At 36.5% G+C, this 71,199-nt stretch overlaps 2 protein-coding genes and 1 pseudogene across 2 annotated transcripts; 2 read left to right on the top strand and 1 right to left on the bottom strand.

Moving 5' to 3' along the window:
• Nucleotides 1-10,730: 10,730 nt before the first annotated feature.
• On the top strand, nt 10,731-11,675 carry LOC123781435 (olfactory receptor 4K13). Its single transcript, XM_045780915.1, has one exon. The coding sequence runs from the start codon at nt 10,737-10,739 to the stop codon at nt 11,673-11,675; it is 939 nt and encodes a 312-aa protein (XP_045636871.1). The 5' UTR covers nt 10,731-10,736.
• A 24,815-nt stretch (nt 11,676-36,490) lies between these two features.
• Nucleotides 36,491-37,444, top strand: LOC123781436 (olfactory receptor 4K14-like; annotated as a pseudogene).
• Nucleotides 37,445-57,204: 19,760 nt separating this feature from the next.
• Nucleotides 57,205-58,146, bottom strand: LOC123781464 (olfactory receptor 4Q2). The gene has a single exon (XM_045780944.2). It carries the CDS (start codon nt 58,144-58,146, stop codon nt 57,205-57,207), a length of 942 nt encoding a protein of 313 aa, XP_045636900.1.
• Nucleotides 58,147-71,199: the final 13,053 nt, after the last annotated feature.

Raw genomic sequence — 71,199 nt, 5'->3', positions numbered from 1 at the left:
AATTTTTAAAGATACATTGGAATCCTCATTGTGGCTTAATTATTATTTCCCTGATTATTCATGATGTAACATATCTTTTCATATGGTTATTAACTTTTTGAATATTTCCTGTTGTGAAGTATCTACCTACCTCTTTGTGTCCAAAGCTTATGAGTACTTGCCAAGAGAGAGAGACAAATCAAGAAACTCTGAACCATAGAGAACAAACTGATAGTCACCAGAGGAGAGGTGGGTGGGGGGATGGGTGAAATAGATGATGGGGATTAAGGAGGGCACTTGTTGTGATGAGCAATAAGTGTTGTATGGAAGTGTTGAATCACTATATTGAATACCTGAAACTAATATTACACTATATATTAACTAATTGGAATTTAAATAAAAACTTAAAAAAAGAAAATTAAAAGATGACTTAACTCAGAGAAGACATTTCAAATACATATTTCCAACAATGTTGTTATTTTGAAAATATACAAAAAATGCAATAATGTAATATTCATAATATATGGTAGGGTTTCTCAATCTTGGCATTATTGACATTTTAGCCTCAATGATTCTCTTTTGTGGGAGACTGCCTCAAGCGTTGATATTTAGGTGCATTCCTGGCCTCTATCCATTACATGCCAGTAGTAGTAGTCCTCACATGGGACACCTCAAAATATCCCCAGATATTACCAAATCCCCTTCGTTGAGAACCACTGATATATTCAATTTGAGTAATAATAAATACAAACATACATATGTAAATATTAAATATAAAAATTTAAATGTAAAATTTCAAATATAAAATATTAATAAAAATTGCAAGAACAGTTCAGATAACCAAGAGAAAAAAATAACCAGGAAAACCATATTAAAAAAATACTTAGATGATGAAATTTTAAAGATTCTAAAAACAGATCTTATTAAATAATCAGGAAATTATAGGAAAACATAAATATGAAAGAAAAGTTATTAAAAAAGAGTCAAATGGAAATTTTAGGGCTGTAAAATATGATACAGAAACTGAGAGGGGCGTCTGGGTGGCTCAGTCATTAAGCATCTGCCTTCAGCTCAGGGTGTGATCCCAGGGTCCTGGGACCGAGCCCCACGCCGGGCTCCCTGCTCCACTGGAGCCTGCTTCTCCCTCTCCCACTCCCCCTGCTTGTGTTCCCTCTCTTGCTGGATGTCTCTCTCTCTCTGTTAAATAAATAAATAAATAAATAAATAAATAAATAAATAAATAAATAAATAAAATCTTAAAAAAAAAAGAAACTGAGAAATTCCATTTCAAACACAAAAGAATATCAACAACAAAAATCCCTAGATAGAAAATAGAAGCCATTTAAGCTAAAGCTAAAGGAAAAGCCAAAAAAATTGTGGAAAAATTAACAGAACCTCAGTGTCCTATAAAAATTATCAAATGATCTAACACATACAGTACTGGATTCAGGGATGACAGAAAAAAATATTTGAAGAAATAATTTTTAAAAAATTCTAATGAAAAGTACAAATTCACAGAAAAAAATTAGGTTTGAATGCATCAGGAAAAAAGAAAAAAATCACTTCAAGGAATATAAATGCTGAAAATGAGTAATTTGTAAAATCTTAACATCTGTTAGAGGAAAAAAGATTATATACAGAAGAAAAATAAATTGACAATTCTAGACTTTTTTTCAGAAACTATGCACACTATCTTTAAAATACAAAAAGAACTTTCTCAACGTAGAGTTCTATACCAAAATTATCTTAAACTTAAAGGTGAAATAAAGACATTTTGAGCAAATAAGATTAAATACTTCATGGCTAGCAGAAGTGTTAAATGAAGCTGTAATGATAATTTATTACATTTATAATATGTACAAATAAAAGTATGACATGACAATATAGTACAAAGGAGTTAAGAGGGTAGAGGAGTTCAGTATGTCATATGTGAAATGGTATAATATTATTTAAAGGTACTGGAATGTGATAATTTAAGTAAAGTAAATTTAAATAAAGTAAATTTAAGGCAAGTAAATTGGCCATAGGTAATTGGAAAACAAAACCACTCTCACATCAATCATTCAGTCATGCACACATTTATGGGAACTTAGAGGAAGATGAAGACAAGTCACATAGAAATCACCCAAAAAAGGTGGTACTAATGCAGGAGATTGGAATGCTAAGGTTTTTGTCAGATGCTTTTGGGATTCCTGAACCAGCTATTGGGAATAAGGAAATAAATTGACATGGAAACATACAAACAGAGAAAATGTGGGCATACCTCTCTCTTACCCACTGAAGCCATTAGTCTGAACACTGGACTTAACTTAGTGTCCATAGGGATAAATCTTCTGACGATGATTTTAAGCAGATTTCTCTGAAGATGAGGGCCTGCACAGAAACAGCAAATGGGTTATACTGGACTCCTTCCAGACGCCCCAATGGTCTAAAAATGGGAATTCAATGGAACTGACACCTATTCAGTGCTAGGATTTGCTAATTCTCATTAGCAAGCCTTCTCCCTCAACTCTAGACCCCAACAGTTATCTCTTATTGCACTACCTTGAGGCATTGACAATGACTGAACCATTCCAACCTCCAGACCAAAAAACCCCTATCTCATAGAAATGGAATGGCTAGAAGACTGCCCCCCACAGGTCCTCTTCCCTGGCATGATCAGGGACTAAACACATACTGACTCCCTCCGTGATCATGTGCTCCTTGCCTGCTCTCTTGCAGGTACTCCCTTAAACCTCTCCTAGAAAACTCTAGGTGTCCATCTTTCAGGCAGAGAGGTCTATTGTAAGGCTGGAGATTACCACCTCACCCAGCCTCAGGCACCCGAACTAAATTTTTCCCTCTTTTCCAAACCCTTGTCTCTTGAGTTATTGGCTTCTCTTGCCATGAATTTATCTGGGTTTGTTTGGCAAGTGTTGGCAAACCCAGCCAGGAGATATGCTCTCAATTTGTGCAGCCCCCTCAGGGTTCCCTGGGACAGAGCAGTTGGCCCCAAGCAGCATTCCAGTGCTCACCCACTCATTTCCTGAGTGAAGAGCTGTGATACATGGTTCCATAATAGCCTTACAGAAGCAGCCACCAAGAATATAATGGAAGGTTTATAATATTGGAGAGTCTATCAGTGTATTTCATATGGAGAAATTCCTCTGATCAAGAAAGGCACTTGACTATTACTAATCTACAAGAAGGACCCAAGAAACATTGGATTACGTGGCTATATCACATTTCTTTTTTATTTTTTAAAGATTTTATTTATCTATTTACAGTCGTTAAGCATCTGCCTTCAGCTCAGGGCGTGTTTCCAGCGTCCTGGGATCGAGCCCCACATCAGGGTCCTCCGCTGGAGCCTGCTTCTTCCTCTCCCACTCCCCCTGCTCGTGTTCCCTCTCTTGCTGTCTGTCTCTCTCTGTCAAATAAATAAATAAAATCTTTTAAAAAAGATTATATTTATCCATTTAGAAGAGAGAGCGAGAGAGATTTTGTGAGTGGGGGGAGGGGCAGAGGAAGAGACAGAACCTCAGGCTGACTTGTGCTCTGAGTGTGGAGCCAGTTGGCAGGACTTGATCCCATGACCCAAGACCATGACCAGAGCCGAAATCAAGAAGCAAAATCAAGAGTTGGCCCTCAACCCACTGAGCCACCCAGGCTGCCCTACATCACTTGTCCTATTACTCTTGGAGCAGCGGTGTCACTGAAAATGGAAACAGGCAATTCAGAGTTACTTCAAACAGGAGTGGAGAGGCATGAAGGTCTGGCTGGTAGTATTGGTAAATGTATTTTCAACTGGATATGGAAGAGAGACAAGGGGATACTCTACAGGAAACGTTTCCTAAAACTGAGGGGGGAGTAAGGAAATGGTGGGACTACAATTCCCCAGCTTTATATTTTTATGTCTTCCGTTTCGATAGCCTCAGTTATGCTTACAATAGTGCCAGGCCTAAGGTTAGTATACAATAAAAGGTACTCATGTGTTTGTTATTGATCCTTTTAAGTATTCTTCAAGTAAGTTTTCATATTAGAGCACTCCAGACCTGATAGTGATTTTTTATTTCCTTGATAAAACATATCAATTTTGGTAAGTATGTAATGCCAGAAAAAGTTTTCTCTGTTGTAACTCAGGGAAAACAATATGGCATCTTTAATAATTCCCATTGGTATTCGATCATCAGTTGGGTATTGGTAGGTCTCAAACTACGTCACTCCTTTATCACCACTCTCTCAATATATATGACTCTTTTTAGGGAAAATATTCATATTTGTCATTATTTTAGGGAAATACCATTATTTTTGGAAAGGGAAGCTCTCTGGGTTTCAATGTGTCTGACTCAAGCAATGTTCTGAACCACTGTAGAACTGGTAAGTCATAGGGGAATTTTAACATACATTAAAACGGTATAGAAACATTTCTAGATAGTGGCTTTTAACCCCATTGTTTGTAGGTATAATCAAAGCTTGAAAGTCCTTTAGGAGATGAACACTATGACAACGTTAGAGAATTCTAGAAAACATTATCATTCTAGTCATACGGACACACAGCATATTCTCATTTTAAGTGTGACAATGTGGGGCAAATTAAATAATTGAGTATACTTTGATGTACTTCAAGTGATTTTATTTTACATCTGTTAAAGAGTTCAAACGTCAAACTTTACGATGTTAATATCATTACCAATAAATATTTGAGAGCATTTCCAATCCATGCCAAACAGTTCTTCCTCAGGAAGTAAGTGACTGAATGAAATTTTGCCTTTGTTTTCAAAGAAATGTGTTATTCCTTGTGCTTGTAAACCTACCAGACCTAATACTTCAATTTATCTCATTCTGGTCAACAAGCAGAGAAATAAAAGTCAGCTAAGTTGACTACTATCATATGGACAAGAGCATGATTTCTGGCAAATCTGATCTAAGCCATAATTGCTTCTATTTCATATTATTCTGTATTAAGATTACAAATACTTTTTAAAAATACATTTTAATAAAATTAATCACTCCTATATTCTCAAGTAGTTGGACAGACTGCTCTCTGTAGATCAGGCAATTAGTAGGTCAATCACAGCCTGTCTATTCTCTTCATAATTTGGTGTAGATGATCTCCTGTGAGTAAATTTCTACTTCTACTCAGTTTAACTGCACGTGAGTCTATACATTAGAATTAAAATGTGATTTCTCAGTTTATATATCTTTCTCCTCAGCCATTTTAGAATAGCTAGAAAATTGTTTACAGTAAGAAGAAGGCTAAGGAACTTTGTTTCTGTGGGAAAGGATGATTCTGGTCAGATAATCAAAATGACTGCTTTGAAAACATAAACTTTCTCTCCTTTGTCTCTTGCCCCTTGCTCATCTGGGAGCCTGCTTCTCCCTCTCCCTTTGCCCCTCCCCCCATTCGTGCTTTCTCTCTCAAATAAATAAAATCTTGAAATAAAAAAAAGAAAATGTGCTTTAATGGAAAATTATAGATTAGTGCAAGTTAAACTATCAAAACAGAAACAAAACATAAAAAGTAGAAAAATTATTTGACTTTGAATAAACCTATCTATTCCACAGTTACATATCACTAGTGCATTATTCCAAAAAGTTTTTCTTTTTTTCTTTCTTCTTTCTTTCTTTCTTTCTTTCTTTCTTTCTTTCTTTCTTTCTTTCTTTCTTTCTTTCCTTCTTTCTTTCTCTTTCTTTTTCTTTCTTTCTTTCTTTCTTTCTTTCTTTCTTTCTTTCTTTCTTTCTCTTTCTTTCTTTCTCTTTCTCTTTCTTTCTTTCTTTCTTTCTTTCTTTCTTTCTTTCTTTCTTCTTTCTTTCTTTCTTTCACCTTTCTGTTGTTAACAAACTTTTAGATTTACAGGAAAATTTCATAGATAGTACATTGAATTCCCATATACCTTGCATCTAGTTTCCTCTATCATGGTGCATTTGTCACAAGTAATGAATTGATATTGATACATTATTATTAACTAAAGTCCACATTTTATTCTGATTTCCTTAGTTTTTACCTAATGTCCTTTTTCTGTTCCAGGATCCTATCCAGGATACCACATTAGATTTAGTCCTCCTGTCTCCTTAGGCTCCTCTTGGCTGTAACAGTTTCTCAGACTGTCATTTTTGATGAAATGAAACCATAAGGGTTTTGAGTGTTACTGGTTGTGAATCTTACAAGGTGCCCCTGCATTGGAATGTGTCCGATGTTTCCTAATGATTATACTGGGTTTATAGATTTGGGGGAGGAAGTCCACAGAGGTAAGTGCCGTTTTATCCTATCAAGGATACATAATGTCAAGGAGACTAATCACTGTTGCTAATGTTGACTTTTATCAGCCTGGCTGAGGCAGTCTTTGTCAGGTTTCTTCACTCTCAAGTTACCTTTTCTCGAGCTTTCTCATACTGTCCTCTTTGGAAGGAAGTCATTATGCACACTGACCACTTATGCAGTGCGGTACTATGCTTCACCTCTTTGTGAAGTATTTACATAAATTATTTGAAATTCTTCTTCATGGGAAAATTTTTTCTCCAGTTATCTATTTGTTGAATTATTTATTTATACCAGTGTAGATTCATGAATTTTTATTTTACACTCTGGGTTATAATCCAAAACTATTTATTTATTTGGTTACTCAAATTGTTCCAGCTTTGACCCTTGGGAGCTCTTTCAGTTGGCTCCTGTGTCCCTTTGACATGTCCGCATCACTGTCAGGTTTTTTTTTTTAAAGCAACCTGTTTGCTTTTTAATAGATTTTGTTCGGGGGCGCCTGGGTGGCTCAGTTGTTAAGCATCTGCCTTCGGCTCAGGGCATGATCCCGGCGTTCTGGGATCGAGCCCCACATCAGGCTCCTCATCTGGGAGCCTGCTTCTTCCTCTCCCACCCCCTGCTTGTGTTCCCTGTCTCGCTCACTGTCTCTCTTTGTCAAATAAATAAATAAAATCTTTAAAAAAATAGATTTTGTTTGGTTTAGTAGTAGGTCTAATAGTATTTAGCTCCATTATTCTGTGAACATTTCTCTTTTCCATTATTGAAATAATAGGCAATAATGAAAATTGAAAGATAAAAGTAGAAAAAAAGTGCAATTCAATCTTTATTACTTGAGTGTGTTCTCTTGAAGTGCCTTCTTTTTTCTTACTTTGCGTACTTTCACCATTTCTTTTGTTTAAAAAATAAGTCTAATAATTCTTTGTAAATAATTTCATATCTGGGTTATATCGATTTAACAATATATTATGAACATTTTCCTGCCTCATTAATATATATCACTTAAAATGTTCTACATAGATCAATTAACCTTTCCTTTTAATTGATTAAAATTAGCCCATAAATATCCTCGTTGTATTGCGTAATGATGCATAGCAGGTTTTTAACATAGGGACTGAATAAATTAGCTATTTAGAGAGTTTCAATATTTTTAAATTATAAATAGTGATGAGAGGAGTGTGTGTGAGCTTACAAATTAAGTACTTTTACATATTTAAGATTTCTAGAAGTCGAGCCGAGTCCAATAGTAGCATCAATATTTTTGAGGCTCTTAATTCATGACTAGATTATATAAACTTGTGCAAATTGTGTGAGGCTAACCCATTGAAAGAAGGAAAAATATTGTCCAGACTACGCAAATAAGCAAGGGGTCACTGGTTGAGAATCTCAACAAAATGGGCTGATGGATGAGACATAAGTCTTCAGTTTTTCTTGTTAAATATTTGTCTGTTTTCACTTACTTCATCAACATCTCTATTGATGACCTTTATAACATGTATTATGGAGAATATGGGTAATTTGTCTATTTTCAAGGAGCTTAAAAATGATCTGGGGAAAGAAGAATCACAACACTAGAAATGAGAGAACTTAAATTAGAACAGATTTGCCTAGCTCTTGGTCTAGTATTCCTTCAGTTTCAGAATATTAATACCTAATGCACATGGTATACCTGGAGAAGATGTAAATGGTAGAGCACATGAAATGGACCATAAGTATAGTGGAAATTGTTATGGGTTTTGTACTAGGAAAGTTTTATTATATAGAAGAGAAGCCTCAAGGTGTCCCTAAGAATATGGTTATATGGGCAGAGGAATTCGTCTACCTAAGAAGAAGAAAACATGTATAGATAGGAAAAAATTGATGGGGAATGCAGAAAACTATGACTTTGTTTTTACCAAAATAGAAGTTGTATTTTTGCACTATTAGAAAACAGTACTGGATATTTAGAGTGGATGAGAGGCTGATTGTGAAGGCCTTGGTGAGCTTGGGGATTGATAATGGAATTATGTAATTGTAGGTTTTTAAAGAAGACAATGATAGGATGAAAACAATTTTATGAGTAATGTTCAGTTCCTTAAAGTAAACTGTATTTGTGGGTAATTACATTGTGCATCATCAACAAAATTGAATTCTATACAGTTGTAAAATGTTGTAGATTTTCATGTGCTCTAAATGTAAATATATACTAATACCCACACCACACACAGACACACACACACACACACACACACACACACACACAGAACACACACACTGCACTAACGTCTATATTACTTTTCTCAAAGGCTATCCAGGAAACAAACTGTTAAGAGTTATCCTTCTGCTATGTGTGGCATGACTTCTTTTCCATTAGTAAAAGCTACTTTGATCTTTTTCTAAAGTAAATTAGGGAAAAATACATACTTCTAACATTTTTTAAGAATAGTTATTCTGTTTCTGTTTAAAAGTGCTTCAATATCCAATTTGGCACTTTTTAAAAAATGTGCTTAAAGTTCCTAATTTACATGGGCTTTTGCTTTAATACTGACTTTAATCTAGATCCTGAATATTCATTATACATTTCATTCATTCATTCACTCCATCAATTGATATTTGAGTAGTCATGGAGTATTCCAGATGCCATATGTGTATAAACTACTTCATGTATATTTGAAGGTTGTACTGTTGTCTTTATATACAGTTTCAAAAATGAGGTTTCAAAAAAGCATTAGTATGGATCTTTAAAGGATTAGCTATAAACCTGAAAGGAGATATAACCATTCTAGACACAGAAGAGAATAACTTAACATACTAAATAAGACTTAGCACTTTGCATCAATCCAAGGTTCTCAGAGTAGGAAATCAGCTAGAGGATATGTGTACATGGGGAAAAATAGATCTTCCATTGGATAAATGTACCTATGGGATTGTCTCAGAGAAACAGAGTGTACAGCATCATGATGCCTCTTCCTTCTGTCTCTGATGATTGGGAATGTCAACTGCAGGAAATTGATGGGAGTACAAGATAAGGACATGCAAGGCTATTCTGGGGATTCACATGAGGCACATTCCCCTGAAAGTATTTTCTCCACTCTGGTAAGTAATCATGGCACAAAAGGAAGGCTACACTTTATTTACTGAAGGAGCTTTATAAGAATCTAGATAATTGAGAGACCATTAATGATGAAAATATTTTTTAGAGCAAAACCAGTAAAACCAGTGCTATTATAAGCATGGGCTGATGGGAAAGTTATAGCATAAATTTAGATGACTGTACTGAAAGAACTGTTTTTCTATTACCCACATAAATCAGTTACTTCAAGCCACCTCATTTTGTCATTTTGAAGCTTATGATGAATAAAAATGCACAGTCCAAACAGTAATCTTTTTTATAGCAATAAACAAGTGAATGAATGAATACAAACTGAAAATGAAATAAATTCAGTTCCATTTGACTATGGACTTTCTGCATCCATGGTATTTCCTGCTTAAAATCCTAGAAGAGGGGTGCCTGGGTGGCTCAGTCGTTAAGCGTCTGCCTTCGGCTCAGGGCGTGATCCCGGAGTTCTGGGATCGAGCCCCACATCAGGCTCTTCCGCTGGGAGTCTGCTTCTTCCTCTCCCACTCCCCCTGCTTGTGTCCCCTCTCTCGCTGGCTGTCTCTCTCTCTCTGTCAAATAAATAAATCAAATGTTTAAAAAAATAAAATAAAATAAAATAAAATCCTAGAAGAGACATTTGGTGTGAATGATGTTAAATGCTGAGTGAATAATTTATACATGGTTAATATATATAATAATATATGGCATATATATAATTACATGGTTTAACTCTTACAAAATGTGTAATGACCATCACTGATACTAGCATGAGCTATGAGGGTTTCGTGCAGGAATGGAGCAGGAAAGAGGAGAGGTACATTTCTCAGGACCCGAAAACTTACAAGTAAGACTTAATTTAAGGTTTAATTAATAATTTTTTACCGGAATTTCTTTCAAAATACGGGTCTTTAGAATCCTTGCTGTATTTTCTACATTTATCATTTCCAGGATAAGAAACTCAATAGTATCCTATGAATATAGAACCCACCATGATCATTATCATATTTATGAACGTCTTTATAGCACAAGAAGGCATTCAATATCATGTAGTCTGTTTTTAGTTTATTTTACAGAGGAGGAAACTTAACCCTGGAAAGGAGATACTTGTCCTATGTTGCCCCCAGTGAGTAGCTCGGCTTGGTGTTGTATTGAGGTCTTCGGATTTCAAGTTCACAATACAATGGTGATTTCATGTGCTGTTTTTATTTTTGTCTTTCAGAAATGTATATTCTGAACTCTCCTTGCTATTGGTACACTTCTCTGGGCCATTTCAGAAATCACTGACTAACAAAATCACCCCCCAAAACTGGTGGGTGCTTTAAGTTCAGGTACCCAGTCTAAGTATCAAAATTAGACACCGACATGAATCACCCTTTCTGTAACCACATCTTTTCTGCCCATGAGTCTCACTCATTTTGATTATGATGGGATAAAGTTGACAACATGGAAAGGGCAAACCATTCAGTGGTGTCTGAGTTCATTTTGCTGGGACTTTCCAAATCTCAGAATCTTCAGATTCTCTTCTTCCTAGGATTCTCTGTAGTCTATGCCGGGATTGTGTTAGGAAACCTCTTCATCTTGGTCACTGTGACCTTCGACTCACGCCTTCACACACCAATGTATTTTCTGCTTATCAATCTCTCCTGTATTGATATGAGCCTGGCTTCTTTTGCTACCCCTAAGATGATTGTGGATTTCCTCCGAAAACAGAAGACCATCTCTTGGTGGGGATGTTATTCTCAGATGTTTTTCATGCACCTCCTAGGTGGGAGTGAGATGATGTTGCTTGTAGCCATGGCAATAGACAGGTATGTTGCCATATGCAAACCCCTCCATTACATGACCTTCATGAGCCCACGAGTGCTCGTTCAGCTGCTGTTATCCTCCTATGCGGTTGGATTTGTGCACTCGTCTAGTCAGATGGCTTTCATGTTGAATTTGCCCTTCTGTGGTCCCAATGTGGTGGACAGCTTTTTCTGTGACCTTCCCCTTGTGATCAAACTCGCCTGCAAGGACACCTACCTGCTACAGCTGCTGGTCGTTGCTGACAGTGGCCTCCTGTCCCTGGTCTGCTTCCTCCTCTTGCTTGTCTCCTACACGGTCATCATATACTCAGTCAGGCACCGTACTGCCAGTGGTTCGGCCAAGGCCTTCTCCACTCTGTCAGCACACATCACTGTCGTGACTCTCTTCTTTGTCCCATGTGTCTTTATCTATGTATGGCCCTTCAGCCAATACTCTGTAGATAAAATTCTCTCTGTGTTTTATACGATTTTCACACCTCTCTTAAATCCTATTATTTATACATTAAGGAATCAAGAAGTAAAAGCAGCCATGAAGAAGATAAGGACTCGATACATAAATTCAAAACACACTTTGTAGATGATGCTTCTGAAGAAATCATATCTTGTGTGGGCATTTTAAGGAATGAACTTTTAACCTATTTCACGTTCTATAAACACCAGTAGGTGTCATTGTTAAAGAGCAACCCCCCCCTTTTTTTTTTATCACTGTCAGTGATTAAACACATGACATGTCCAGTCTGGAAGACATGCATTTAAATCCTCTCTTCACTAGTTCTTCTCATGCAAATTTGAAAAAATGAATAAATTTTCTTCATCTACTTAGTTTATCTACAAAACTTTATATGTTTTTTTTATTTTGGCATATTTTTATCTTTACAGTTATTCTTACTACTTCTATTATGCTTGTAGTTATTAGTGCTGCTATTATAGTTGTAGTTATTATTGGGAATCTATATGTAGAAAATGCACACAGATGATGCCTCACATAGCCATTTTTAATTACTGTTTGCTGCTAGAAAAGTACATTTTGTAGATAATCCCTAGTTAATGTGTATTAACTTTTAGATACTCTATGCCCCAGATACAGTGCCTCCAACCAAGCTTCACATATTTTGTGAGCCCACAGTGTGCCAGGAAGTATATCCAGGGTTTCAGGAAGCTTACGGTCCTTGGATGGAAAGAGTGAACTAAATTTGCAAACATGTTGTGGCATGGACAGTACTATGTTACATGGTTAAAAGTCCAACACAACTTTATCAGTAATAACACTAATATTTGTCTCTTCCTTTTTTCTGAATCCATGGGTAAATTGATTCAGAGCCCATGGCAGGTAAGAGGTGATTGATACTCCTGAAAAGTCTACAGTCAATTCTTGGTAGCAGTATCAAGCTTTGTTTTCATTTTTAAAATATAGTTTGCAAATAGAAAATAATCACTCTATTATTTATTTATATTATTTTTTTGAGGAAGAGAGAACTCGTGCATGCACAATTGGGGAGGGGCAGAGGGAGAGGGAGAGAGAGAATCTTTAAGCAGGCTCCACATCCAGTGCAAGCCTGATGCAGGCTCGATCTCACGACCTTGAGATCATGACCCGAGCTGAAATCAAGAGTCGGACATTTCACTACTGAACCACACTGGTACCCCAAGAATCACTGTCTTTAGTGTAGGATTCTGTGAGTCTTGAAAAATCCACAATCGTGTAACTGTCATAATGAGAATACAGTAGAATTTCATCAACCCTCAAATTTCCCTGTGTTCCTTTGTGGTTCACCTCTCTCTCTCCTATCTTCTGGCTCTGAAAAAAGTGATCTGTTTTTTATACCTAGTTTGCCTTTCCTAGACTGTCACATAAGTAGAATCATATAGTATGTAACTTTTTAAAAAAGTTTTTATTTAAATTCTAGTTAGTTAACATACACTGTAATATTAGTTTCAGGTGTAAAACAGTGATTCAACACTTCCATGTAACACCCAGTACTCATCACAGCAAGTGCCCTCCATAATCCCTATCACTCTTTAACCCACCCCCCAACCTCCCCCTGCTAACCATCAGTTAGTTCTCTATAGAAACGAATCTGTTTCTTTGTTTGCCTCTCTTTCTCTTTTTTTTTCCCCTTTGCTCATTTGGTTTGTTTCTTAAATTTCACATATGAGTGAAATAATGGTATTTGTCTTTCTCTGACTGACTTAGTTTGCTTAGCATAATACTCTATCTCCATCCATGTCATTGCAAATGGTGAGAATTCATTCTTTTTTATGGCTGAGTAATATTCATATATATAAATTGTGTGTGTGTGTGTGTGTGTGTGTATACATACACACACACACTCGCACACACATATATTCTCCTTCTTCCTATTCATTCATCAGTCATTAGACACTTGGGCTGTTTCCATAATTTGGCTATTGTAGATAATGGTGATATAAATAGTGATTAAGTATTTTTGTATTTTTTGGGTAAATACCTAGTAGTGCAATTGCTGGGTCATAGGGCAGTTCTATTTTTAATTATTTGAAGAACCTCCATACTGCTTTCCAGAGTGGCTGCACCAGTTTGCATTCCTACCAAGAGTGCAAGAGGGTTCCCCTTTTTCTACGTCCTCGTCTGCACCTATTATTTCTTGTGTTGTTAATTGTAGCCATTCCGACAGGTGTGAGGTGGGATCTCTGTAATTTTGATTTGCATTCCCCTGATGATGAGTGATATCGAGCATCTTTTCATGAGTCTGTTGCCACCTGGATGTCTTCTTTGTAAAAATGTCTATTCTGCCGTTTTGTAATTGGATTATTTGGGGATTTTTGTTGTTGAATTGTGTAAGTTCTTTATATATTTTGGATACTAACTCTTTATAAGTTATGTCATTTGCAAATATCCTCTCCCATTCCATAGGTTGTCCTTTAGCTTGTTTATTGTTTTCTTTGCTGTGCAGAGTAAGTAGCCTATGGCTTCTTTCACTCAGCATAATGCCTTTGAGATTCATGCAATAGCAAGTTGTGTTTATCATTATAAATCTATGTTACATTTTAAGATCTATTAAGTATCCTCATTGCTATTCTTCCACAAATTGTCTTGAAACCAGTTCAGTTATTCATTGATATTAACTAGAATGTTTTTATCAAATGACATGAATACTAAGTAATTATATAGGCATTAATTTTATACATTGATTTAGGGAGAAATATGATATTGACAATACTGGTCTTTTTAATCCTAGAATGTGGTTTATTTCTGCACTTATTCATGCCTTCTTTTGTGTCCCCCAGTAATGTTTTATAACTTTCCTCAAAAAATACTGAAACTATTAAACTTATGAATTATTTAATTTTATTTTAATCTTTGTGAGGTCATTTTTACTCATAACATTTTGATATTTCTGGAATGAAGGAAAAGTATATTTATGTATATATTTACTTGAAATTAGTCACTGATCTGAGCACTCTAATTCATTGAAATTTTTAGTCAATTTTTTGGGCTTAGAATATGTTTCAGCTATGAGTCTTATGTACTCCTGCTATTTTTCAACATCTTATTTCATATTTTAGCCCATGGCATGTCTAGGACTTGATACCATTTTGAAATTTTTCCTGAATGCTAAAGAACAAAATAGATGTATGTCACAAAAGGTCTGACACATCTGTACTCTAAGAAGGAGAATTACTGATTTTAATATGTTTCTACAATATGGTGAGTATTTTACACATTTTTATAAATATGACACATATTTGGGAGGGTAACAACCACCAATCCCACTTGGCTTATTTGACATGGAAATATTTGCTAATTTCATTGGAGCTATTATGAACATTTCCAAAGGGTAGAGAAATCTTTTATAACTGTGGAAGAAATCTAAGAAAATGAATCTAAAGTTGGTGTTAAAACTGAGTAAATCCTGGAAGTTTACAAGAAGCTTGCCTGCCACCTAGTGGTGGCAATCTCCTGTGTTTCTCTTTCATGTTTTAACGAAAACCAAGAATTAGGAAGGAAGGTTTGTAAAAATGGTTGGCAATGGATATGCAGTCAATACCTTCCAAAGAGCTGATTACCATCTAACCATTACCCAAAGTAGCCATTTTCACAGACATATTTTAATGTTATTTTAAGGGCTTCCCATCCTCTAGTACCCGTCAGCTAAGTCCAGAATTCCGGGGGACGTCACAACTCATTAGGTCACCATTAGGAGTTGTAGTCTGTAAAAGGCAAGGCAGACTAGCACCTAGAAATCATCTGTACGTCAGAAGCATTGTTGATGATTTTTAAATCTATTACCTGGCATTGATTTAGAAAACTAAGTCTTTAGCTTCCCTAAAAGTATGGATGATCCTTCCAAATTTCAAGAGGAACTAAAATGTATGTATTACTTCTCATCATTTTAATTTGCAAGGCTGAACCCCTTGCTCAGAATTGTTCTGCCAAATGATTTTACTTTGAGCAGAAGTGGTCAGATAGGTTGGTGTGCCTAAGGGAAATTAGGACTTGTTTGAGGCTACTAAAGAGAGAGTGGCCAGAAGCAATTCTTCTGTCTGTATCTAGAAGACAGTATTTGAAAAATAAATTAAGTAAATAATTAGGCTGTCTAGGGAAGTCTTTGAGTTACTCAGTCTTATGAGCGAGGTGCTGTTTTCATCCCCATTTTCTGTATGAAGGAACAGAGGCAGAAGGCTTTGATAATGTACTTAACAGCTAGAAGGGAAAGGAACAGATTCCAACAAGTCTGTTTTTAGAAGCCACGAACGTCTTTATAACTCAATGCTACCTCTAACAGTATTAACCAAATTCGGGAAACACATTTGTAAATTACCTCCTTTCCAAATCCAGAAATTGTTTAAAATATAACAGAGGGCTGGGAAGCTGACTCCATGGAAGATAATGCAAAGGCTAATTTATTGCTCTCATGCACTTGAGTCAAAGAAAAGTGATGTAGAAACTTTCAACTCTAAGAGTCACTCAAAGGAATTGGGTTTTAAAAATGACTACATATGGCGCGCCTGGGTGGCTCAGTTGTTAAGCGTCTGCCTTCAGCTCAGGTCGTGATCCCGGGGTCCTGGGGATCAAGCCACGCATCGGGCTTCCTGCTCATTGGGAAGCCTGCTTCTCCCTCTGCCACCCCCCTGCTTGTGTTCCCTCTTTTGCTGTGTTTCTCTCTGTCAAATAAATAAAATCTTTAAAAAATTTAAAAAAATTAAAATTAAAAATGACTAATTATAATAAAGAGGATGAAATTTATAAATAGTGTTGATTGAAAAAGGTAAACCAAAATAGTAAATGGTTTGTATTTCTACCCATAGAAAGTCTAAATAGAGGTGTAGTCTTTACCAAATTCAAACTCATCCTTGCACCCGATGTGCAGTAAGCCAAATTCTGAGACACTGGTTTTGAAGCAAAGAAAGCTTTATTTTGAAAAGGCAGCCCAAGGAGAAGGCTGGGAATCATTCTCAAAGCTGTCTTGCCCTGTTTGGCCTAGTCATAGCTTACATACATGAGAGGAGCATAATGGGTTTCTTTTCTTTCTTTTTTTTTATAATTTTTTTTATTATATTATGTTAGTAACCGTATAGTACATCCCTAGTCTTTGATGTAAAGTTCGATGATTCATTACTTGCATATAACACCCAGTGCACCATGCAATACGTGTCCTCCTTAATACCCATCACCGGCCTATCCCATTCCCCACCCCCCTCCCCTCTGAAGCCCTCAGTTTGTTTCCCAGAGTCCACAGTCTCTCGTGGTTCATTCCCCCTTCTGTTTACCCCCCCTTTCTTCTTCCCTTTCTTCCCCTACCGATCTTCCTACTTCTTATGTTCCATAAATGAGTGAAACCATATAATTGTCTTTCTCTGCTTGACTTATTTCACTTAGCATAATCTCCTCCAGTCCCGTCCATGTTGCAGCAAATGTTGAGAAATCATCCTTTTTGATGGCTGAGTAATATTCCATTGTATATATGCACCACGTCTTCTTAATCTAGTCATCTGGGTAATGGGTTTCTTGAAAACTTGGTGGGGTGTCCTTGAAACAATCTGGAGGTAGACATTCTTCTGGACAACGTGGCATTATTGGGAAACCTGGTATGATCAGATATGTCAAGACAAATGATACTTTTCAGCCCCCATAAGTTTCTACAATCAGTGGGTAAATAGGGAGTAGTGGTGGAAAAAAAAAAAGACAAAACTAAGGATTGATTGTGCATGTTGATAAGAGGCACATAAACTGCAATTAAGTAGGGAACAAATCAGGCCATGGAGCCAGGTTAATAATGCAGCTCACGCAACTATAGTTCTGCTTATGCTTTCAAAACAGGTCCAGGAACCAAGCGCCTGCCTCAAATCCCCATTCTTATTTTATGGTTCCTCAATCGTGGGGAATAGGGATAATGACTGCTCTAGCTGCTTCCTGCTAATCAGGGGCGAAGAGCGATAGCCAGGGAAGTGGAAGTGGGAAACCTGCCCTCAGAAATATTCTGGAGTGTCTGAGCACAGGGCTTGGACCTTGCTTTTGATGTTACTGTGTCTCCGGGAAACTGTTTCTCATCTCTTCCTGAGGCGGCAGCAGCTAGCAGAGTAGCATGCTCTGTTATTTTTGTTTGTTTGCTTGTTTCTCTGTTTTCTGGACTTGATCCCATTTATTAGAAACCTTAAAAGCATTTCCTACCAATGCCCAAGTAGCCATCCCTCTAGCTACCTCTGCTTTTTGTAATTTCCTTTGATTCTCTGGGGCATTTTGCTAACAAGAGTCGTATTTACCTCGTTTAAGTTTTCCGGTGCTTCAGGATCAATGTCAGCACATTGATGATATGCTTGAAGGAATCATTCAAGAAAAGATGAGGGGTCTTCTTGAAGCATCTAACTTGTCGAACTTATTTAGATTCCTTTGTCTAGGTACTCCTGTTTTTACTCCTACCAGGATAGATCTTGGTATTTTGAAGTCTGGGGAGTCCTCCTGCATTTATATCTTGATTGGGGTCACATTTGGTGCCTACTCTGGTGGCTCTGATGCCTCCGGCCTGGCAGGATTGTTTGGAGCCAGTAGATGAAGCCCGGTTAGTTCAAGTCAAAAGAATGGGAAAAAATGGGAAATCTTAGTTGGGAGAGTCACAGACAGATATTCGAAGAAACCAGGAGAATTTAGGATATGGCCAGTGGTTTAGGTACACAACAAATATGCAAAGACAACCAGAATTAGAATTTAACATCCATGAAGGGGTTTTATTGAAATATAATTTTTTCTCTCTAAATTTACCCTCATTTTTATTGAAGGTAGCCAGATTAAGACTAATTTGTTTGCAAAATAAATCCAGTTTTAACAGACTTGGCCTAATGGTTTACATAAGCACAATAGTGATCAGTCACATAGGCTCTTTTAAATCTGCTTTGCTGGATCTATTCAGAAGGAATTTCAGATTGAATTTTTAATCGTCTTTTGAGGCCAGAAGCCAAGCCAAATACTTGCCATTAGATTTGTGTGCAATACCTATAGACGAGGGTTATTTTGTCTCTTTTCGAGGTCCCCCAAATATCCTGAGGTTCCTGCACCGACCAGCCCATAACATTCTCTACTCTCCTGGTAAGGCTCCTGGGGATTCCAGAAGCAAGACACCAGGTTCACATTTCCAAGGGGCTTCACTGGCATTATAAAGTCAACCTTAGTTCTTTAAAGCTGTCTGGTCATATCTGAATTTATGCATGTCTTTCTCAAATACGGCATTCCAGCCAAAGCCTTCATAAAATAACCAGTGTTTCCAACGATGTTTTGTTAGAAGGAGAACAGCTCTTATTGAACTTCTGGGAGTAACTGTAATTCTCCAAAAAGAAAGAACACTGACTGTGAGTTTCTGATTTCTGGAGAGTTCAGGTAGGGAGAAAAAATCAATTTGTTCACAAAGGTGTATTTTATTCGAAGTCATAGATCTCTTAGGAGAAAAGTTTTCTTAAATCTGGAAAAGCAAGCAGTACAGAAAGAGTAGTTTCAAATAAGACTCATAAAAACTGTGACTCTAAAAGACACATCCATTTTCATTAAACCAACAAACTCAAGCTTTAATTTAACAGAGATTATCGCAGATTATATGAACCAGAGAAGCATTTGAATTAGTTTCTACTTCTGAGTGTTAGGATGCCCTATTCTTATAAGTGCTTGTCTTCAACTAAATAGGGCTCTTTTATAATTAACATGAGTAATACCATCCAGATGTAGATAATGCCATATGAGGAGACATAAACAAAAGACTTTACAGTAAAGATTTGTATTTATCATTGACAAATAACCTTATGGAAATTGTGAGCTAGATTTTTTTCTTTTTAAGGAGAGCTTGAACCCACGACCTGACCTGAGATTAATAGTTGGATGCTTAACTGACTGAGCTACCCAGGCACCCTGTGGGTAGATTTTGAGCAAGGGTGTTTTTCTAGCTGTTTGTACTTTTAAAAGGCCTCTGTTCTCCTCCCTTTTCTTTCTTCAGTCTTAGGAATGGGGAATGATTTCGATAAGTTGTTCCCAGAGAGGTTGAAGGACTTTGAATTGTTTCTGGAGAAGTAGTGCTACTTTTGCAAAAGCACTGTTCCACTTGTATTGTGGCCAAGCTACATTACAAAAGAATATCATTTTTTTCTTTTTGTTCTTAGCAGCATAACTAAAAGAAATCAGATTTGCATAATGCAACTCAAAGCACTACATTCTAGATTGAATTGGTGTTTCCCATATACAGGTAAGACAGACAGACAAGACAGACAGGACTAACAATATGAGTGCCCTGGGAGGAAAACAAAAGCAAATGATCCATCAACAAAAGAAATTCAGGATGGTTATATGACTGTTTTGTCTTGCAAAATGTGAGGGCCTTGAAATTTAAAGGTCTTCTTAGGAAAGAGTCCTAAGAAAGGAAATGCAGTTGCTGATTGTGTGCACACAAACTCACCCTCAATAAGAGAAGTTCTTCCAGAGCTCATGGAAGGAGTTATTCCTTCAACTGAGGCATGGCCTTGAGAAGAGGCCAGTGCAAGTCTGGAGGGCAGCCAGGGGAATTTTCTTGGATTCAGTGGTGATTCCATGCACCTGTGGAAAATTCCCATGAAGTTATCCCTGTGGCCAAGACTGGCCTGCCACAGGCACAAGCCTCCTGGCTGGCTCACCAAATTTGTTAGGGAACTCAAAACTTGTCCATGCACCCAAGGCGTCAATGTCTGAGACCTAGATTCTGAAGCAAAGACAGCTTTATTATCAGAAGAGCAGCCCAATGAGAAAGCCGGGGATCCTTCCCAAAGCTGACTTGCCCTGTTGAGCCTAGGAACAGCTTATATACATGAGAGGAGGGTAATGGGTTTATTGAAACCTTGAAGGGGGTGGGTTGGGGCAGTGTAGAGAGCAGTGCTTAAAACAATCTAGAAGTAAGCATTCTTCTGGACAAGGAGTCACTATTTAGGACCTGGTATGATCACATATGTCAAGACAAATGTTACTGACTGGTCCCCACTTAGTTTCTACAATCATGAGTAAACAGAGAATAGGGGTAAGAAAGGCAAAGTTATTGATTGATGGTGCATGAGGTTAAGAGGTGCATAAACCGTAATTAGGTAGGGAACAAAACAGAAGGTGATGTTAGTTAACAAAGCAATTAATAAAATGATAGCTCTGCTATGCCTCCAAAACATCCCAGGAAACAAGAGTCTGCTTCATTGTGTGTAGAATAGTGTCCCCCAAAATTTATGTCTACTTGAAACATCAGAATGTGATTTTACTTGGTGAGGATATTTGCAGTGCTAATTAAGGTAAGGATCTAAATGAGATTTGGCTGAATGAGGGTGGTCCCTAAATTCAGTGAGAGTGCCCATAAGAGACAGGAAAGAATATACAGATACACAGAGTAAAAGCCACTTGAATACACAGGTAGGCAGAGTTTAGAGTTATGCAGGAAAAACCAAGAAACTTTTGGGGCTGTCAGAAGCTAGAAAAGCCAAGGAAGGATTCTTCTCTAGAGCCTCCTGAGGGAGCATACCCTGCTGACACCTTGATTTCATACTTCTGCATAAAGAATGGGAACTAATAAATTTTTGTAGTTTTAAACCATATCATTTGTTGTAATTTGTTATGGTAGCCCTAGGAAAATAATACAACAGACAAAACTAACTTTTTTAATTAGCCAATATATATCATTATTTTCAGATGTAGACTTCAATAATTCATCAGTTGCGTATAACACCCAATGCTCATCACATCACGTACCCTCCTTAATGCCCATCACCCAATCACCCCATCCCCCCACCCACGTCCCCTCCAGCAACCTTCAGTTTGCTTCTTATAGTTAAGAGTCTTTCATGGTTTTTCCTCCCTCTCTGATGACTTCCCATTCAGTTCTTTCGCTTATCCTATGATCCTCTGCCCTGTTTCTTATATTCCACATATGAATGAAACCATATGATAACTATCTTTCTCTGACTGACTTATTTCACTCATCATAATACCCTCCAGTTCCAACCATGTCAATGTAAATGGTAGGAATTCATCCTTTCTGATGGCTGAATAATATTCCATTGTATGTATCATATCTTCTTTATCCATTCTTCTGTCGATGGATATCTCAACTCTTTCCATAGTTTGGGTATTGTGGACATTGTTGCTATAAACATTGGGGTGCAGGTGCCCGTTTGGATCATTACATTTATATCTTTGGGGTAAATACCTAGTAGTGCAATTGCTGGGTCATAGAGTAGCTCTATTTTTAACTTCTTGAGGAACCTCCATTCTGTTTTCCAGAGTGGGCGTACTGGCTTGCATTCACACCAATAGTGTAAAAGGGTTCCCCTTTCTCCACATCCTCACCAACATTCGTTGTTTCCTGACTTGTTAATTTTAGCCATTCTGACTCCTGTAAGGTGATATCTTGTGATTTGATTTGTATTTCCCTGATGCCAAGTGATGTTGAGTACTTTTCATATATCTGGTGGCCATTTGTATATCTTCATTGGAAAAATGTGTATTCCAGTCTTCTGCCCATTTCTTGACTGGATTATTTGTGTTTTGGGTGTTGAGTTTGATAAGTTCTTTATAGATCTTGGATACTAGCCCTTTATCTCATCTGCCATTTGCAAATATCTTCTCCCATTCTGTAAGTTGCCTTTTACTTTTGTTGACTGTTTTCTTTGCTGTGCAGAAGTTTTTATCTTGATGAAGTCCCAAGAGTTCATTTTTGCTTTTGTTTCCCTTGCCTTTGGAGACGTGTCTAGCAAGAAGTTGCTGAGGCCAAGGTCACAGACATTGCTGTCTTTGTTCTCCTCTAGGATTTTGATGGATTCCTGTCTCACATTTAGGCCTTTCATCCATTTTGAGTTTTCTTTTGTGTGTGTGATGTAAGAAAACGGCCCAGTTTTATTCTTCTACACGTGGCTGTCCAATTTTCCCAGCACCATTTATTGAAGAGACTGTCTTTTTTCCATTGGATATTCTTTCCTGCTCTGTTGAAGACTAGTTGACCACAGAGTTTAGGGTCCATTTCTGGTTTCTCTATTCTGTTTCACTGATCTGTGTGTCTGTTTTTTTGCCAGTACCATGCTGTCTTGATGACTAAAGCTTTGTAATAGAGCTTGAAGTCTGGCATTGTGATGCTACCAACTTTTTTTTTCAACTTTCCTTTGACTATTTGGGATCTTTTCTCTTTCTATACAAATTTTAGGATTATTTGTTCCAGCTCTGTGAAAAATCTCCATGGTATTTTGATAGGGATTGCATTGAATGTGTAGATTTCTCTGGGTAGCATAGACATTTTAAAGATATTTATTATTCCAGTCCATGAGTATGAAGTGTTTTTCCATTTCTTCATGTCTTCCTCAATTTCTTTCATAAATGTTCTATAGTTTTTAGAGTACAGATCCTTCACCTTTTTGGTTAGGTTTACTCCTAGGTATCTTATGGTTTTTGGTGCAATTATAAATGGGATTGATTCCTTAATTTCGTTTTCTTCTGTCTCATTGTTATTGTATAGAAATGCAACTGATTTCTGTGCATTGATTTTATATCCTGCCACTTCACTGAATTGCTGTATGAGTTCTAGCAATTTTGGGGTGGAGTTTTTGGGTTTTCCACATAAAGTATCATGTCATCTGTGAAGAGTGAGAGTTTGACTTCTTTTTTGCCAATTTGAATACCTTTTATTTCTTTTTTTGTCTGATTGCTGAGGCTAGGACTGCTAGTACTATGTTGAAAACCACTAGTGAGAGTGGGCATCCCTGTTGTGTTCCTGATCTTATGGGAAAAGCTCTCAGTTTTTCGCCATTGAGAATAATTTTTGCTGTGGGCTTTTCATAGATGGCTTTTATGATATTGAGGTATGTTCCCTCTATCCCTACACTTTGGAGAGTTTTAATTAAGAAAGGATGCTGTACTTTGTCAAATGCTTTTTCTGCATCAATTGAGAGGATTTTATATTTCTTGTCCTTTCTGCTATTAATGTAATGTACCACATTGATTGATTTGCAAATGTTGAACCACCCTTGCAGCCCAGGAATAAATCCCACTTGGTCATGGTGAATAATCCTTTTAATTTAGTGTTGGATCCTACTGGCTAGTATCTTGATGAGAATGTCGGCATCCATGATCATCAGGGATATCAGTCTGTGATTCTCCTTTTTGGTGGGATCTTTGTCTGGCTTTGGGATCAAGGTAATGCTGGCCTCATAGAGCAAGTTTGGAAATTTCCCTTCTATTTCTACTTTTTTGAAACAGCTTCAGAAGAATATGTATTAGTTCTTTAAACATTTGGTAGAATTCCCCTAGGAAGCCATCAGGCCCTGGACTCTTGTTTGTTCAGAGATTTTTGATTACTGCTTCAATTTCCTTGCTGGTTATGGACCTCTTCAGGTTTTCCATTTCTTCCTGTTTCAGTTCTGGTAGTTTATACCTTTCTAGGAATGCATCCATTTCTTCCAGATTGCCTAATTTGTTGGCATATAGTTGTTCATAATATGTTCTTATAATTGTATTTCTTTGGCGTTGTCTTTCTTTGGTGTTGGTCATGATCTTTTCTCTTTCATTCATGATTTTGTTAATTTGGGTCCTTTCTCTTTTCTTTTTGAGAAGTCTAGCATGGGGTTTATCGATTTTATTAATTCTTTTAAAGAAACAGCTTCTAGTTTTGTTGATCTGTTCTACTGTTCTTTTGGTTTCTATTTCATTGATTTCTGCTCTAATCTTTATTATTTCTCTTCTCCTGCTTGGCTCAGGCTCTATTTACTGTTCTTTCTAATACTTCTTTGGGTTGTAAGGTTAGGTTGTGTATTTGAGACTTTTCTGTTTTCTTGAGAAAGGCTTTTATTGCTATGTACTTCCTTCTTAGGACCACCTTTGCTGCATCCCAAAGATTTTGAAAAGTTATGTTTTCATATTCATTTGTTTCCATTAATTTTTTAAATTCTTCTTTAATTTCCTGGTTGACCTATTCATTCTTTAGTAGGATGCTTTTAACCTCCAAGTATTTGAGTTCCTTCTAAATTTCTTGATGTGATTGAGTTCCAGTTTCAAGGCATTGTGGTCTGAAAATATGCATGGAATAATCCCAATATTTTGGTAGTGGTTGAGACCTGATTTGTGACCCAGTATGTGAAGTATTCTGGAGAATGCTCCATGTGCACTCGAGAAGAATGTGTATTCTGTTGATTTAGGATGGAGTGCTCTTTATATATCTGTGAAGTCCATCTGGCCACTGTGTCACTCAATGCCCTGTTTCCTTGTTGTTCTTCTGCTTGGATGATCTGTCTATTGCTGTTGAGTGCTATCTTAAAGTCCCCTACTATTATTGTGTTATTATCAAAATGTTTCCTTAATTTTATTAGTTGGTTTATATAATTGGCTGCTCCCAAGTTCAGAACATAAATATTTATAATTGTTCCATCTTTTTGTTGGATAGACCCTTAAGTATGGTATCATGTCCCTCTTCATACCTTATTACAGTCTTTGGTTGAAGATCTAATTTGTCTAATATAAGGATGGTGATCCCAGTTTTCTTTTGATGTCCATTAGGATGATAAATGGCTCTCCACACCCTCGCTTTCAGTCAGAAGGTGTCTTTAGGTCTAAAATGAGTCTTTTGTAGACAGCATATTACAGGGTCTTGTTTTTTAACCATCTGAAAACCTGCGGTTTTGATTGGAGCATTTAGCCCATTTACATTCAGAGTAACTCTTGAAAGATATGAATTTGGTGACATTGTATTACCTGTAAAATCACTATTTGTGTACTATCTCTGTTCCTTTCTGTTCTATGTTACTTTTGAACTCTCTCTTCACTTCCAGGATACCCTTTAATATTTCTTGTAGCATTGGTTTGGTGATCACAAGTTCTTTTAGTTTCCATTTGTCCTGGAAGCTTTCTACCTCTCCTCCTATTTTGAATGACATCCTAGCTCTATAAAGTATTCTTGGCTGCATATTTTTCTCATTTAGCACCCTGAATATGTCATGCAAGACCTTCCAGGTCTCTGTGGATAAGTCTGCTACCAATCTAAAGTTTCTACCCTTGTAGGTTACTGACCTCTTGTCCTGAGTTGCTTTCAGGATTTTCTCTTTGTCTCTGAGATGTTTAAGTTTCAGTATTATATGTCAGGGTGTTGACCTATATTAATTGATATTGAGAGGGGGTTCTCTGTTCTTCCTGGATTTTGATGCCCGTTTACCTCCCCAAGTTAGGGAAGTTCTTTGCTGTAATTTGCTCCAATATACCTATTGCCCCCCTCTCTCTCTTTCCTCTTCTTCTGGGATCCCAATTATTCTAATATTGTTTCACCTTATGGTATCACTTATCTCTTGAATTCTTCCCTTGTGATCCAGTCATTGTTTATCTCTCTTTTTCTCAGCTTCTTTATGCTCCATCATTTGGTCTTCTATATTACTAATTCTCTCTTCTGCCTCATTTATCCTAGCAGTTAGGGCCTCCATTTTTTATTGTATCTCATTAATAGCCTTTTTGATTTCAACTTGGTAGATTTTAGTTCTTTTATTTCTCCAGAAATGGATTCTCTAGTGTCTTCTATGTTTTTTTTTATCAAGCCCAGCTAGTATTTTATAGTCGTTATTCTGAACTCTAGTTCCAACATCTTACTTATGTCCATACTGATTAAGTCCCTGGCAGTCAGTACTGCCTCTTGTTCTTTTTTGAGGGGTGGTTTTCCATCTTATCATTCTGTACAGGGAAAAATAGATAAATGAGAGAACAAAATACTAAAATGGCAACAACGACCCCAGAGAAATATACACTAAACAAATCAGATGAGACCCAAAACCGGGGAAAAGAAAAAAAAAAAGAGAGAGAGAGAGAGAAATAATCAGACAGGTGAGCAGAATAGAATAATACACTGGATTCGGTGTGTATTTTGGTCTGTTTTTTAGAAAACTAGATCCCAAAATTGTAAAGAAAGAAAAACTTATATATGTATAAAAATAAAGTTAAATACAATGAAAGGATAGAATATAACTGTAAAATGCAAAATAAAAGATAAGAAAAAACAGAAGAGAGAGAGAGAGAGAGAGAGAAAAGGAAGGGACATAGACAGGTGAACAAAACAGAGCAATACACTATCTCTTGAGTGTATTTTTGTCAGAAGAAACCAGATCTCAAAACTGTAAAGAAAGAAAAATTTATATATACAAAAATGGAATTAAATACATTGAAAGGATAGAATGTAACTACAAAGAAAAAATTTAAAAAGACTTTAAAAAAACAAACAAACAAAACCAAAACAAACAAACAAACAAAATTCCCCAGGGACTCCATCAGGCCCTGGACTCTTGTTTTTTTGGGAGGTTTTTGATCACTGCTTCAATCTCATTACTGGATATTGGCCTATTTAAATTGTCCATCTCTTCCTGTTTCAGTCTGGGTAGTTTATACATTTCCAGGAAGGCATCCATTTCTTCCAGGTTGCTTAATTTATTGGCATATAGTTGTTGATAATAGTTTCTAATGATTGTTTCTATTTCCTTGGTGTTCTCTCTCCTTCCATTCATAATTTTATTAATTTGGGTCCTTTCTCTTTTCTTTTGGATAAGTCTGGCCAGAGGTCTATCGATCTTATTAATTCTTTCAAAGAACCAGCTTCTAGAATCCACCCCCAAATTACTAGAACTCATACAGCAATTCAGTAATGTGGCAGGATAAAAATCAATGCACAGAAATCAGTTGCTTTTCTATAGACTAACAATGAGACTGACGAAAAAGAAATTAGGGAATAGATTCCATTTACAATAGCACCAAAAACCATAAGATATCTCAGAATAAACCGAACCAAAGAGGTAAAAGATCTATACTCTAGAAACTACAGAACACTGATGAAAGACAGTGAAGAAGACAAAAAAAAAAAAAGATGGAAAAACATTCCATACTCATGGATCAGAAGAATAAACATAGTTAAAATGTCTATGCTACCCAGAATAACCTATACTTTCAACGCCATCCCAATCAAAATACCAATTGCCATTTTTCAAAGTGCTGGAACAAACAATCCTAAAATTTGTGTGGAACCAGAAAAGACCCTGAATTTCTAAGGAAATGTTGAAAAAGAAGGAACAAAGCTGGGGGCATCACGTTGCCTGATTTCAAGCTATACTACAAAGCTGTGATCACCAAGACAGCATGGTACTGGCACAGAAACAGACACATATCAGTGGGACAGAATAGAGACTCCAGAAATGGACTTTCAACTCTATGGTCAACTGATCTTTGACAGAGTAGGAAAAAAACATCCAATGGAAAAAAGACAGTGTCTTCAATAAATGGTGCTGGGAAAATTGGACAGCTATACACAGAAGAATGAAACTCTACCATTCTCTCACACCATACACAAAGATAAACTCTAAGTGGATGAAAGACCTCAATGTGAGACAGAAATCCATCAAAATCATAGAGGAGAACACAGGCAGTAACCACTTCGACATCAGCCACAGCAACTTCTTCCTAGACATGTATCCAAAGGCAAGGGAAACAAAAACAAAAATGAACTTTTGGGACTTCATCAAGATAAAAATCTTCTGCACAGCCAAGGAAACAGTCAACAAAACAAAGAGGCAACCCACGGAATGGGAAAAGATATTTGCAAATGACACTACAGATAAAAGACTGGTACCCAAGATCTACAAAGAACTTCTCAAACTCAACACCCAAGAAATAAATAATCAAATAAAAAATAGGCAGAAGATATGAAGAGACACTTTTCCAATGAAGACGCACGAATGGCTAACAGACACATGAAAAAAATGTTCAGGGAAATTCAAATCAAAACGACCAGCTTATACCAGCTAGAATGGCAAAAATTGACAAGGCAAGAAACAACAAATGTTGGAGATGATGTGGAGAAAGGGGAACCCTCTTACACTGTTGGTGGGAATGCAAGTTGGTACAGCCACTCTGGAAAACAGTGTGGAGGTTCCTCAAAAAGTTAAAAATAAAGCTACCCTATGACCCAGCAATTTCACTACTAGGTATTTACCCCAAAGATACAGATGTAGTGAAAAGGAGGGCAATATGCACCCCAATGTTCATAGCAGCAATGTCCACAATAGCCAAACTGTGGAAGGAGCTGAGATGCCCTTCAACAGATGAATGGATAAAGAAGATGTGGTCCATATATACAATGGAATATTATTCAGCCATCAGAAAGTATGATTACCCAACATTTGCATCAACATGGATGGAACTGGAGGAGATTATGCTAAGTGAAATAAGTCAAGCAGAGAAAGACAATTATCATATGGTTTCACTTATTTGTGGAACATAAGGAATAGCAGGGAGATCATTAGGAGAAGGGAGGGAAAATGCGGGGGGGGGGAAGAGAGGAGGAGATGAACCAAAAGAGACCATGGACTCCGGAAAACAAACTGAGGGTTTTTTGACGGGAGGGCAGTGGGAGGATGGGTTAGGCCGGTGAAGGGTATTAAGGAGGGCACATATTGCATGGAGCACTGGGTGTTGTACACAAACAATGAATCATTGATCACTACATCAAAAACTAATGATGTCTGTATGGTGACCAACATATCATAATAAAAAAACTAAAAAATAAAATTTAAAAAAAGAAGAGAAAAAGAAAAAAATGCAAAAAAAACAAAAAAAAACAAAAAAGAGAATATGATCAGAGAGGTGAATAGAACAGAGCTATGCACTAGATTCTGGGTGTATTTTGGTCTGTAAGTAGAAACTGCATCCCAAAATTGTAAAGAAGGAAAAACTCATATATATACAAAATAAGATTAAATACAATGAAGGGAGAGAGTGTGACTGTAAAAATGAAAAATAAAAAAGATTTTTAAAAGGAGTTGATAAAATAATAAATTGGTTGAAAAAGGAGAGAAATTTTTTTTTTTTAAAAGTTAAGGTTGAAAGACTAAGGAATCATGGGAAAAAAGCCATGAATTCCATGTGCTGTATTCCCCTAGCCCCGGAGTTCTGCAGTTCTCATTGATTGGTAAACTTGGCCTTGGCTGGATGCTCCGGCTCATCTTCTGGGGGAGGGGCCTGTTGCATTGATTCTACAGTGTCTTTGGCCCCGGCGGAGCTGCACCGCCCTTACCAGGGACCAAGCTAAGTAATCTGCTCCAGTTTGTTCTATATGGCTTTTGTTCCCTGAAGGCTTTTCACGCAGCTTTAGAGGATGGGAATGAAAATGGTGGCCTCCCAGTCTCTGTCCCCAGAGCTGAGAGCTTGGGGTGGGGGGGCACTCCTTGGTGTGCCCTCAGGGAAAAGCAGTCAATCACTCCTGTTTCCCTGGTCTTTGTCCACACTCCATGCTCACCTGGTCTGTGACCGAGCATTTCTATCTCAGGCACACAACCCCGTTTCGAGTCTCCAAACCCAACAGACTTCTGTGGTGTGCTCCCGAGCCACTCCTCACAGGGAAGGAAGGGGGTTCTCACTAGTTCTGGCGTTTGTGGGGCTCCTGCTCAGAGAGCCCGACTGTGATGTGGTTCCTGGTTTATGGCAATGCTAAGAGCCCACTCCTAGGCTCACTCTTTGCATCCAGTTTTCCCGCTCTGATGCCTGGGAGCTCTGCTGCACTCAGGCACCCCCAGTCTTCCTGTCCCCGAGGATCCTGAGACTACACTGTTACAGCTAGGGTTCAGCCCCCGCATAGCAGCCTGAGCAATGTCCCTCACCAGAGCAGACTTCTAAACGTTCCGATTTTGTGCTCCACTGCTCTATCACTTGCTGGTAGCTGGCTGATGGGGTTTCCTCCCGCTGCGGTCTATCTTCCCATGAATCTCCTTGGATTCACTTCTCCACACCTAATACCTTGCAGAAAGTGGTCGCTTTTCTATTCCTAGAGTTGCAGCTATTTTCTCTGATCTCCAGTTGAGTTCGCAGATGTTCAGAATGGTTTGATAGCTATCTACCTTATTCCTGGGACCAGACGAAATTAAGGTCTCCTACTCCTCTGTCATCTGGGACTCTCTCCAAGTAACTGGAATTTAAATAAAAATTTGAAAAAAAAATCTTCAGGAAATCCTATTGGCTGCAGTTTCAGAATATATCTGAAGTCTGACTACTTCTGTCTTCCAGGGAACGTTTGGGGAATGAGCCGTCGTCACAGCTGGCCTGAATTAGTGAACTTGCTGCCTACCTGGCCTCCTAGCCTCCATCCTTGCCTTTTCCAACAGGAGCAGTTAGAGCCGTTCTAACGCCTGACCTCTACTCAAAGCTCACACTCACCACCTCACTCAGAAGGGAAGGCGGTGTGCTGGTAGTGTCTACAGGGCCCTACAGGATTTATGCACCACCCACAATTGCTTATCATCCCAACCACTTTCCACCTTATTCCACTTCAGTCACAGGAGTTGCGTGAACATTGTCAGGCAGCAGCCACCTAAGTGCCTCCGCACTGGCTATTCTCTCCGTGTTTGGCTTTCCCCAGATGTACACATGGACGCTCCCATGTCCTCCTGTAAGTCTTTGGTCAAAAGTCACTTTCTCAACGAGACCTATTCTGAACATCCTATTTCAAATGAAAACTCTGGCATTCCCACTATCTCTTACCCTGTTTGATTTTTTCCTTAGACTTATTATAAATTACCATTTTGTTTGTGTTCAGTTGTCTGCATTTTCTGTGAGAATGTAAGTACCCTAAGGAAGACATTATGGTCGATTTCATTCACCAGTGCATCGGAGAATGGGCACTACATGTATAGCTTGGTGTCCCCCCCTTTTTGTTTAAAGAAAACACCATGGACCTTTCTTAATATATTGAAATGTGCATTGAAAATATTATTTTTCTTGTCATTATTTTCTATCACAGTGATCTACTTTAATTCATTTTTAGTATTGTGGCAAAATTAAATTGTAATTTTTTATTTATTAATCCAAACCTCTTAATAGACATCTTTTATCATAGAAATACTAGGTCAAGATCTATTGGCAGTTTCAAGGAGCCTGATTTATATTTCCAAAGTGTCTATCAAAAATTTATGCTGATTTACATTCTTTTTTTTTTAAGATTTTATTTATTTTATTTGTTTGAGAGGGAGAGAGAGCATGAGCAGGGGTGAGGGGAAGAGCGGCAAAGAGAATCCCAAGCAGACTCCTGGCTTAGTGCAGAGCCCAACTTGGGGCATGGTCTCACGACCCTGAGATCATGACTTGAGCCAAAACCAGGAGTCTGACACTTAACCAACTGAGCCACCCAGGTGCCCCCTGATACATATTCTTATTAACAGTGAGGGAAGCAGCATTCCACAGCTTAAGAATATAGATTCTGGAGCCTATGCACCTGGGTTAGAACATCGACTCTGCCACTGACAGTGTGTGTGTCCAAACACATAGCCTCAGTCTCCTTATTTATAAACTGGTAATGATGGTGTTTCTCTTATTAGACTGTTGTGAGGATTAATTGAAAGAATCATTCTGCGGCGCCTGGGTGGCTCAGTCATTAAGCATCTGCCTTTGGCTCAGGGCATGATCCTGGGGTCCTGAGATCGAGCCCCACATTGGGCCCCACCACTGGGAGCCTGCTTCTTCTCCCACTCCCCCTGCTTGTGTTCCCTCTCTTGCTGGCTGTCTCTCTCTCTGTGTCAAATAATTAAATAAAATCTTTACAAAGAAAGAAAGAAAGAAAGAAAGAAAGAAAGAAAGAAAGAAAGAAAGAAAGAAAGAAAGAAAGAAAGAAAAAAAGAAAGAAAGAAAGAAAGAAAGAAAAGGAAAGAAAGGAGAAAGAAAGAATCAACCTGACATAGTCCTGGCATAGAGAAAGAGACATGAAGTGTTATTTAAATTTAAATTGCTATTTGTATTATGAAATTATCCATTTTCATCAGACCTGACCACGAGTCTGATGTATTTATTCCAAATCTGAAATGTGAATAAAGTATGCCTTGTTAAGTTTTGTTTAGTGAGGTCAACTTTTTAATGTTTATTGGCCTATTAGACCTCTTCCTTTTAAAAACTAATTTTCTTAAGTTCTTTCCTCTTCTTTCTCTTCAAGTTTCTCTCACTTACTGATTTATAAATACTTCTTCTGTGTTAAGGATATTAGGGCTTTGTCATCAGGGCTAAAATAACCACACTGGAACTTTGTGTGGATTAGGAAAAAAGTGCTTCCAAGGGGCAAACCCAGGCCTGGTTAAGACATATTGTTTGTTGGATGGGTGGGGCGCAGGCTGGATGTCAGCCTCCATAGACCCTTTGGCCAATACTTAAAGTCTACACAACTCTATGTAGTAACTTTGGGGTCACAAGATTGGAAATACAGTTAACAAGTTTGTACTTGGATTTAAATTCTATTGTGATGCTTCCTAAAATACAGAGACTTTTTTTAAAATTTTACATATTTTTGTATATTTTGCTTTCTGAATTCTTCTATTACTGACTTTATATTTACGGTATCAGTCAGGGATTTCGGGTAAGAGAAAGGGAAGGAGAGAGAGACAGAGACAGACATAAAGAGAGAGAGAGAGACAGAGACAGAGTGACAGACAAAAAGATGGAGAGAGAGAGAAAGAGGGAGAGATTTATTACAAGGAATGGCTTATATGTTTTAAAGAGCCTAGCAAGTTCATAATCTAAAACTATGATGTGGACTGGAAGGCTAGAGTTTCAGGAGGGTTGATGGTGCAGATGAAATTCAAAGACAGTCTCCTAGAGAGTTCTGTCTTGCTTGGGAAGGCTGGTCTTTTTCTTCTATTCAGGCCTTCAACTGATTGGGTAAGGCCCACCCACCTCCTGGAGGGAAACCTGTTTTACTCGGAGTTCATCAATTTCAATGGTAATTTCATTCAACAACATTCCCCCAGATTGACACATAATATTAATCATCATGTTTAGGAAATCTTTTCCTAACTCCAAATCAAACATTGACTCTGTTGGTTGTCAGAAGCTTCTCGGCAGTTCTTAGCTTTACCTAGTATGTTTGTATCCACATAATGACTGTATATCAAAAACAAATGACATTGATGCATATAGGTTACTTCTACAATTTTTCTTCAGCAATTATTCTTTGTGTGTTTTCAAAAGAGAAAAAAACTTAGAAAAGTTTTGTGATTCCTTTTAAGAGAAATACAATTATCTAAAGCCAATATAGAACACGAGACTTTTTACTATACTTAGATGCTGTCTTGTCAGTGAAATCCCTTATAAATTGGGTTGTACTTATACACCTAATATGGAATCGAATGCCATGTGAATTGTTGTAAATGTGATTATCATTCATTGGAAAATTTTAAGATTTTTGTAATCAGCATACAACCATCAGCAAAAGAAGCCTGAATTAACCTCAAATGATTTGGGGAGGTAGGTGGGATGACAATTATAAGTGGTGTGCAAAGTAACCCAGATACCAGGAGATTTCATTATTCATGAACATATAAATCTGGAGAAAGCAAATATTTTGGCACATATAAATCTGATGTTCCAAAGTACTGTGCTTGATCAAAGTTACATAAAATAATGTTCAAGGTTGGCAGATTTTCAGTATATTTTTAAAATGTAACTTGTTAATTTTGTTATCTAAAGGAGAGGCACATTTTACAGTCTATTAACTGGATAAGGGTACACATTATTCTGCTTAAACTATTAAAATAACTGTAACTGTGTTTATAGAACCTGATGTCTTTAAAATCTTTCTTCTTTTGTCACTTGGAGAAATTAACCTGACTTATTAGCAAAAATTTCCACTTGAATATATTCCCCAAGCTCCATTATGGTAATTGGCTATCAATGTCCCATCTTTAAGGAATTCTTTATTTGATGGGAGAGAGGATATAGATATTTATATCTAAGGTCCAAAGAAGACTCAAATCTGAATTTCTCTAGCTTCTTAAAGTGATGCTTTTCTGTAATTATTTTCCAGGATGAGGAGGAAGAGAAAAAGATTATTAAATCCTCTATAGAATAAAAAATTTGTATATTTTCGAAAGTTCCACTGAAGGATAGTAGATTTGAAATACAAATTGAGGGGTCAGCAGCACCAGCAGTGACCATCTAACTCCAGGTTAGTAAATAGCCTTTGATAGACATTTGTGAATGTATGTCTGAACATACAGGTCAACTAGAGACTAATTCGTTCCATTATTTTTTACTTTAAAATTGTTGGAGGAGATAATATTAGCTTGTCAGTTAAAATCAAATTTTGTCATTGTTGTATCTGTTTCCTAAGTAGCATTTGTAGGTATACAAAATCAACCTCATTGTTTCTGATTATAAACTTAACATTTAACAATCTTTAAAATGCCTTAGTAAATGATAGTGTTCTCTGAAATCAGAGCCCTATGTAAGTTCATTTATTCCACTTTTTTCAGAATCCATTTTCAAAAGTGTTTTATTGATATATCATTTACATACCTTAAAGTCCACTCAATTTCAGGGTACAATTCAATGGTTTTTAGTATATTAACAGAGTTGGTCAACCATCACCAATATCTGATTTCAGAGCATCTTTAATTCAATAGCAAGTTAAACATTTCTTTATTTTTGTTTCCCAAGTTTTCCATTTGGGAAATCTCTAGAAAACACTAAATGAAACCCAGTTATGTTTTAGGTTTACATGTGAAAATTCTCATGGCCATAGAGCACAAACATGTCAATAAAAGAACGGCCATTGTGGTCTGTAATATGTATGCTAGCTTGTGTCAGGGTCATCTAACTAAACTGGTTTAAGAGATCCTGAATTGTGATGATTTCCGTCTTGTCCACAGCAGTGTTTAACAGTAAGATACAGAATCCCATTCTAAAGAGGGGTAGCACCTCTTCCTAAAAAGTCCTGCAATTAAATCTTTTAATATAATCCAGTTAGAAAACTTCAAGAGGAACAAAAGAATCTGAATCTCTGTTACCTTAAAAAACCTGGTGGAGACTGTTGCTATTCGAGTGGACTAAAACTGATACAATAACCATGAGTTCCTCTAGATTTTTTAATTCTATCACTCTATCATGTTCACATCATTAGAATATTTCAGATTTGGAATATGTAACTTTAGCTCCCTGTAAGAAGCCTTGCCAAATGATTATTTCATGTTATAGTCTTCAATTTTGTAAAAGGCCAACATAATAAAAGTTCATGCAAAGGACAGTTCTGCATCTTTTGTGAAATCACTCATGAAGAATTCTGTTCAATGTCTTTATAAAAACGTTTATACAATATCTTCCTCTTAGTGAGAAGACTGGGGTACCACCTCATTTCTCATGATAAACTGATAGTGAGACCTATCCATCCCATCCCAGTTCTTCTGGAAGTTCAGAACTATGTTTTTAATCAAATGCTGAACTTATCGGTACTTGTGTATACTGTGAAAGCTACACCGCCGCCCCCCCCCAAATTATTGCATAGTCTTATGCTCTGGCCCTTGTTGAAAGATCTTGAAAAATATTTCTTTCATTGAAGCTATTCTTAAATCCTGTCATAAGTCATCAGTTTATACACAATAAATCTACAAATTAATTGGATCATTGGCTTTTTAATCCCAAACCCAACTGATTAATAGAGATGACAAGAGCAGTAATAAAATGTGGGATTTGGAGAACTGTATGAACCCTAGGTTAATTGATTTATTTCCCTTTATACTGAGTGCTTTATTAACTGAATGAGAATGGGAAACTCTCAGTGTTACATAGACCTAGTCTGAATGAGTGAGCTTGTGAGTGAGCAAATGAATACGGAAGGAGGAGGTGGTTCCACTACTACCAGGAGAAGTCCCTGAAGGAGTCTGGATTGTCAAGATTTCAAAGCAAGCATTGTGGAGATGGGTGCACCAGCAGCCTTAACGTGGGAGCACCACAAACTCTATTGCTGGGCTTGGCTTTAATCGTTCTTGTATTGTATTTTATACTCTGTCTTACAAATTAAGATTATATTCAGATAAAGTTTAGGTGATCACTTTCATGTGTCTGGTAGTTGACAGGCCCTTTCATGTCCACCTCTTTTCTTTATATAGATTCAGAACAGTCTGAAACTTGAGATAATGGAGTTGCAGAATTATTCCTTGGTGTCAGAATTCGTGTTGTATGGACTCTGCACTTTACAACATCTCCAGCATTTTTCTCTATATTTTTCTCTGGAATCTATGTGTCCGCTGTGCTGGGTAACCTCATCATTGTGGTCACTGTGATTTCTGACCCCCACTTGCACTCCTCTCCTATGTACTTCCTGCTGTGAAATCTTCTTAGACACATGGCTCGCCTCATTTGCCACCCCCAAGATGGTCAGGGACTTTCTTAGTGATCGAAAGCTCATCTCCTTTGGAGGATGCATGGCTCAAATCTTCTTCTTGCACTTTATTGGTGGGGCTGAGATGGTACTTCTGGTTTCCATGGCCTATGACAGATATGTGGCTATATGCAAACCTTTGCATTACATGACTGTGATGAGCCGGCAGACTTGCATGGGGCTGGTGTTGGTTTCATGGGTCACTGGATTTGTGCACTCCATCAGTCAAGTAGCCTTTACTGTGAATTTACCTTACTGTGGCCCCAATGAGGTGGACAGCTTCTTCTGTGACCTTCCTCTCGTGATCAAGCTTGCCTGCATGGACACCTATGTCTTGGGTATACTTATGATCTCAGACAGTGGGTTGCTCTGCATGAGCTGTTTTCTGCTCCTCTTGGTCTCTTGTACTGCTATCCTCATCACTGTCCAACAGCGTGCTGCTGGTGGGGTATCCAAAGCACTCTCTACTTGCCCTGCACACATCATGGTAGTCACGCTCTTCTTTGGGCCCTGCATTTTCATTTACATGTGGCCTTTCAATCACTTCTCTGTGGACAAGCTCCTGTCTGTGTTTTATACCATTTTTACTCCACTCTTGAACCCCCTTATCTACACATTGAGAAATAAAGAGATGAAAACAGCTATGAAGAAACTGTGTAACCAACGCGTGACTTCTTACTGAATTCCAGCTTTCTACAAACCTACATGTTCTTACTCATTCAGGGGATATCATTTCTCTCATAGGATTTCTGCTTAAAGATTTCATTCTGATGTTTTATGGATGTAATTCATATTGTGTTATAGTACAGAGAAATAGTTGTGGATAATAACAAAAATCATGTATATAGTTTTATGCTATATAATTTCATACTTTAAACAAAATTTTACAACTTTATAGTATCACTACCTTATAATGTAAGATTTATATTACATTATAATTATTATAATTTTATTATATCATTTTATATTATAAATGTAATTTATAAGTATAATATAACTGCATTGTAATATATTAGTATAATCGCATAGTAATTACTATGTAATATAACTTTATGTAAACAGACATACATGTACATACACATTCAACCCCACACATTCACTTTGGAATGGACTTGGCGATTTTCCTTCTCTCTTTGTTAAACCAGATTTCTCTTCCTAGTTTATTTTGTCTACAATATTTATAGAAAGTGATTTTAATTTCCTAATCATAGTTTAGTATAGCAAGAGCTGTCAGTCTGTAAGCATTCAGGACAGGAGACATTCAGCAGAAGTAAGCTAGTGTAAGAATAAAATGCTCTATGATTCTTTCTCATGGTTGTGAAAGCCCGAGAGGAGGAAAAAGACACTATTTCAAGATCCTATTGATTTAAAAAGTATACTTTTTCTTGGGAATTATGTGTGTATTATGCTTAAACTTTCAATTCAATTATGAAATTCAATTACAGAAGTTAATTTTCTTTGTGATCACAGCTTTGCAGTACAGCTCAAAATCCGGCATTGTGATGCCCCCAGCTTTCTTTTTTCTTTTCAACAGTTCCTTGGCAATTCGGGGCCTTTTCTGGATCACAAAGACAGCATTGTACTGGCACAAAAACAGACACATAGACCAATGGAACAGAATAGAGAACCCAGAAATGGACCCTCGGCTCTTTGGGCAACTAATCTTTGATAAACCAGGAAAAAACATCCAGTGGAAAAAAGACAGTCTCTTCAATAAATGGGGCTGGGAAAATTGGGCAGCTACATGCAAAAGAATGAAACTTGACCACTATCTCACACCATACACAAAGATAAACTCCAAATGGATGAAAGACCTCGAGGTGAGACAGGAATCCATCAAAATTCTAGAGGAGAACATAGGCAGCAACCTCTACGACATTGGCCAAAGTAACCTTTTTCATGACACATCTCCAAAGGCAAGAGAACCAAAAGATAAAATGGACATGTGGGACTTCATCAAGACAAAAAGCTTCTGCACAGCCAAGGAAACAATCAAAAAAACTAAGGCAGCCCATGGAATGGGAGAATATATTTGCAAATGATGCTACAGATAAAAGACTGGTATCCAAGATCTACAAAGAACTTCTCAAACTCAATTCACGAGAAACAAATAAACAAATCAAAAAATGGGCAGAAGATATGAACAGACACTTTTCCAATGAAGACATACAAATGGCCAACAGACACATGAAAAAATGTTCAAAATCATTAGCCATCAGGGAAATTCAAATCAAAATCACACTAAGATACCGCCTTATGCCAGTTAGAATGGCAAAAATAGACAAGGCAGGAAACAGCAATTGCTGGAGAGGATGTGGAGAAAGGGGATCCCTCCTACATTGTTTGTGGGAATGCAAGCTGGTACAGCCACTCTGGAAAACAGTGTGGAGGTCCCTTCAAAAGTTAAAAATTGAGCTACCCTATGACCCAGCCATTGCACTACTGGGTATTTACCCCAAAGATACAGACGTAGTGAAGAGAAGGGCCATATGCACCCCAATGTTCATAGCAGCATTGTCCACAATAGCTAAATCATGGAAGGAACCGAGATGCCCTTCAACAGATGACTGGATTAAGAAGATGTGGTCCATATATACAATGGAATATTACTCAGCTATCAAAAAGAATGAGTTCTCAACATTTGCTGCAACATGGACGGCACTGGGGGAGATAATGCTAAGTGAAATAAGTCAAGCAGAGAAAGACAATTATCATATGGTTTCTCTCATCTATGGAACAAAAGAACTAGGAAGATCAGTAGGGGAAGAAAGGGATAAAGAAAGGGGGGGTAACCAGAAGGGGGAATGAAGCATGAGAGACTATGGACTCTGAGAAACAAACTGAGGGCTTCAGAGGGGAGGGGGGGTGGGGGAATGGTATAGGCTGGTGATGGGTAGTAAGGAGGGCACGTATTGCATGGTGCACTGGGTGTTATACGCAACTAATGAATCATCGAACTTTGCATCAGAAACCAGGGATGTACTGTATGGTGACTAACATAATATAATAAAAAAACATTAAAAAAAAGAAGTCAATTTTCACACGGGGAAAATCAGTATTTTATGGCTCAATATTTCATGGTGTAAATTAAGCTATTGTGTTACTATTTAAAGTGCATTGGATTAAGAAATTAATAAATTTTAACCCACAGACTATAAATAAACTCTACATCTACACTGTATCTTACCGAGTTGATTCTGTCCCTTGTGGTGTCATCTATTAGGAAGTGTGTTTGAGTACTCAGATTTTATGCTGAGTTTTTAAATGTCTTTGGATCCTGAAAAAGACAGTCATAAGCAACAGTTGACTTCTGTATTAACTAAACTAATGTCAAAGAATTCAATGAATTTTCTTGTATGTTGATTCCAAAACATCAAACGAAAGGAGAGAAATGGGCAATGATTGGATTACTTCAATAACTGGATGAAACTTCCAATAATTTTGGACAATGTTTTCAATAAGGAGAAGCATGTTCCTGGGTACTTCTGGCTTTTCTTATGCCTGTAATCTGATACATTTTCATAAACACTAAAAACACAGATTGAAAACTGCCTTGGTATAAATTTCTCAGAAATCTTCTTGCTTGCCACTGTAGTAATACCGTGTTTTGATTTTATGGACTTTGGACTTGTCAAATTTTATGACCAATTACACCCATGTATGTGAACAATTAAGGAGCTTAAAAGCTCCACTCTATTTTCACTGCAGCATTATTTACAATAGCCAAGATATGGAAGTACCCTGGGTCTAAGGGTGGATGAATGGAAATACAGAATATTAATCAGCCATTAAAAAAGAATGAAATGTTACCCTTTAGACAAAATGGCTAGACCTAGAGGGTATTATGGTAAGTGAAATAAGTCAGACAGAGAAAGACAAGTACCTTATAATTTCACTTATATGTGGAGTGTAAAAATACAAAAGAAACAAAGTAAAGAGAAACAGACTTACAAATCTAGAGAACAAACTTGTGGTTCTCAGATGGGAGCAGGATGGAGGTGGGCAAAGTAGGAGAAGGATATTAAGAGATACAAACTTCCAGTTATAAAATTAATAAATCAGGGATTTGATGCATAGGAAATATAGTCAATAATACAGTAATATCTTTGTAAGTTTACAGTAACTAGACTTTCTGAGGGGATCATTTTATAAAGTATAAAAATATTGAATCACTCTGATGTATACCTGAAACTAATAGAGAATATTGTATGTCAATTATACTACAATTAAAACAAAGAGTGGATACCAAAATAGCTTTTAGGAAGATACCTTACTCTTCTCTTAAAATGTTGAAGAGAGCAAAAGAAGGCTTAAAATATGAAGGTTAAACGTTGTATTTATAAGCATGCCAGAATACACTGAAATAAAAAAGGAGGAAAATATATTGTGTCTTTATAACAGGTTAAATCCTGTTATAAATGAACATCGTTTCTATGGGAGTCTATTTCATGTTTTCCTCTTAATGCCTTTATTTTAAAATTTTGTGGGGATATTTGAGTTTCCATCTGAACAAATGGAAAAAAAAAAAAGCATTGGGTATCCCAACCACCCCTCCAGCCTTCCAGCCCAATAAGGCCCAGCTGGGAGGGCATTGCTGCTGCCTCTGAAATCTTGAAATAAACCTCAGAAGGAACAGCATCAAGAGTCAATGTTGAGCTAAGGCAGGGAGCGTGCCCCAGAAACCCGTCTGCTGAGCATCACTGTGCACCGCCCCAGGCGAGCTGAACATGCGAGGGCTCCAGGCTGTGGTGGATCCTGGGCAGGAGAAGCGCAGGCGCAGCAAGGAGTTCGGGCGGGAGGTGCAGGGGCTGCCGGGAGGGCCGCTAACAAACAGGATGTGGTGCGGCGCTGGCTTGATTTCCTGCAGGCCTCTGTGCTTGCTGTCTCCTGCTCCACCGGGCTGGGGCGGCTGGTGGTGTCCAGAGGGCCTCGGGCAAGGTGTGCCACTGGTGCAGCACACGCCGAGCAAGCCTGCTGCCTGTGTGAGACCTCGGGTGGGTGTGGACTCCTTGAAGGGCGGCGAGGCCTTCCCGAGGAACGTGGGTGTGCTTGCCGGCGGGGACTTCCGCAAGGCATGGCCTACTTACTGTTGAGGACACCAGAGATGTCACCAGCCACTCATTGGGGACACTGGATCAGTATCAGGTAGGTGGGCCGTCAGCGCGTGGGGGTAGAGGCAGCGCCGGGTCGTGGAGAAGATCGGGATCGCGTCTTAGTTTGAGGTCTGGTTGTGGAAGATCGTGGTCCCCGGGTTCTCCTCGTGCAGTGTCTCCTCTTTGTGTGCTGTTCCTGCAAGGCATGCCCTTGATGGCCCCCCATTATGGCCAGTCTTGAGTGTTCTCCTAATAGGCTTCTGGTATAGCCCCCCCTTCTCCCGGCCATGTAGCTGGGGCCTGTTGTGGGGATCTTTTCACAGTAGATACGTGTAGGGAATGAGTACTTTGTATTCCCGAACTTTGTCCTAACCTTGGGCAACCTTGTGTCAGTGACATGGCAGTGATTTCAGAGTTGTGTGGGTCAGACGGCAGTTGTGGTCAGTCTGGTCCCAAAAATGACTGGGGAAATAAGTGGTGGTTGTTCAGTGAGGGGGTGACTAGTACTGTTTATAGGTCATCCTAATTAAAAAGCCAAAATTGAGGGCTTCCAGAGAGTTCCTGAGAACAAGATTCAGAGAAGGGGCCAGTCTTCTAGTGTCTTCCATTTCAACTGAGACTGCATTCTTTTGGGAGGAGAATCCTATCATAGTCATTTCAGATTCTGCAGTGTTTCCATAGTGCCTGTATCATGCGGGAAAAATGGAAAAGAATTTAAAAGGACATCTATCTGCTTTAGGATTAATTCCCTTAGTTTTTATTGGTGTAAGAAAAATTATTTACTTGTAGACTTTAGAGATAGCCATTTTTTATCAAGATATGTCTAATAACTATTTATACATTTGTTTATTCAATTCATAAATGTTAGCACTTGCATTATTTCAGATTAGAACACACATTCTCAGTGTAGTGAAATAAATACAAGGAAATGTTCATTAAGTATGCTTTTATGTGAGGTCTACAATTGCAATAAACATGGTATCTGAGTGCAGGAGAGGGAAACTTAATCCAGTCCTCATGGTTAGGAAAAATTTCCATTATTAAGTCAAATTTTCTCTGATTTCCCAGAATTTTGTATTGTATTTTGTATTGAATTGTTAGTGAAACTTGAGTGAGTGAAGTCACCAGTTTTCCCCAAACTATGAGCTTTTGTAGAGAATTTCTCATTGTCAGTGTACAGGGAATCATACGTTGTATTTCTTTAAGTTTTTATTTAAGTTCTGGTTAGTTGGGGTGCCTGGATGACTCAGTGGGTTAAGCATCTGCCTTCACCTCAGGTCATGACCCCAAGGCCCTGGGATGGAGCCCCAGCGCAGCTGGGAGTCTGCTGCTGCTTCTCCCTCTGCCTGTACCCCCTACTTGTGTAGTGCTCTCTCTCTCTCCCCCACAAATAAATAAATAAAATCTTAAGAGAATTCCAGTAAGTTAACATACAGTGTAATATAGTGATACAATACAGTGTACAATTTAGTGATTCAACACTTCCTTCAACACCTGGTGGTCATCACAAGTGCCCTCTTTAATCCCCATCACCTATTTAACCCATCCCCCACCCATCTCCCCTCTGGTAACAGTCTGTTTATTCTCTACACTTAAGAGTGTTTCTTGGTATGTCCCTCTCTCTCTTTTTTCCCCCTTGGCTCTCTTGTTTTATTTCTTAAATTCCAACATAGATTTTTTTTTTATTTAAGTAGGCTTCATGCTCAGTGTGTAGCCCAACACAGGCCTTGAACCTAAGACCCTGAGATCGAGACCTGAGCTGAAATCAAGAGTCTTACACTTAACAGACTGAGCCACCCGGGATTCTCTTGCACCATAGGTGTTAAATAGAGGAAGTTCTTTGAATTTTGAGGAAGTGTTTATGAAACTCACCTTCCTATTCGAAATAAGGTAAATAAAATACAGAATATAGTGTTTTTCAAAGTGTAATTTGAAGACTGCCTACATTAATATCACCTGGGATGCTTTTCAGAATGCAAAGATCCTGAATCCATCATTGCTTTGCTGAATTAGAGTTCTGGAAATGAATCCCAGAAATGTGCTTTTACACTAAGCTGCTTCAGGTAATTCTAATTCACAATCATGACTGAGAACCCCCGGATAATTGTTGACATTATCCATCTGCAGGAATAGTTGCTCTTAAGGCTTTGTTACAAGGATTTGCTTAGGTGAGAAGTCTCTGTGAATGGACCAGAAATACAACATGAGGATATATTAATTCAAAAATTGTGACCTCATAAAATGTGTTGTTTATGGACAGAGAGTCAGTCACTGGGATGTTGCTGTGAAGTTGAAGCCCTCTTCAACATTTCTTTCCTTACCTGCAGTCATTAAGAGATCAGCTGCTTCCCTCTTTTCTCTGTGAGATATCAATGTTTTTCTTTAACATCAATATTTAAATAGCTTTCAAATCAAATTATTTTGTGTAAAGGATCTTTTAATGTAATTTCTTTTTTTTTTAAGATTTTATTTATTTATTTGACAGAGATAGAGATAGCCAGCGAGAGAGGGAACACAAGCAGGGGCAGTGGGAGAGGAAGAAGCAGGCTCATAGCAGAGGAGCCTGATGTGGGGCTCGATCCCATCACGCCAGGATCACACCCTGAGCCGAAGGCAGACGCTTAACCGCTGTGCCACCCAGGCACCCCAAGGATCTTTCAATGTAATTTCTAAATGCTAAAATCTCGAAGGGGAGCCCCCAAATTTAAGGATTTCTATTTGAAGTAAAATTCTATTCCTATACACGGGGAAACAATGTTTTTTCAATTCTATCACTTCTGCTTGATCTCAGATACAGTTTGAAGAAGAAAAGGTTAGGGAGACTTTCATAGAAAGAAATGTATGTCCAGCCATTGGGCTGCCTGGTTTTGCCTCCTTCCTCCATTAGGAGGGCCCAGAGGATCTTGCCCAAGGAAATGACACTTTTGTGATTCTCTGCTTCTGTTTAAGAAACACTTCCTCTCCAGTTTTGAATATTTGATAAAGGAAATCAACTTTCAAGGTTCCTGGGCTCTGCTCCTGGGCTCCCAGGGAAGCTGTACTTTAACACTTACCAAGATCAGAATGGCTTAAGCAGACTTCAGAGCATAGACCCAGTTTCTGCCCCAGCGTACATTGTACATTTGCTTCATCAGCAGATAAACTAGAAGAAACACTTTCAAGGTCAGAGTAAAAATCTCCCTACGTTCTGATCCCATACCTCCGAAGCCCTGCACATATGAAAAGCATAAGATAAAGTTTATAATTTTCTGGAGTGTCCTTCCTCATGATGATTTGTAACACTTTGTTGTTGTTGTTGTTGTTGCTAAGAGTTAACTTATTTTTAGAGAGAGCATGGGTGTGTGTGCATGCACGGGAGCTTACAAGCTTTGGAGGGGGGAAGAGAGGGGGAGACAGAAAGGGGGGGAGAGAGAATCTCAAGCCGACTCTCCTCTGAGCAATGAGCCTGACATGGGGCTAGATCTCATGACCCTGAGATCATGACCTGAGCCAAAATCAAGAGTCAGACCCTCAACTGACTGAGACACCCAGGCACCCAGATTTTTAACTCTTGATTTAAGAAAAAGGATATGTAACTCCATATTAAACATTCCTTCTCCTGAGCACTCTCTTTGTGAAGACTGTGTATCCCAGGCAGCCGTCCTAACTTGGGCTCCAGTAAAACTTTCTCTTTTTGAAGTTCTAAAAGGTTTGTTCATTTTGTGTTGACATACCTAGAATCAGGCTTTCTAGGGATAAAACCCTGGTGTTCTATAATTTCGATGTTACATCTGTTTTCAATGAACCATTAAATATGAAGTTTTCAGGTCTATCTTTTAAAATTCAGTCCATTTCCATTTTTATCTAGATTCTTCAAGTGCGAGTATTTTGAAAATTAGAGACTATAACAATTCTCTGAGTATGCAAGTCTCTCCTCTTTGCGGCTTTGGCTTGGGAAGGCTGGCTTCTGTGGGCTCACCAGTTTCTCAGCTTTATCTCCCCAACTGAGGAAGCTCATCAAACTCTATCTGGGTGTCTTTTCTCTGTGCTGCAACCTGGAATCTCTCACAGCAAAAAAACTGGACAATTGTAGACTCAATTCATTTGTTTCCCGTCTCTCAGGGATTGCTGCATCCTTCATTGCCTGAAGTCCAGGATTCTGAGAACTGTTATTTCATGTTTTTAAGTTGTTTCAGATGGGAGAGTAAGTCCAGTCCTTGTTACTCCATGTTAGGCAGAAGCAGAAGTCACGGATCCTGTGAGGGATAGAAAATTTCTTTTCCTGAAAATAAGCCCAGATAGGAGTGAGATAAATGGAGTATAAGATTTTAGTGATACCAGTAGAAGTGCTGGGTGGAAATTAGAGGTTCATCATGAAAAGGTTGAAAGAAGAAGAAAACTCAAAGGTTATATTGCTGAATTCACAGTTTTGCTCAATTATAAACTACAATCAGTGACTCTAAGTAGTAGACATTGCCAAATTCTGAGACATATCAACAGAATTATTTCTTTACATTCTGTCAAATGATTTTTTCTGCATGCATTAAAATAATAATATAGTTTTTCTCTAATCTGTTAACTTAGTATTACACTGAGAAGTTTTGTAATATTTTTTTTTTAAAGATTTTATTTATTTGACAGAGAGAGAGACAGCCAGCGAGAGAGGGAACACAGCAGGGGAGTGGGAGAGGAAGAAGCAGGCTCCCAGCCGAGGAGCCTGACGTGGGGCTCGATCCCAGAACACCGGGATCACGCCCTGAGCCGAAGGCAGACGCTTAACGACTGCGCCACCCAGGCGCCCCGAGAAGTTTTGTAATATTGAACCATCTTTCGATAAATCATCCCAGGATAAAACCCACTTGGTTAAGGAACACTTAAATTCGGTATTTGTTTGAGTTTATAAAATTGTTAATTTTTTTTGCATCTGTTATAATAATTAGTTTGGTTAATTTTATTTTGTTGCTCTTTTCTTCCTTTGCATCAGATTCATATTAGTTCTATAATATACATGTGAGAACTTTTTTTTTTTCTGTAACACTTCTTTTGTAAGAGAAGACATTTATTTTCCAGAAAATTTACCAAGATTACTTATAAGGGTTTTACAGCCTGGTACATTCGGGAAGGATTAAACAGGGGAAAGTATGGCTACCAAAATTCAGTTTCTTTTGGCCTTATTTTTATTTTGATCCTGCCAGAAATGTATTTTATCGCTTTTGAAATAAATGACATTTTATCTTTCTACAGTTCATATGTAAACATTTTTACTGACAAATTGCATACATTCAAAGTACACAAATAATAATTTTATAACTCAATAAAATTTCAAAAGGTGAACACACTTGTGTAACCAGCACCCGTGTGGAGAAACTGTCAGTACACCATCAAGCTCCTTCACTTCCCCCTTTGATTCTCTACCACTAAGGGTACAGTTATGATTTTTCATGCATGCATTTTTCTTTTCTTGAACTTAAAGAAATTAAATTATACAGTATGTGCACTTGTGCCACAATCATCTGTAAATGACTGTCTTTTTGTTTTCAAAAATGTATGGCTTTGAGTTTCTTTTCCTTGTTCCTAGATAGGAACCCTGGAAAAATATTAGATATAAGCTGTCATATTGGGAATCCTGGGTTCATTTCCTGTATCATGGGAAAAGCCTTTAAAAAATTCACATGAAGAGGCACTTGGGTGGCTTGTTGGTTAAGCAGCTTACTCTTGATCTCCTCAGGTCATGATCTCAGGGTCCTGGGATCGAGCCCTGTATCAGGCTCCACACTCAGCAGGGCGTCTGCTTGAGATTTTCTCTCTCTCTCTCCTTCTGCCTCTTCCCCACCCCCCTGCATTCACTCTCTCTCAAATAAAAAAAATAAATAAATCTTTAAAAAATAATTTAAAAAATGAAAATTCACATGAAGTAGGGTGTTTCCAGTAGGCCTTTGTTGATATCCTCTCTAAGATTAAGGAATTTCCTGCTATTTTCATTCTCCTAGGGAGTTTCATCATAAGTAGGTGATGAATTTCATCCAATCTCTACATTTGTTGAATTAAATAAACAACTATTTTTATTTTTTACTTCTTTTGTTTTTGGTACTGTTCCATGAATCATAGTTTTAGTGCTTTGCATTTAATAACATTTTCATTTTTTGTATTGCTGGTGTATAGAAATACAATAGACTTCTAAAATTTCATATTTTTAAATACAGATTTGCAGGTATTGTAAATTTAGTGCAGAAAGGTCCTTTGTGCTTTTTATCTAATTTCTCTCAAGGCTCTTATATTTTATATACCTGTCATACAGGATGAAATACAGGAAATTGACATTGGAACAATAGAAATGCTTGATTCTATGTCATTTTGTCACTTGTTAGGTTCATGTAACCACCAACCCAGTTAAGATATAGAATTATTCCATCACCACAGTTCTCTCCCTTGTGCCATTCTCCCCATCATCTTTAACCACTGGCAACAACTAATCTGTTTTCCATCTCTATAATTTTGTCATATGTAAAATGCTATATAAGGGAAATAAAACAATATGGTATCTTTTGAGATTGAGTTTTTCTCATTTAGAATAATCCTCTTGTGATCCACTTAAGTCGTTGCAGTGTCAATGGTCCATTCTTTTTTATAGCTGAGTAATATTCCATGGTTTGGATATTGTACAGTTTGATTAATCACCCATTAATTGAGGGACATTTGGTTGTTTCGAGTTTTTGATTATTACAAGTGAAGTTGCCAAACATTTGTGTCCAGTTTGTTGATGTACGTTGTCATTTCTCTGAGATCAACGTCCAGGAGTGCTATTGCTAGGCTATATGGCAACTGTGTACATAGTCTTTTAAGAACCTGTCAAATTATTTTGCAGAGTGCCTGGACCATTTTACATTTCCATTGAAATGTATGAGAGATCCCGCTCATCCACATCTTCACCAGTATTTAATATTCTCACTGTTTTTTAAATTTCAGCTGTTTTAACAGGCATGCAGTAATATCCCATCATGGTCTTAGTATGAATTTCCCTCAAGACTAGTGATGCTGAACATCTTTTCAAGTATTTGCGATCATGTATATACCTTAGTGAAGTATTTCTGTTCAGTTTCTAATTGGATTTTCCCCCCACTGTGGAGCTGTGAGAATTCTTTACCTATTCCAGAGATAGGTAATTTTTCAGGTATGTAGCTTGGAATTTCATTGAGAATACAGGGCTATTTAGATTACCTGTTTTATGTTGGGTGAGTTAGGCTAATTTGTGCTTTTTGAGAACAAGGACCATTTTGTCTAAGTTGTCAAATTTATATGTGTAGAGGTATTGGTAGTATTCCCTCATTTTATTGATGTCTGCAAGTTACGTGGTGATAGTCCATTTTATTCCTGACATTGGTCATTTATGTCTTCTCTCTTTTTTTTCTCAGTCTTGCTAGGGATTTATTTATTTTATTGATCTTTTGAAAGAGCCAACTTTTTATATCATGATTTTCTCTGTTTTTCTGCTTTCAATCTCATTGATTCCTGTTCTTCTCTTTATAATGTACTTTTGCTTGGTTTGGATTTATTTTGCTCTTGTTTTTCCAGGTTCTTGATGTGGGAACTTATATAACTGATTTGAGAGTTTCCTTTTTTCTAATATAAGCACTTCATGGCATAAAAATCCTTTCAGTGTTCATTTGACTTTGTCCCATGAATTTTGATATTTTGTATTTTCATCTTCATTCAATTCATTATGTGTTTTTTCCAGTACTTGAAATTCCTGCTGTGATTCATGGATTATTTTAAAGTGTTTTGTTTCCAACTGTTTGGAAATATCCAGTTATCTTTCTATTCTTGCTTTCCAGTTTGAATGAACCATAGTTAGAGAACAAACTTTGGACAATTTTAATTGTTTTAAAATTTTTGAGGTTTTTTTATGGCCCAAGAACCAGTCTGTTTTGGTAATTGTTTTGTGAGTATTTGAAAGACTGTGTATTCTCTTGTAGTTGGATGGTGTATTCAATAAACATCAATTAGGTTCTGTCAGTTGGTGGTATAGTCAAATTCTTCTGTATACCTCCTGAATTTCTGTCTAGTTCTTTCTGTTGTTGAGAAATGGGGCATTGAAGTCTCTAAATATAATTTGAATTTGTCTATTTTTCCTTTCAGCCCTATCAGTTTTTGCTTCACATTTTTTGCAGTTCTCTTATTTGCTGTATATATATTTAGGATTGCCAATCTTATTGGACCGTCCCCTTTTTCACTGTGTAATGTCCTTCTCTGTATCTGGTAATTTTCTTTGCTCTGAATGTATCCGATATTAATACAGTTATTCTAGCTTCTTCAGTTGTTTGCATGGCATATCTAATGAATTTTCAACTACTATATCATTACCTTTGAATTAAGTATCTTATAGATGTCATTAAAGGGTCATTTTTCCACTCTTGCCAACCTCTCTCAAATTGGTGAATTTAATCTTTTTAATGAAATGTTGATATGTTAAGTCTGAGTCTCCCCATATATTTTTTACTTTATGTTTGTTTCCTCATTTTTTCACTTCTCTCTCTCTCTCTCTCTTTTTTTCCCCTGCTGTCCTGGGCCTACTTGAATATTTAGAATTTTATTATGATCTATCTGTGGAGTCTTCAGTGTATCTTTTTCCCCAGCTTTATTGAGATATAATTAACATACAGTGTTGTGTAAATTTTAGGTATAAAATGTATTGATTTCATACACAAAATTTTCAAAATGGTTATCACTATAGTGTTAACACCTTCATCACATCACATAATTACCTTTTTTGTGGTTAGAATGTTTAATATCTACACTCTCAGCAATCTTAAAATATATAATAGATTATTATTATTAAATATAATCTCAGGCTGTACACATGGTCCCCAAAACTTAACCTATCTTATAACTGGAAGTTATACCCTTTAACTGACTTTTATGAGTTCTCCCATATACCAAGTCCCTGGTGAGTAACATTCTACTTTTCCCTTCTGTAAGCTTACATTTTTAGATTCCACATATACATGATACTGTACAGTATTTGTCTTTTTGTGACTTTTTTCATTTAGTATGGTGCCCTAGAGGTCCATCCATATTGTCACAAATGGCAAGATTTCCTTTATTCTCTTGGCTGAATAATATTCCAGTGTGTGTGTGTGTCTGTATCTCATATTTTCTTTATCGAGTTACCTGTTGACAAATATTTAGGTTGTTTCCATATCTTGGCACTTGTCAACAATGCTGTATTGAACATGAGAGTACATGTATCTCTTTGAGATCCTTTTTTCTTTTCTTTCCTTTTCTTTCTTTCTTTCTTTCTTTTTTTTTTTTTTGATATATACCAAGAAGTGGGATTGCTGGATTATATGGTAGTTCAATTTTTAATTTTTTTACTCCTTTCCTTAGGAGTTCATCAATAGTGCACAAGGATCCCCTTTTCTCTATATCCTCACCAATACTAATCTCTTGTCTTTTTGATGACCATCATTCTAACGTGTGAGGTGACAATATAATATGAATTCTTCCATTCTGTGAACACAAGATATCTTCCCAGTTGTGTCTTTTCAGTTTCTTTCATCAGAGTCTTCTAGTTTTCAGTGTATAGATCTTTTACCCCCTTTGATCAAATTTATTCTTAAGTAATATATTTGCTTTTTTATGCTACTGTGAATGGGATTGTTTCCTTTATTTCTTTTTTAGATGTTTGGTTGTTAGTGTATAGAAATGCAACTGATTTATCTGTGTTGATTTTGTATCCTGCAATATTTCTGAGTTTGTTGATTTGGTCTAGCGCTTTTTTGGTTGTGTCTTTAGGATTTTTTTTTTATATAGGATGATGTCATTTGCAAACAAAGACAATTTTACTTTTACATTTCTGATTTAGTTGCCTTTGTTTTTTTAAAAACCAGCTTTTAGTAGAAGGAATACAGAAAAGCACATTTTTTCCATCTTGTTTCAGATCTGGGAGTCTTAATTGATTTTACAATAAAATATTGACTTTGTATCCAGTGATTGTGTTAAACTCATTTATTAATTTGAGTTTTTGTAGATTCCTTTGAATTTCCCATTTACATAACTTCTGTCATCTGTGAATAGTGAGTATTTAGTTTTTTTCCTTACAATTCTTATTTCATTTTATTTCTTTTTCTTGCCTCATTGTACCATCCGAGTCTCGAAAACAGTGTTGCATTAAAGTGGTATTACCGCCATTCTTATGTATTTCCCATTGTCAAGGTAAAAGTTTTTAATATTTCAAAAGTGAGCACAATATTTATTTAAGTATGTGTGTAAATACCCTTTATCAGATTAAATATTTCCTAGTATAAGATTCTGTGTTGTTGGTAGTTTACAATTTTTTTAATGAATTGGTGTTGAATTTTAGCAAATGTTTTACTATGTCTATCAGTATATAAACATAGTTAATTACATAAATTGATATTGAATATCAAACCAGCCTTTCTACCTGGAATAATACAAGTTAGATTCATTCTGCTAACATTTTACTAAGGATTATTACTTTCATGTTCATAGGTGAAATTAATTTTATTATAACCTCATTGTCATGTTTTGGAACTAAAGACAAGCTGGTGGCATAAAAAGACTTAACATTTGTTTTCCATTTTTCACAGGTAGAGTTTCCTCTTTATACGTTTGAAGAATTCACTGATGTGAATTTTCTTTTGTGGGAATCATTTTAAGAGTAGATTTAATATTTTTAATAGATCTCAGCTTACTCTCTTGAATAGTTGTTGTGTTCAGGAAATTTTACTCAAATTATTGAACTTATTGGTACAATTGAATTGGCCAGTGTAGTAGGTGGAGATTCAAGAGTAGTGTGAGATTCACCACATGCCTTTTCCCTACCCTAGTGAGAATAGAATCCCAAGTAGAGGTGGAGGAGACACGAGCTGCTGATCTGCACCCATATCCATAGTCTGTTAGGAATGAAGAATAAATACTTGTTGGGTTAAGATAATGAAATTTTAGGGATCATTTGTGATTTCATTATAAACTGAACAATACTGTCAACATGGGTTAGAATTACTTTATTGTTGAAGTATAATTAACATAGTGTTATATTGGTTTCAGGTTTACAATATAATAATTCTCTTATTCTATTTGTATGCATTACTCAGTGCTCATCAGGATATGTGTACTCTTAATCCTTTTTATCTATTTCACCCATGTCCCACCCATCTTCCGTCTGGCAACCACCTGTTTTCTGTATTTAGAGTCTGTTTTTTTGTCTGTCTTTTTTTTCTTGGTTTTGTTTTTTAAATCCCACATATGAGTGAAATGTGGTATTGGTCTTTGACTCACTTCACTTAGCATTATACCCACTAGATCCATCCAAGTTGTTGCAAATGGCAAGATCTCATTCTATTTTATGGCTGACTAATATTCCATTGTGTGTGTGCCACACACACACACACACACACACACACACACACACACACACCACATCTTCATTCAGCTATGGATGGACATATTTAGGTTGCTTCTATATCTTGGGTATTGTAAATAATGGTGCATTAAGTATATGGGTGCATATATATTTTCAAATTAGTGTTTTTGTTTTCTTTGAATAACCTGAAAAGGCCCTCAGTCGCCAAAACAATTTTGAGAGAGAAGAGCAATGCTGGACATATCACAATCCCAGATTTCAAGATATATCACAAAAGTGTAGTAATCAAAACAGTATAGGACTTACACAAAATAGACACATAAATCAGTGGAACAGAATAAAGAATCCAGAAATACACCCACACATTTAGGGTCAATTAATCTAGGACAAAGGAGGCAAGAATATACAATGGGAAAAAGGCCATCTTTTCAACAAATGGTACTGGGAAAACTGAACAGCTCCATGCAAAAGAATGAAATTGGACTGCTTTCTCATACCATACACAAAAATAAACTCAAAATGGATTAAAGACCTAGATGTGAGACCTGAAACCATAAAAATCCCAGAAGAGAACATAGGCAGTAATTTCTTTGACATTGGCTATAGCAGCATTTTTCTATATATGTCCCAAAGGCAAGGGAAACAAGAGCAAAATTAAACTATTAGGACTACATCAAAAACAAAAAGTTTTTGTACACTGAAGGAAACCATCAGCAAAGCAAAAAGGCAAGCTACTCAACTGGAGAAGATATTTGTGAATGATATATCTGATAAGGGGTTAATATTCAAAATATATAAGGAATTCATATAATTCAACACCAAAAACAAACAAACAAAAAAACCCCAAAACCCAAATAATCCCATTAAAAATGGGCAGAGGACCATTTTTCCAAAGAATACATACAGATAGCCAGCAGAGACATGAAAAAATGTTCAGAATCACTTGTCATTGGGGAAATGCAGATCAAAACCGCAATGAGATACCACCTCACACCTTCAGAATGGCTAAAATCAAAAAAGAAGTAACATGTGTTGAAGAAGTAGAGAAAAAGGAACCCTCGTGCACTGTTGGTGGGAATGCAGATTGGTGCAGTGACTGGAGAGAACAGTGTGGAGGTTCCTCAAAAAATTAAAAATAGAATTACCATATGACCTAGTAATTCCACTACTGGGTAAGAATTTTTGTTTAAAATATGAAGTTTCGTATTTTATTTAAGAGCATTAGATACTGGGTTTGAGATTTAAATGTGTCAATCATTGGATAGGTTTCTCATAGAGTTTAATGTTATGTGGAAATGAAAGCAGTCTTTGAAAAGGATAAAAAAAATAAGCAATTTAAAATACTAATATGGTGAACAATTTGAGTATTTCTTTACATACACAGAAGCAATCCTTTTTTAAAAAATATGTCTGTTTTCTTGAATTTCTAGAAGGCTTTATATTTATAATTAGATACCTATTTTCATTTATCCTGTAGAATTTACAGTTATATCTGTTTCTTTATATTTTCTCACAACTCTGATTTTATCTTAATTTTTATCTTCTCCTTCTATAAAATATTGAATCATTTTTTTTAAATTTCCCAAGCATCACTTTTTCCATATATCATTGATTAGTGGGAAATTTCTAACAGCATCTGAGAGCCTCTAATATAAATCTCAAGTGAAAACTAAACTGCATCATGTCCTTATGATTGCTTCAATTTTACTGAATGTTGACCCTCAAATACCTCCTCTGTTGGTAATACTTTTATTAAAGTACTAAGAATTCAAATATAGACTTTTCTCATTCCATAATCAATATCAATAGATAAAATCACATGATTTACAGTTGTTTATATTGTGAATTTGATACTTAATTACCTGTTTAATTTTGAGATATCGGACTTCTCTGACAGTAACAGTGGTATATGCATAGGTGTTTTGATGTGTCTATTTTTTTTAATCAAATCTTGCTTCTGTGACGTCTCTCAAAGTGTTTCCTACTTCTTGATGAAAAATTTACCAGTTATCTTTCCAAGTATGGGAAAAGAAAACAGCTCTGAAATATTTCTTCCTTAATCCTTACCACGTTGATCATAGAACATATAAAAACTCCTTCATTTTTCTTTTTTTATATAGTAATTTTTTTATTATGTTAGTCACCATACAGTACATCCCCAGTTTTTGATGTAAAGTTCCATGATTCATTACATGAGTATAACACCCAGTGCACCATGCAATACGTGCCCTCCTTACTACCCATCATCAGCCTATCCCATTCCCCCACCCCTCTCTGAAGCCCTCAGTTTGTCAAACACATTTTTATTGAATCTCTGTTTTATTTTAGGCATTTGAAAAAGCTTTGGGAATGTAAAGATAACAAAGACACAACTTCAGCCAGTGAATTTATCTAATATTCTTGGCTTTTGTCTCTGTCACACAAATTAGTTGCTGAAATTGCTTCTACAATTCACTTACTTTAAAAAGCAGTAAAAATAGAGGCACCTAGGTGGTGCAGTCATTTAAGCCTCTGACTCTTGGTTTTAGCTCACATGATGATCTCAAGGTCCTGAGATCGAGCCCCGCAGTGGGTTCTGCCCCCAGTGTGGAGTCTGCTTGAGATTCTCTCTCTACTCCCTCTGCTCCTCCCACTAGTGCTCACTCATGCACTTTCTCTCTCAAAATAAGTAAATGTTTAAAAAATTAAAAAAATTAAAAGCTGTAAAAATAAAAATGCTTTACTGTCCATTTACATTTTGTGTCTAATTAGTTCTTAAATGTCAATTCAATTTTCCTATCTTTGATTATAAAATTTTAGCAAGGAGTACAAAAGCCCATGAATTAGTCTTAATATAATTCTGAGGATAACAAATACCAATGTTTTCTTTCTTCTTTCTTTCTTTCTTTCTTTCTTTCTTTCTTTCTTTCTTTCTTTCTTTCTTTCTTTCTTTCTTTCTTTCTTTCTTTCTTTCTTTCTTTCTTTCTTTCTTTCTTTCTTTCTTTCTTTCTTTCTTTCTTTCTTTCTTATGGTGGTGATAGTAATATAAAGTGTGCCCCAAATGGATAAAGATGAAAATGTCATGGCTCATTTCTGGACACTTTCTATCTTCCTCCCTAAACTGGTTATGGTAGATCATACTGTTCTATTAAGGGAAATCAACCAGTTTAAATTTTCACCATATGTATCTTTCATTGAAAAATCTAATGAATAAATAATAGTGAAGTGCTATTAAATGAGTCAAGCACCAAACATAATCCCATTTATTGCCATTTTTAGCTCTCACCAAGGCACTGAAAATAGGCATCAATCTATGCATGCTACAGCTAAGGAAATTAGGACTACAATAACTTAAATGACTTGTCTAAGATTTGCTTGATTTGTATTCAAAGAAAATTTAGTTGAACCCACACTATGAGACAATTGCTCTCTGAATTGCACTACTAGATGGTAGTTATGTGATGAATGATGAAGCCAAGTAATATATCCCATTAGTTTGTTAGATATTTATATAAATTGGATTCACTCTAATTCATCTAACCGATAACCCTCTAAATATTTTGTGAATGTAAGAAACACATATACATTTCTTATTCAGTTCATTACAGATATCTGGTTAGAATGTGAAAGTTGAGAAGACAATAAAAGCAGAGACAAGGTGGAGATGAAAGTTGTGAGAGTTTGGAAAGGGTGGTTTATACCATTGTGTAGCATCAAACTGAATGAAAAGAATGGATGGAATAAGGTTTGATCAGATGAGTGGGTAGAATGGAAGAACACAATTGATAGAAGAACAGAAAACAGATGTTTCAGGGAAGAAAAAGAAGACAGAAGACAGTAATTCAGTATGAAAGGAGTTTCTCTGTGTTTAATTTGGTGCTATTAATAGGAGTATTATGATTTAATGGAAGAAAACCGAAAAATTAGGCTATCATCTCGTAACTCATTAGTGGAAAAGTAATTATTTTAACCTCAGATTCTCTGGTCTCAAAAACTCACTTCAACTGCTTATGTCTCCTGCTTTTTCCAAGTAAGTCCACTCTTGTCCCACAATTTTTGCATGGCTGACTTGACCTCTTTGTTCCGAAGTGTGTAGATGAGGGGATTCAGCATGGGGGTAATAACATTGTAGAGTACAGACACCACCTTGTCCACAGAAAATGTGGAGAAAGGACGAGCATAGATGAAAATACAGGGTCCAAAGAAGAGTGTTACCACCATGAGGTGGGAGCCACAGGTGGAGAGTGCCTTTCGCCTTCCCTCCTTAGAGCGAATCTTGACCAGGATAGTGGAATAGGAAGAAACCAGCACCACAAAGGAGCTGGTAGAGATCAACCCACTGTTAGATACCATTAGCAATTCAATGACAAATGTGTCTGCACAGGCAAGTTTGATGACAGGCGGAACATCACAAAAGAAGTTGTCTACCTGGTTTGGTCCACAAAAAGGCAGACGGATAGTGAGAATCGTCTGGACAGTAGAGTGCACAAACCCTCCCATCCAGGAGGCAGCCACCAACAGGCAGCATAATCCTCGACTCATGATAGTGGTATAGTGCAGGGGGCGACAAATTGCAACATAGCGATCATAGGCCATCACTGTGAGCAGGAACATCTCAGCTGCCCCTACAAAATGCAGAAAGAAGAGCTGCACGATGCAGTGGTCATAGTGAATGAGCTTGTCATTATCAAGAAAGTCAGCCAGAAGCTTAGGGGTAGTTACTGTTGAATAACATAAGTCCAGAAAAGAGAGGTTGCCAAGAAGGAAATACATGGGTGATGAATTCAGATAGTTATCAGAGGCCACTGTGACCATGATGAGGACATTGCCTACCCATGTGGACACATAAAAGAAAAGAAATAGTACAAATAACCCTGCCTCAATAGATGGGGTCTGTGAGAAGCCCGCCAGGACAAAGTCTCTCACCACCTCTGTTTGGTTTTCATCCATTTGACCTGGCTCCTTGATCAAAGAAATCAAACAAGGGGCATTAGTAACATTGGAAGTGAATGAAATATTTCACACAAAATGGAAGAATCTTCCCGTTTCAAAGGAAATATTTCTCTCTAGGATATATTTCCTTGTTGATTAGCTGGAAGAAATTATTTTTTCCTTAGCTGATGTTGAATATATATTCTTCAGTAAGTTCAGTAAGTTCCCTTAACTTCAACTTGATGCATCTCTGTCTTCCATCAATCAATATTTTCCTTCTCTCTTCATTTTTACATCCAGTCTCAAGACCTAAGTTATATTTCCCTGAGATACTAGTTTTTTAATAAAAATTTTCAGGAAAAAATCTTGAAGGTAGAATTTTAAGATTCCATGGAATGGGCATTAGGATCTGTAGAGCTTTCCCTTGGATGGGAAATCGCCCTTTGTGGATGGTAGGCTGCTAGAGTAACCCTGTGCCCCTTCTCTATCACCATAACTCTTGTGGGGCTCTACCCTGAGCATATGGATGGAGGAAGGATCACATTCCACTTTGATCTTATTGCTAGTTCATTGATCCTTACCTAAGTTTCCCGAATGTCTACCCATCTAGAATACATTTCTGTCCAGCTTATTGTGTATAATATTTTTCTCATCTTTAGTACTAGCTATGGACATATGGGCACAGATTATTCTCTTAATGATAAAAGAATGATAAAAGGATTATTTATACATTCAGGTGACTCCTTTTATCCTATCAAATTGAGAAAAAGAAATTATTTCTCTGAGATAAAAGAATTAACATTCCAGGGAGTATATGCGTGTTTGTATTTTTTATGCATTCATATGAACAATGGCTGAAAGGTGCTACTGTATGAGATGAAATAGGTGATAGTCCCATGAGGAATGTGGGGGCTCATGATATCTGCTGTTGACTCAAATTCTGCAGTTCTACAATGCACAGAGCAATATTTTTAGCAATTAAGAGACATAATAATTTAAAGTTTAAATACTGGCAAATTTTCTTTATCTCACCATAGTTTATGCCTCCTCTGTAGACTGAATATATTTAGGCAATTCAACAAGTATACAAGTTTTAAAAAAGGAAATTAATTTTAATCTATATAAAGTTCAGTTTAAATAAAACAAAATTTACATATATCAATAGAAATGTGTTCTCTAACAATTGTAAATAACAAGAAATAATATGAAGAAAAATCCCAAAATGTAAATATTATTTTGTTAAAATGCTTGCAAAAAGATTCATTAACCTGAGGAAATGAATATGTAATAAAGGGAAAAAGGCACCAAACTACATTTAAAATATGACAAAATCTATATACCCAGAAAAGCATAACTATAATCAACTAATTAAAGGTCAAGGCAACAATCGTCATAAATGTCGACTTTTACAATCGGGACTTTCTTTTTACTTACTGATAGCTTCGAATTTGCTACAGTGAACTCTTGTATTTATGATAAATACTTGAACTTCCTGTGACATTGTGTGGTTATGCATATCCACAGGTCCTAGGACTATTTTACTTTTATATGAAAAATTTGATACTTGGAATTTGCTCTTTTTCTGCCACTTATTATTAATTTACAGTTAGTAAATTTCAGCTAAAAATTCCCCTTAATTATAATCCATGTAGCTTTTTTTGACTGTAATAGTTGTTTATGCATACATCAAACCTCAGATTTATGAAAAAAAGTTTTCAGTAATGGATTTGGTTTGCAAGAAGTGTTTTACTGTTTACTATCTAATATTTTAAGAAGTTTTTCTGATTATAAAAATAATCATTGCTTTTGGTGAATTTAGAAACATGAAAAACATGAAGAAAACAATCATCCAACACCAAAACGGAGACACTGTTAACTTTAACTAGTCATATGTTCTTAAAACCGTTGTTAAATGCATCGCTTAATTTATATAATTGATAATGCTGTTATATATGCAATGTGATATATTACTGAAAAATACCATAATTACCATTAAATACTGATTTAAGAAGTGGGTACAGATGACAGGAGCATGAAAAAGGCTTTCAGTATAATGGATCTTCGGTCTGATTACACACTTGTCTGTAGATTCTTAGGTCCTGCAGTCACACATGTCTGGCATGCTAACAAAACAGAGCCATCCTAGACACTATAGAACCAAGACTATAAATAAATTCTATGGAACCCCCTGGTTGCACTGGCCATTGTTAGGAAATTTTGATGTTAAGGGATTTAGGGATTCAGATACTTCAGTCAAATCACAAAGGGAATCATTAAAAAATGTAATCACAACCTTTTGCCAGAAATCATGGAACACAGAAATATGTGTGTTTGGGGGTAACAGTGGGGTGTGAGGGTAAAAGCCAATGGACAGGAAAGAGAAGAAAAGAGAAAAAAGATATGATAGTTGGAATAATGGGTTATATTGGGAATTAAGTGTTCCCCACACCGAAGCATTCCAGTTGATAAGAGGATAATGAAACATTAAGCACAGTTTGGCTGCAGGTGCCTTGCCCAAAACAGTACACGTTTGCTTTCATGACTTTCTCCATATGGAGCGCCTTCTCTAATCAGAATTTTCGACTTCAGATTTTATTTTTCCAAATTATGGGAACATGTAAAAGCAAAAAGCTCTCCTTTCTTTCACTGCCACCTCAATACCACTGTGCAGGGTGGGAAGAAAGGAAGAGAAGAGATTCATGGATGTTCTTCCATGTAATATGTGTAGCTCTAACTCCTTTTTAGCTGATACATGATACTTTTACAACATGGGTATGCTATAATGAAGTACTCTATTGATAGCAGGTAGCTTATCTATTCTTTTATTATTCTTACCAATAGTGCTGTATTAAACAATGTTGAATTTTGAATTTTGTTCATAGCCCTTTAGATATTTATTATTTATAAGGAATAGAGGCCTAAAAGTGAAATTTCTTTTTTTTTAATGATGTTTTATTATATTATGTTAGTCACCATACAGTACATCCCCAGTTTCCGATGTAAGGCTCGATGATTCATTAGTTGCGTATAACACCCAGTGCACCATGCAATACGTGCCCTCCTTACTACCCATCACCGGTCTATCCCATTCCCCCATCCCCCTCCCCTCTGAGGCCCTCAGTTTGTTTCTCATAGTCCAAAGTCTCTCATGATTGAGAGGGGGAATGAATCATAAAAGTGAAATTTCTGAGGCAGGTGTTGGCAGAATAGTTTTTCTCCCAAAGTAGCAATGCTGCCTTATGCTCCCATGAGTAATATACATGGCACTAGTTTCACACTCTTTTCAACACTGGATAATATCAGCCATTATTATTATTTAATTTTAATTTTAAAATGCGATGGGTAAAAATGATACGTTATCTTACTTTGCATTTGCCTTATCGCAGTGTGAATGAACATTTTTTAAAGATTTTTATTAGTTACGTATTCTGAAGATTTCATGTTTATGTTGACACTTTACATACTGAGTATTTATGTTTTCGTTTTTAATATACATAAGCTTTCTAGATTTCAAAGATATTGCATGATGCAAATGTTTGAAATATTTACTTTTAGTGTAAATTTACAATCAGTTGAATTTTTACTTACGTAAAATTCCAACCAAATGGAGAAATAGAACATCAAAGATGTCATGCCACCGTCAGTCAGTAATCCCTACAGTTAACTTTTTTTTACTTCTATCACCTTTGATTAATTTTGAATTTCATCTAAATGGGATTATATGACACATGTGCTCTCTATATTTGATTACTTGACACTATGTGAAATTTATCCAAACCCTTATGTGTATCAGTATTTGTATATTTGCATTGCCAATGAGATGTATTATTGCTTCCATTCTATGAACATACCATAATTTACTTACACATGAGGCTGTTGGACTTTTGGGTGCTTTCTCATTTTTGGAAGATAACAAATACAACTGTTATGAGCACTCCTATACATGTTTATTAAAGGGTGTTGTTGGATGTTATTTTTAAATCCTAGAGTAGATATAGATTTAATATCAGAAACTGTCAGACGTTCTTCAGATGTGGTTGTACTAATTTACAATCTCCCAGCATTGTAAGAGAGTTTCTGTGGCTCCACATCCTCTTCAACACTTGTGTTTATCCATCTTTAAAAAATAAATATTTTAGAGGCTCCAGGGTGTGTAGTCAGATAAGCATCCAGCCCTTGGATTTGGCTCGGGTCATGATCTGGGGGTCATGAGATTGAGCCCCATGTGGGTGTGCTTAAAACTCTCTTTCTCTATCCCTCTCCCTCTTATGTACTGTCTTTCCCTCTCTCGGTCTCTCTAAAATAAATAGATCTTTAAGAAATACATATATATTTAACTATTCTGCTGGGTGTGTATCTGTGCTTTAATTTACATATTCCTGATAAGTAATGATAGTGAACACATTTTTCATGTGGAAATGTTTTTTATGGTCAAAATTTTTATTAAAATTCTTTATTTGAATATAATTGGCATACAATGTTACATTAGTTTCAGGTGTATGGTATCATGATTCATCTAGTCTGTATGTTGTGCTAGGCTCACCACAAGTATAGCTACTGTCTGTCCCCATACAATGCTATTGTAATACCATTGACTGTTTTCCCTATGCTATTCCTTCCATCCCCATGACTTATTCATTCCATAACTGGAAGCCTGTGTCTCCCATTCCCCATTCATCCACTTTGCCCATCCCCCCCCATCCTCCTCCCCTCTGGCAACTGTGTTTGCTCTCTCTATTTATGGCTCTGTTTCTGCCTCTTGTTGGAAATCTTTTTCATGAAGTATCCATTGAAATTGTTTGCTCAGTTGTTAGTTGGATCATGTGTATTATTTTATTGACTTATACAAGTTTTCTTGTATAATGTATAATAAAATCCTTAGTTGGATATACGTTTGCAATGATCTAGTCTTTTCGATGATTTACCTTTTCACTTTCTTAGTGTTGTATTTTAGTAAACGAGTTCTTTAATGATGTCAAGGTTTTTTTATACATGGTTAAAATCATTTGTGTTTTAAGAAATCATCTCTCTGAAGGTCATGAAAATATTCTCTTATAAACTAGATGCCTAAATATCTTAGCTTTCACATTTGGGAATATAATCTGTTTTAAATTAAATTTTGTGTGTGGTGTGAGGTAGGGCATCAAATTTTGTTTTCTTTATGAATGTTCAGTTGACCTAAAATCATTTATTAAAAGACCGTTAATATCCCATTGGATTGTGATAGAGGCTATGTGATAAATAACATGAGTGTAAAGTATTGGCCTCCATTTCAATCTGTTGCATTATATTTCTGTTCTTTTGCTAATAAGTACTGTCCTAATCATGCTAGACTTCATATGAAATCTTGATAGCTGATAATGTAAATTTTACCCCTTTGTTCTATCATGTTGCTTTGTGTATTCTTGGTCCTATGCATTTTCACCGACATTTTAGAATCAACATCTCAATTTCTTTAAACATACTTATGAGGATATTGATTTAGATTTTAATGTACCAATAGATTAGTTTGGGGACAATTGCCATATAACATTGAGTTTTGTGATACATGAACATGATAAATCTCTTCACTTAGTTTCTCTGAGTTATGTGTTTTAGTATCAAGAGGAAAGGTCTTGTATCATTTTTGGTTAGATTTTTTTTTTATCTTTGTGACATTTTTGAAGTATTGTGAATTTTTTTCCTTTAATTTTATTTTCTAGTTTGGTTGTAGCAACTTTGCTGAATTCGCATAGCATAGACATTACATTGAATCTGTAGTTCACAGTTAGCAGTGTGGACATCTTAAACAATATTAAGTCTTCCAATAAATATTTACATTTATTCATGTCTATATTTATTTAATCAATGTTGATAGTTTTCAGTGTTCAAGTCTTTCACCTCCTTGGTTAGGTGTATTCCTAAGTACTTTTTTGATGCTATTGTAAATGAAATTGATTTTTATTATTATTTTTTTATTATGTTCAGTTAGCCAACGTATAGTACAGCATTAGTTTTTGATGTAGTGTTCAACGATTCATTAATTATGTATAACACCCCATGCTCATCACAGTATGTGCCCTCCTTAATGCCCATCACCCAGCTACTGCATTGCCCCATGGTCCTCCCTTCTGTAACCCTCAGTTTGTTTCCCGGAGTCCAGATTCTCTCATGGTTTGTTTCCTCTCTGATTTCTTCCCATTCAGTTTTCCCTCCCTTCCTCTATGATCCTCTGTGCTATTCCTTATGTTCCATGTATGAGTAAAACCATATGATAATTGTTTGAAATTGATTTCTTAATTTCCCTTTTGGACTCTTTATTGTTAGTATATAGAAATGCGGGTGATTTTTCTTTGTAGTTTTTATTGAAGTTCCAGTTAGTTAACACACAATGTAATATTAGTTTCAGGTGTAAAATTTAGTGTTTCCACACTTTCATACATCACCCAGTACTTACCACAAGTGTAACTGATTTTTGTATGTTGGTTTTTTGTCCTGCAACTTTGCCGAATTTATTTTTTAGTTCTAAAAATGCTTTTGATGGTATCTTTATGATTTTCTACATATAAGATCATGTAATCTACAAACATAATTTTATTTCTTCCTTTCCTATATAGATACCTTTTATCTCTCCTTCTTGCGTAATTGCTTTGGATTGTACTTCCAATATTATGTTGAATAAAAGTAGTGGGAATGGGCATTTTTGCCTTATTCCTGATCTAGAGGAAAAGCTTTTAGTGTTTCTTCACTGTAATGTTAGCTATGGCTTTTCATAAATGTTATGTTGAGGTACTTTGCTTCTTCTATTCCTATTCCTTGTTTTTGTTTTTAATTTAATTAAATTTAATTTAATCCCCATCACATTTATTTTATAACTGGAAGTTTTCTACCTCTTAATCTCCTTCATCTATTTCACCTATCCTCCCACTGTGCAGTCATTAGTTTGTTCTCTGTATTTAAGAGTCTTTTTTTGGTCCATTTCTGTGGTTTTTAAGGTTTCATGTATAAGTGACATCATATGGTATTTGTCTTTGTCTGGCTTATTTCACTTAGCATAATACCTTCTGTGTCCATCCATGTTGTCACAAATGGTGATATTTCATTCCTTTTTATGGCTGAGTAGTATTGTTTTATATATATAAATATATCTTCATTCATCTATTGATAGATACGTGGGTTACTTCCATATCTTGGCGATTGTAAAGAATACTGAAGTGAATGTCAGAGTACCTGTATCTTTTCAAATTAGTGTTTTTGTTTTCTTTGGGTAAATACCCAGAAGTGGAATTACTGGATCATATGGTAGTTCTGTTTTTAATTTTGTGAGGAAACTCCATGCTGTTTTCCATAGTAGCTGCACCGATTTACATTCCCGCCAACAGTGCATGAGAGCTCCCTTTTCTCCATATCTTCTCCAACACTTGTTATTCTTGTCTTTTTTATACTAGTCATTACAGCAAGAGTGAGGTGGTATCTCACTGTGGTTTTGATTTGCAGTTCACTGATGAGTAGTGACGTTGACCATCTTCTCCTGTGTCTTCTGGCCATCTGTATGTCTTCTTTGGGGAAATGTTAATTCAAGTTCTCTGCCTCTTTATTGTTTTTGTTATTGTTTGTTATTGAGTTGTGTGTGTTCTTTACATATTCTGGATATCAACACCTAATTAGATATATTTTTTTACAAATATCTTCTTCAGTTCTGGAGCTTGTCTTGTCATTTTGTTGGTGGTTTTCTTCACTGTACGGAAGCGCTTCAATTTGAGGTAGTCCCATTTTTTTTTTAATTTTTGCTTTTGTTACCCTGGCCTGAGAAGACAGATCTAAAAAATCTTTTGCTAAGACTGATGTCAAAGAGCATAATGCCTATGTTTTCTTTTTTTTTATGGTTTCAGGGCTTTCCTTTAAGTCTTTAGTGCTTTGGAGTTTATTTTTGTATATGCTGTAAGTGGTTCAATTTTGTTCTTTGGCATGTAGCTGTCTAGTTTTCTTAACACTATTTATTGAAGACTTTATTTTTCCAATTGTATGTTCTTTCCTCCTTCTGGGCGCTCTGTTCTGTTCCTTTGATGTATGTGTCTATTTTTGTGCCAGTACCATACTGTTTAATTACTACATCTTTGTAGTTTATCTTGAAATTTGGGATTATGATATCTCCAGCTTCGTTCTTTATCAAGATTGTTTGGCTCTTCAGAGTCTTTCATGGTTCCTTACAAATTTTAGTTTTATTCTAGTTTTTCTGAAAAATTCCACTGGTATTTTGATAGGGATTGCATTGAATCTGTGGATTGCATTGGATAGATAGTATGGACACTTTAACAATATTATTCTTCTAATCCATGAACCCAATATATCTTTCCATTTATTTGTGTCATCTTCCGTATCTTTCATCAGCGCCTTAGTTTTCAGAGTACAGGTGTTTCAACTCCTTGGGTAAAGTTATTCCTAAATATTTTATTCTTTTTGATTTTCAGTTTTAAGTGGGGGTTGTGTTTTTAATTTTTTTTCTGATAGGTTGTTATCAGGGTACAGAAACACAACAGACTTCTGTGTATTAATGTTGTATCCTGCAACACTGTTGCATTCATTTATTAGTTCTAATAAGTTTTTGGTGGAGTCTTTAGGGTTTTCTGTATATCGTATTATGCCATCTACAGTGACAGCTTTACTACTTTCCAATTTGGATGTCTTTTATTTATTTTTCTTCCCTAATTGCTGTGGCTAGGTTTTTCAATACTGTGTTGAACAGAGTGGTGAGAGTGGATATCCTTATCTTATTCCCGATCTTAGAGGAAAAGCTGAACTGTTGTGTATGATATTACCTGTAGGTTTGTCATGTGTGGCCTTTTTATATGTTAAGGTATGTTCCCTCTTGTTAGTTTTTATTTTAAATGGATGTCAAATTTTGTCAAATGCCTTTTCTGCATTTATTGGGGTGATCGTATGATTTGTATCCTTCATTTTGCTAATGTGGGGTATCATGTTGATTGATTTGCAGATCTTAAGCTTTCTTTGTGTCCATGGAATGAATCCCACTTTGTCATGGTGTATGATCCTTTTAATATGTTGTTGAATGTGTTTTATTAGTATTTTGTTGAGAATTTTTGCATCTGTGTTCATCAGTGATAATGGCCTGTATTTTTCTTTTTCTTTTTGAAGTGTCTTTGTTTCTTTTTCATATCAGGATAATGTTGACCTTGTAAAATGGCTTTGGAAATGTTAATTCTGCTTACTTTTTAGGAATAATTTGAGGAGGATAAATATTAACTCTTCTTTAAATGTTTGATAGAATTCACCTGTGAGGCAATATTAACCTGAACTTTTCTTTGTTGAGAATCTTTCGATTTTGATTCAGTTTCATTACTAGTAATCAGATGATGCAGATTTTCTATTTCTTCATAATTAAGTCTTGAAAGATTGTTTCTAGGAATTTATCCATTTATAGATTCTCTAATTTGTTGGCATATAATTGTTTACAGTATTCTCTGATGATCCTTTGTATTTCTCTGGAATCATTTGCAATTTTTTCTTTCATTTCCGATTTTTTTTCCTTGATGGGCTTGGCTAAGATTTTGTTGATTATGTTTATTTTTTCCAACACCCAGATTATAATTTCATTGATCTTTCTATTATTTTTTTAATTCTCTATTTCATTTATTTCTGCTCTGATATGTATTATTTTCTTCCTTTTACTGATTTGGGTCTTTATTCTTTTTCTAGGTTTTTTTTTAATTTTAAAGTTAGAATTTTTATTTGAGATTCGTTCTTATTTCTTGCAGTAGACCTGTGTCACTATTAATTTCCCTCTTAAAACAGACTTTCCCATGTCCCAAACATTTTGGACTATTGTGTTTCCATTTTTGTTTAATTTCCTTTTTGATTTCTCACAGTGCTATTGGTTGTTACATAGGACGTTTGTTCTCCACATTCTGTTTTTTTCCTGTTTTCTTGTAATTTATTTCTAGTTGCATACTCTTGTGGTTAGAAAAGATGCTTAATATGATTTAAGTGTTCTTAAATTTATTGAGACTTGTTTTGTGGTCTGACATGTGATCAGTTCTTCAGAATGTTTCACGTGGATTTGAAAAGAATGTATATTCTGCTGGTTTTGGATGGGATGATCTCTATATATCTATTAAGTCCATCTATTCTAATGTGTCATTTAAGGCCAGTGTTTCCTTACTGATTTTATGTCTGGAAAATCTACCCACTGACATAAGTAAAGTAAAGCTCTCTACAGTTATTGTTTCACTGTCTATTTCTCCCATTATATCTGTTAATATTTGCTTTATATATTTAGGTGCTCTTGTGTTGGGTTTACAACTATTACATCCTCTTGTTAGATTGATTCTTTTGTCATTATGTTATGTCCTTCTTTGTCTCTTTTCACAGTTTTTGTTTTAAAGTCTATTTTATCTGATATAAGTATTGCTATCCAGCTTTCTTTTTATTCCCATTTGCATGGTAGTCTTTTTCCATCTCTTCACTTTCAGTCTATGAATGTCTTTAGAGTTGAAGTAAGTCTCTTATAGGCCGCATATAGATTGGTCTTATTTTTTTATCCATTCAGTCCCCCATGTCTTTCGATTGGAGAATTTAGTACATTTCCATGTAAAGTAATTGGTGATAGCCATGTACTTACTGCCATTTTGTTATTTGTGTTCTGGCTGTTTTTGTATTGTAGTTCCTCTGTGTTCCTTTTTTCTTCTCTTTCTCTCTTCCCTTGTAGTTTAATTGTTGTTTTTAGTACTATATTTATTCCTTTTTCTTTTGTGTATTTGGTATAAGTTTTTCCTTTGTAGTTACTGTAAGGTTCATATATAACATCTTATGTATATAAGTGTCTTGTAAGTTAATTTTGAAAACATTTCAAAGCTTTATATTTTTACTCCCCACCCACATTTTATTTTGTCGATGATGCATTTATCATTCATTGTTTTATATATATTTTTAACTAGTTGTATTTTTAATAAATTTTACTACTTTTGTTTTTTTACCCTTCATACTAAATTTATCAGTGATTGATCCACACGTTATTATTTATTTACTGTTTCCAGTCAGATTTTTACTCCATATGTTTTTCATATTATTAATTAATGCTTTTTATTTTTAGCTTAGAGAAGTCCCTTTAACATTTCTTGTAAAACTGATTTATTGGTGATGAACTCCTTTAGCTTTAGTTTATCTGGAAAACTCTTAATCTCTCTTTCAATTCTTTTTTTTTTAATTTTTTTAAAATATTTTTTATTATATTATGTTAGTCACCATACAGTACATCCCTGGTTTTTGATGTAAAGTCTTTCAATTCTGAATGATAATTTTGATGGATAGAGAATTCTTGGCTGGCCATTTTTTCCTTTCAGCACTTTGAATGTGTCATGTCATTCCCTTCTGGCCTGTAACGCTTCTGCTGAAAACTCTGCTCAAACCCCACTTTGTGGGGTTTTCCTTGTATATAGTGTATTGCTTTTGTCTTGTTGCTTTCAAGATTCTATCCTTACCCTTAACTTTTATCATTTTATTATAATGTGGCTCAGTGTGTTTCTCTTTGGGTTCATCTTATTTTGAACTCTCTGGCCTTTCTGGAATTGGATGTCCATTTTCATCAGATTTAAGGAAGTTTTCATCCACCATTTCTCGTCTCCCTCTGGAACTACTCTAGTGTTAATGTTACCCTGCTTAATGTTTTCCCAGAGGTTCCTTAAGTTATCCTCATTTCTTTTAATCCTTTTTTTTAAATTTTGATGCTCTGTCTAGGTGTTTTCCACTGCTTTGTCTTCCAGCTTCTGTTTCATCCATTCTGCTGTTGAACACTTCTAGTGTATTTTTCAGTTCAGTTATAACTTCTGTTTAATAGTTTCTTATATTTCCGTGTCTTACTGTTTAAGTTCTTCCTGTGTTCATCCATTCTTCCCCTCAGATCAGTGAGCATCTTTATGGCCTTTACCATGAGCTCTTTATCAAGTAGGTTGTTTAACTCTGTTTCATTAAAGTCTTTTTCTGGGTTTTGTCTTATTCTTTGGTTTGGAACATATTCCTCTGTCTCCTCATTTTGCTTGTCACTCTGTGCTGGTCTATACATATTAGGTGAAGTAGCTACCTCTGTTAGTCTTGAAGGAATTGTCTTATGTATAAGCTATTCTACATGGGCCAGAAGTGCAATCTCCTGTCATCACCAGAGCCATGCACTCTGTGTGGCCTGTGTGTGCTTGCCAGCTGTGATAGGGCCACACAAGTGCACAGGGAGGTCAGGGCTGTGGGCACCTGCCTGGGCATTTTCAGACTTGGCTACAGCACAGGGAGAGCAGGATTTAAGTCATTTGTTTTTCCCTGTTGCACCTTGGTGGCTGCATGGCACGGGCAGGGTGGGTTCTGGGCACTCTCCATGCCCTGATGTTTACATATCAAATGCTGAAGAAAGGTGGGGGGGCAGGACACCAAATGTTTACCCATCCTGGTTGCAGCTAGCTCTCTGTGTAGGGTGGATGAAATACATCCTCCAATGCTAGCCTCCAGGCTTGAGGGAAGGCACAAAAATTGGCACTTGTAGGGTGCTCCTTCCATAGCCATTTAGAATGAGGTGCAAAAATGGTGTCAGCCAGTGCTTCCATCCCCAGATAAAGTCCCTTCAGGTTCCTGCATCTACAGCAGCTGCTTTAAAATTAGTAAGCGGGTCTCCCTTACTTCTGGACTAGGTGCTTTTCAATCTGTTGCTTTTGCACTGGATCGCAGGGTGAGTGGGATTGTATGCAAGACCTTTGATATTGTGTATCCATTCTTTATGGTCCTGTAATTCTGGTTTTCATCACCATAGATTTCTAAAAATGGACATTTTTGTCATCTTCCATTTCCACTGTTGGACTCCAGGGTCTGGGTGCCTACTATGGGGCAGAATCCCTTTATTCCTTGAGGAAGAGTTCCTTTTTTTTCCTTCCCTAATTTGGGATTACTGCTTTGGGGTGTAGTCCTGGTAAGGGTGTGGATGTCCCTCTCCTGTCCTTCTGGATGCCTCTCTTTGTCTTTTGTTGTGAAGGCACTGCTCATCTAATTTTCAGGCCTTTTTCAAAGGAAAATTATTCCATATAGAGCTGTAAA

Source organism: Ursus americanus, chromosome 34 (assembly GCF_024610735.1).
Source record: "Ursus americanus isolate L20-20 chromosome 34, mUrsAme1.1.p, whole genome shotgun sequence".
In the NCBI taxonomy this organism is placed as follows: Eukaryota; Metazoa; Chordata; class Mammalia; order Carnivora; family Ursidae; genus Ursus; species Ursus americanus.
Note: the sequence above shows the minus strand (reverse complement) of the source record. Positions and strands in the feature narration are given on the sequence as shown.

What these genes read in the sequence shown, in the direction of transcription:
- LOC123781435 (XM_045780915.1), top strand. Translation starts at nt 10,737, where the DNA reads ATGGAAAGGGCAAACCATTCAGTGGTGTCTGAGTTCATTTTGCTGGGA.
- LOC123781464 (XM_045780944.2), bottom strand. Translation starts at nt 58,146, where the DNA reads ATGGATGAAAACCAAACAGAGGTGGTGAGAGACTTTGTCCTGGCGGGC.